Raw genomic sequence first — 62,267 nt, 5'->3', positions numbered from 1 at the left:
AAAAGTCAAGGCTGTTGCATGTTTTTAGCATTCAGTGATCTTGTAGTATTTTGAAATACAGTAGTTTTTTTTTTTTTCCTATGTGAAGTACTCAACAGGATTTCTGCCCCAGGGAGCTAAGTGGACAGAAACGTCTGCCAAAATGTTATATATTTATTTATTTTTAAATGAGAGAGAGATATATTTTGAACTTATTTATTATTTACCTGTGGCATGATACTTGTGTCTTTTGTTTACACATATCATATACAGCTTTTTTTTTTTTTTTTTTTTGCCAGTCCTGGGGCTTGGACTCAGGGCCTGAGCACTGTCCCTGGCTTCTTTTTGCTCAAGGCTAGCACTCTGCCACTTGAGCCACAGCGCCACTTCTGGCCATTTTCTGTATATGTGGTGCTGGGGAATTGAACCCAGGGCTTCATGTATAGGAGGCAAGCACTCTTGCCACTAGGTCATATCCCCAGCCCATCATACTACAGCTTTATTTAATAAGTTCAACTGGTCATATACATTCTAGCCACCATCAGATGAAAAAAAGTTAGCCTTTTGACCAAGTAACCAAAATCATTTAATTCTGACAAGTCTTTTGTGGCACTGCTAAACTTCTTTTGAAAGGTTAACTGAAAACTGTTTGACTGCCATTTGTCTCTCAGTTGCCAAGTACCTATTGAAAGTCAAGCAGTTCCAAGACTGTCCATTAGATGGCACTCTTCTGCCGTTTTCAGCCAGCCCTCTTATGCAGTTAGGCACACTCAGTGGGTGTCCAATCTTGTTTTTCTGACAAGTGCCCATTTGTAAGCTTGTTGACCTTTCATGACATTAATCTCTCAAGATGAGACTACATCCCCAAAACACCATGTAAGGGGTTAGTATGAATGTATTATCCATGAATCACCATAAAATTCTATTTCATTCACCTCATGCCCAAGCAATGTCACAAAAAGGACAACTTAAGTAGCAGTGGGTATGTTACATAAAATGCTTTTTCTTGCTAAGTTAACTTCTTCCAGATGTCCATAGGCCATACCAAATTCTGGTCCAGAATGATTTTGATAAGAAAGTTGTTTTTGGCTTATTTATAAAGCTTTCCTAGGGAATGTCCACACTGGTGGTAGTGGAACAGTTTCATGGATTTTCTTTTATGAGCTGATGGTATTTTCAGCAAAATCAAGCTTTTCATTTGTGATCAAATTGTTACTAGATATCACTGTTAAATTCACTTTGCCAAAGATCATACCTTTAATTGGTAGTGCTAATTTGTAGTGAAAACAAAGTAAATAATTCATAATATCAGAATAAATAAAACAACTACATAGCTTTTTTTTGGGGGGGGGTTGTTGTTGTTTTGGGGCTTTGGGGTTTTTTTTGCCAGTCCTGGGGCTTGAACTCAGGGCCTGAGCACTGACCCTGGCTTTTTGATCAAGGCTAGCACTCTACCACTTGAGCCACAGCATCATTTCTACCTTTTTCTGTTTATGTTTATGTGGTGCTGAGGAATCGAACCCGGCCTTCATGCATGCTAGGCAAGCACTCTACCACTAAGCCACATTCCCAGCCCCTGTAGTTTTGTTTTTTTTAAACTACTGAAACTGCTGTACTGTATTGTCACACTGGATTTAGAACAAGGTTATGTACATATCTATTTATTGGAACTATCATTTTCAGTTATCAAATGAAACGGGTTTTTGCCCCTACTGACCATCAGGTTTTTCTGTTGCCTCAGTCATTTCTTCAGATTAATTTTTATTTAGGAAAATCATTACAGAAAACTGTGTCATGAATCATACCACTGTTTTGTTTTAGAGAAATTTACTCATATTTTTAGACACTACCTTATCCAGCATTTCAGATTAACTAGGCATGTGCCTTGTTTAAATAAATACAATTTATAAAACTTCATGTTTGCAAGTTACATATTAAGGTAATAATTGTTTATATGACCAGTGACTCTTTAGGAAATAACTCACAAGCTTTTTTGTTCCATTTTAAATTGTCTTTATATTTTAAAAAGTAACTTTTACATTCTCAGGAAGAAATATATGAAGTAAATCATATGTCTTTGTCTTCACATTTCTCTCATCTTTTACTGCTTTAATGCATTCCTGACTTCTCATCAACATAATGACTTAAATACTGTATACCTGGCAGCTCTTACTGATCTCTTAGGTAGATGATGAAAGTTTTTAGTGCTTTGTTATGTTTAGTGGAAGTCAGACTTCTGTTCAACACAATATAAGTTGTAAGATGACATGATTTTAACAATTTAGGTTTTCTGAAGCAACTTGCTAGGAATTCTTAATGTCCCTGTTTGTAAAAATTTTATAGTATTTATTTTATTTTTTTAGGATATGTCAAAAACGTGTAGCATTTGTTTTTTGAAATACGTTTGGCAGCTTAGATTTGTAATATATACTATGACTCAGAAATCACAGGCCTTTTTGTGCAGTAAAAGTGAGTACTACCAGCGTGTCAAAAGACAAATCGTTTGCATTTGTAATAGAAAGTAAAGTTGTTTCTCATGTACATTATGGGATTTTTAGCTTGCATTATCTAGAAGACTTTAAAGCTTATTAATTTACGTGTAAATATAGGCCCAAATACATAATGTGGCCAAAAAGAGTCAATAGAAAAGGTTTTGTGTGGGTGTTTTTTTTTCTTCAAAATAATGATATTGAAGCAAGAACCAGCACTTTATATTCGGAAATGTTTTTGAAGGGTGAGGTTAATCTGGAGGTTTAATTTTCCCCAACTTAGGACAATGAAACATTAAGTAAATTTATTTTTTTAATCCAGAAATTGAGAAGGAAAAACTTTTTTTTTTATGCCCTGTCTGATGAAGGTCCCTGTCCTCGGTGCCGCAGAGGCTGCTCTGGTCTTGCTTTTGAAAAGATCCCTACAGGAAGGGCTGGGAATATGGCCTAGTGGCAAGAGTGCTCGCCTCATATACATGAAGCCCTGGGTTCGATTCCCCAGCACCACATATATAGAAAATGGCCAGAAGTGGCGCTGTGGCTCAAGTTGGCAGAGTATGCTAGCCTTGAGCAAAAAGAAGCCAGGGACAGTGCTCAGGCCCTGAGTCCAAGGGACCCAAGGACTGGCCAAAAAAAACAAAACAAAACACAAGATCCGGGGCTGGGGATATAGCCTAGTGGCAAGAGTGCCTGCCTCATATACAAAACACAAGATCCTTACAGGTGTCTGTGGCTCCATTCGGGCAAGCAGGATTCCTGAGCCCACTCTTGGCTTAATGAATCATCATCTCTGGAGACAGGACAAAGGATTCTGCTTTTATTAACAAACACCCAGAAACTTCCAGGGCTCCTGGAAGTCATGTGTTCACCCAGAGCTTTGCAAGGGGCAAAAAATAAATTAATTGGATGTTATTAAAGTTGTTTTTCCTTCACCCTGCTAACTGCTCTTTTCTTCAACAACCATTCTAAAAGAATTCTGTGAGAAACTTGTCTGTAGCCAAGTGTGGTTGCACATGCCTATAGTCCCAACGCTCCAGAGAGACTTTGAGTTCAAGGCCAGCCCAGGCTTCATCGCAAGAGCCCATCTCAAAAAACAGAAAAATGGGGGCTGGGGATATAGCCTAGTGGCAAGAGTGCCTGCCTCGGATACACGAGGCCCTAGGTTCGATTCCCCAGCACCACATATACAGAAAACGGCCAGAAGCGGCGCTGTGGCTCAAGTGGCAGAGTGCTAGCCTTGAGCGGGAAGAAGCCAGGGACAGTGCTCAGGCCCTGAGTCCAAGGCCCAGGACTGGCCAAAAAAAAAAAAACAGAAAAATGTGTTTGTATCCAAATTTATATATTTTCTGTGTATAGAGAGGCCCCGGTGTGGCTCCGGCTGCCCATGGAAGGACCCTGTTGGCAGTGAGCGCTGGAGTCTCCTGCTGTCTCACTTGAGTCATTTACAGACACAGTGAGTGCTTCTGGAGCACAGTAGCTGAGACACTCCCGCTACTTAACAAAGCCTTTTAAAGGATTTTGAAGTCACTGCTCTAGTGACTGTCACCTGGTTGGGTTTTCTACTGATTTTGCATATTCAGAAATCAGTGTTTTTTTATCAGACTGCCTAGGTTTCAGTAGCTGCTTTGAAAGGTGACACTTGGGTGTTTCACAGTCTTCAAAGGCACTCTGCTGCAAAGTAAAGCACCCCACTTGGCCGCTCTTCCTTGTGTGTTTGATTTGGGTACAGAAATTACCTACTTTCACATATGTACATATATACTTTCATGACTCTTGCTGTGGGGTCAGTGCCTGAGGCCTGCATCTCTCAAAAAGGTAGATTCCGAGATTCTGGGAGGAAATCTTAAAAAGTCATGCTCTTGATACAGAAGTTCACAAGATGTAATTAAACCACTGACCTTAGCAGAAACTTAGAACCCTGTTGCTGCCATAGAATGTGGAAAGGGAAAGCTGGGAGTTCCATTGCTTTCCCTGCTCCTGTCATTGCAGAGGGCAGAGGGTGTCATTAGCTGAGCTGGAATCGTGCCCACAGTAAGGCAGGGCACTGCGACACTGGATGGTGTGGCACAGAACCTTGGTTTTCACTGTTAAGCCCTGGGCTCTGCCAGTTCTCCTTCCACTCAGACCTGCTTGATAGACAGATAGATGGGCACTTGGGATTGTAATTCTGCTCCATAAAGTTCAGAGCAGCCTAGCAGAAGCCTTGGTTCCCAGCACTCTTACCAGGGACCTAACTGCTTGGGTCTGTAACAGTAGAGCAGGTTGCTGGCTTCTTGTCCTTTCCATTCACATCACAGTGCTAGCACCTACCACTTCATTTTGGTGTGAATTGCTTTTGTTGACTTGTATCTGTATTGATGCCAAGCCTACAGACAGAAATGTAAATGAAAGTACTCAGTATGTTGGAGATGTTTGCTTGTTTTTTAAAATAAAATTAAAAGTGCAGTCCTCAAAAACTATGTAATATTGTATTGTTTGAATTTTGGTTTGCTTTTTGTTTTGTTTTGACACAAGAGTGAAATTAAGCTTTGAGTTCGTTTTTAACAAATTGCCATTGGTCTACAGCAGGAAAAACATACTGTATAGCAAACTCTCAGGTATGTTTCCATACCTGAAAGAAAATTACCAAATTGTGTGGTGTGTGTGCTAGTACCAGGGCTAAAACTCAGGGCTAGGCTGGTGTGGGTGTGTGTGGGTGTGTTTGCGCATGCACACATGTGCCTACATGTAAATACCGGGGCTTGAACTCTTGCTCAGCCTTTTCACTTAAAGCTAGTGCTGTACCATTTGAGCCACACCTGTACTTCCTGCTTTTTGTTGGTTAAGGAAATAGTCTCACAAATTGGGCTGGTTTTGAATCCTGATTCTCAGCTCTCAGCCTCCTAAGTAGCCAGGATCTTAGACATAAGCCAGCAGTGCCCAGTGGGCCATCCATACACATACACTCCATAGAAGCTCTGCCACTGAGCCATGCCTTCTATATTGTCTTTAAAATGAAAATAATAATATATCTGGAAACAAAAAAAAAGACAAAATGTATTATGTGTCTGGACATGGTATATGTCCTGTAAGCCTAGTCTTCAGGAGACGGGAGCAGGAGGGTTACGAGTGCAAATCCAGCCTGGGCAACATAGAATCTGTTGGTTTTTTTTAAAAAGTGGATGTTTTCTCTCATGTGGCAAGATCTAAAATACACTAGGACATGATAAATTATACAGGACTCTATACATCCACACAGTGAGACCAAAGGAGGATCCTCTTAGAAGAGGAACACAGCCAGGTACCGGCGACTCACGCCTGTAACCCTAGCTACTCAGGAGGCTGAGATCTGAGGATCACAGTTTGAAGCCAGCCAAAACAGGAAAGTCCATGAAACTCTTATCTCCAGTAAACTACTCAGAAAAGACCAGAAATGGTGCTGTGGCTCAAGTAGTAGTAGAGTGCTAGCCTTGAGCACAAAGGTTCAGGGACAAAATACAGGCCCTGAGTTCAAGCCCCAGGTCTGGCAAAAAAAAAAGGACCACAAAGGTAATGCCTATGTGCATCTGATCATATGAATTAATAATTATGTAAATGAACTACAGGAAATGGAAATGAGACGTTTATTTTCTGTTGCTGTTTTTATTTTCTTTTTGTCTTGTTTGCTTATTTACATGTTTTAGGGAGGGTAAAGGGAGTCAGAAATCTAGACACTATGTTGAAATGAACTATACAACTTGTGGGTAGAGACAAGAGAAAAAAAAAACAGGGAGAGATCAAGGGAAGGGGTGACAGTGTCCAAAAAGAAATGTCCTCTACCAACTTACATAACTGTAACACCTCTGTACATGACCTTTATAATAAATTTTTAAAAAGTATGGTCTCAAACTGACTAAAGGAGGTTATACTTAGAGGAGGAATCCAAAGGCATAATTCTTGAACAACTAGTGTTTTGTTTATCAGAATAAGCACCAGAAAGTGCTCGTCTGGTATACATGAAGCCCTGGGTTCAGTTCCTCAGCACCACATATATAGAAAAAAGCTGGAAGTGGCGCTGTGGCTCAAGTGGCAGAGTGCTAGCCTTGAGCAAAAAGAAGCCAGTCCCCAGGACTGGCAACAAAAACAAAACCAAACAACAAAACAAGTACCAGGAAGTAGAAATGTATTTTGGGTGTGAGAGGGAATGGAGGAAGAGGAAAGATCACCAAATGCAGTCATATTTAATGACTTGCACTCGACATGTCTCTGCCCTTGCTATTGGAAGTGCTCCTGCCCCAAGCTCTTGGCCCCAGTTGTGTTTCGTACCACTTGATCATACCTCTCCCTTGTAGTTGATTGAACCCAGGGAGCCCATTTGTTGATCAGCAACAATTAGATTTTTCACTGGATTTCATTTTCATGAAATGCCTTTCTAACCTTACATTTGAACTGCTCAAAGTGTGGCTTGTTTCTCCAGAAAGTAAGTACAGAATCTAAACATTTTTCCAGCTATTTTTACAATTGTCTGTTAAATCTAAATTTTCTTGAATCTAGCTTATATTTTGCATGTCTTCTGTGTCCGTTCTCTTTTTTGTTCAATATTGCTGCTTGATGTTTCAGAAGCCAAACCCCTTTGGCTTCAGAAATAAAATATTGGTTCTTCACCACAGACAGTTTGAGACTAACTGCTTTAAATAAAATGCTTTGTTAAGGGCTAACAGGACTAGTCAGAAGTGACTTTCTTTGCTTTAATTTGGTAAGAGGATCTTTGCCTGCTGGTATCGAACACAAAGGGGACACAAGATAAAAAAGGGTATAGTACAGTATTGCAAGATAAAAAGGAACTGAGGCCGAGAGCAGGTGGCTCACACCTATAATCCTAGCTTGAGCAGAAGAGCTCAGGGACAGCACCCAGGCCCAGAGTTCAAACCCCACACCCAACAAAAACAAACCCACATCTGTCCCAGAGTTTAGTAGCATAATAATATTTGTACAACATGTAATCATTTATAGAGCCATTTTACATAAAGTCCTTTATTTCTCACTGCCGGAGCCAGCCGGCAGCGAAGAGGAAATCCTGATTGAGGGGCCGAGGATTAAAGAAAAAAAAAAAGACGAGAAAAAAGAAGACAAGATTCAAAAGATGGGGTTCGGGAGGTCTGCAGCTTAAGATGGTAACTCAAGACTGCAGCCACATTTATTCTTAACTTCCAGTTTATATGCAGTTTAGGAACCAGGGAATAGCATAGGGTTGCTAAAATTCAAGAACACAAAGAGGCTTTGAAGTTCGCAACATCTGATGGCAGTAAAGACAAGATGAGGTTGATTAACATAGGAATGTACTCCAGCGATCATAGCAAAGCAATTCCAGATTGGGGCAGAGATACTAGTAAACAAATGTCCTTGCATTTAGCATATCCTTGTAATAAACAACACAGTCAGAGGTCAGAATGAAATTAGCTGCAGTTTCGCTACCAACATCTCACCAAAACCCAATCAAGTAGACAGGTAAGATGTAAGTTCTGCTTCACCTTGTGCTTCACAAAGGCTAAAGACATGAAAACACTGCACTGAGCTAGGATACCAATCCAGGCGCTGAAATGGAGTGGGCTTTGTTCCTTCTCTCTCCTGTTTCCTCAACGAGTTTCACCATCTGCTGTCGAGGTCAGGAATTCCTAGCCTTCCCTGTCACAAACAGGCCTCTATACAGAGTTGGCTACAGTTAGTCACTTCCTTCCTCTCCCTCCCCACAGCTACACACAGACAGCAGAATTTTGCCACCAACTTCAGAGGGCCTCTTAGAGTCTGTTAAGAACTTCTGAGCCAGCCAGGAGCTACTCAGGAGGCTAGATCTGAAGATCACAGCTCAAAGCCAGCCGGGGCAGGACAGTCTCTGAGACTTTTATCTCCAATTAACTACCAGGAAACCGGAGGAGGCACTGCAGTAGAGCACTAGCCTTGAGCTAAAGAGCTCAGGGATACCATCAGGGCCCCAAATTCATGCCCCACAACCAACTAAAAAGAAAAAAAAACTTCTGAGCCAAGGACACCCATCCTCATCGTTTTCTCAGATATGTATTATAACCTGGTAATGAACTTGTCCTAGCTGTTTATCTTCGGCTCTCCCCACCTGTTTTCTGTTCTGACTCATCTGCAAGCCCACCAAGGGATAGCATGAGCCTGCCGGTACAGAAGAGCTTGTGGAAGAGAGCAAGAGCTGCCTCCCCTGTGCCTCAAAGGAGAGGCCAAACCGATGAAGTCAAAGAACACTGTGCCGTATAAACGAGCAGGAAAAAAAGTTTGCTGGCAGAGATTAATGGAAGATGAGCTTGGAGAAATTGCAGGCAATCAAGTCATAGCCTTGAGTAAATAAACATGTCAAGTTTCATCTGTGAACATTAGGGTGCCATATACCAATGACATTTCAAGTGGGAGCAGGGTGGAATTGGGGAAGTACTGGAAATGGGAAGTCCGGTTCAATGGACTGAAAACAAGGATTCTATGGAGGAAGAACTAGCAGGTGGAGGCCTAGAAGCTATCTAGAGGAAGGGTTAAGTAATCTCCACTTCCTTGGGGAAAGTCGAAGTATGGCTCAAGTGCAGAGTGCCAGCTTTGAGCAAAAATAAATCCAGGTAAGAACAGGAGGCCCTGACTTCAAGCCCCAGGCCTCAGAATCCAGCCCTTTCTTTGTTTCACACAGATCCACCATCTCTGAGGAAAGCAAGCAGCTATGGGAAGGCTCTGGCTATCATTTGTTGCCAGGCAGTCAAGTGAGCAGGGCTGGTAACGCCTCCAGCCACCCCAGGAGATGCCAAGTAGAACAGAAACAAGCTGTGCTTGCCAACCCTACACAAATTGCAGACTCGGGGTTAAAACAAACACTGTTTTCCTCTCCAAGCTTCCTGGGGTGGATTATATAAGGTTGACAGTGTGTAGATCAACCTGGAGATGCCCTCCCTTAATTGCTATAGGAGATGAGACCTTTCCTCTTGGAGATGAGACCTGTCCTCTTAAAAGAAAAAAACAAAAATAAAAACATCTTAGATGTGCTTGCTGATGTCCACTGAACCAGTGATTCTGAGAGAACTTTCTAGAAATGTGAATTCTCAAGCCCCCCCACCTAAGGCCTGTTGAATCAGAAACCCAGTGGATAGAGTCCACTACTTCATTTTGATCTCTCAACATTATTAAGACACTTTGCTAAATCCAGTGAATACGGAATACCTGCCCACAGGAAGTTTGTTCCTGTTCCAGAGGGCCTGGCCTTAGGAAATTGCTCTGGTCTGGTAGAGAGAATTAAATAACCTCTCTCTATGGGGAGGGATCCCGCATGGAGGGAAGTTTTCTGGTGTGAATCAGAAGGCAGAAGTCTCCCTGGTGGTTGATACAGGACACAAAGCTGGGCTAATTCTGCAGTGTTACCTCAAGGCCATGCCTGTTAGAAAATGAACTTTTTCTCTTCCTTTCTCCCTAGGACTCTAGGAAAAATCATATTCAGCATCACACTGGAACTTGAACTCAGGGCCTAGCAGTTGCTCTTGTTTCTGTTTCAGGGTTTTTGTCTGTTGTTTGTTGTTGTTATTGTTTTGTTTTTGACTTGAGACTGGCACCCTTACCACTTGAGCCCCAGCTCTACTTCCAGTTTGGGGGTATTTAGAGGTCCTCACAGACTGTCCTTCCCCTGGTTGGCTTATGTTAAGTATCTTACATGATCTCGGATTTGTGGCTTGAACCACCAATGCCTGACTTTATTGCTGCTTTGTAAGAAATATGGCAGCCTAATAATCAGCAGCTCTGGGAAAGGAATTATCAGATGGGGAGGAAGAGGAAGATTGAAAAGTAAAGAGACAACAGGCAATTTCAGCCCTGACCTTTGACCTCCCATTAGTTTCCAGATAGCTGTGGAGCCAGGAGTCCAGCATGTAGATTGTGAGTTGCTGAAAGTGCCCGGTCCTGTCCTTTACTGGCTGGCTATCTTCCAGGCAGGTGACAAGTCCCTGCGTGTCATTGTGAGTGAGCATGTTTTAAAGAAATCTGACTGGAGGCATATTAAAGAGTTAGACTTAAAAAGAAGCATCCCTTGATGAATCATGAGGAAGAAGAAAGAAAAAATAAAACAGAAACAGAAACTGTCCCACCTGACAGGTGTGGCCCGTCCACAACCCACAGTCCACAGTCCACAGGACAAAGTACGGAAGTACACAGGGAAGTACACAGGGAAGGAGAAGCATTTTTGTTTACTTTTCATAAAATGTTTTCTTTTTTCTTTTTCTTTTTTTTTTTTTTTTTTGCCAGTCCTGGGCCTTGGACTCAGGGCCTGAGCACTGTCCCTGGCTTCTTTTTTGCTCAAGGCTAGCACTCTAACACTTGAGTCACAGCGCCACTTCTGGCCATTTTCTGTATACGTGGTCCTGGGGAATCGAGCCCAGGGCTTCATGTATAGGAGGCAAGCACTCTTGCCACTAGGCTATATCCCCAGCCCCTCATAAAATGTTTTAAGATTAGATCACACTTCCTACACCATTAGTAAAATTGTGTGTGTATGTGTGCACACACATACTGTGCTGTCTCTGAGTTCTTTTTCTTGAGGCTACCACTTGAGTCATAGTTCCACTTCCATGGCCAATTGGAGTTAAGAATCTCAAGGACTTTCCTGCCCAAGCTGGCTTTGTACAACAATCCTCAAATCTCAGCCTCCTGAGTAGCTAGGAGTACAGGAATGTGTCAGTGGCACTCCGCAAGATTTTTATGTTTTTCCTTGGTTATCAATAAGGGGAAAACAGATATTGTAAGGCTTTTTGCAGTGTTAAAAAAAGAACAAAATAAAGCAACCAAGTTAAAAAAAAGATTTTTATGTTTTTCAAATATCCAAAATGGAAACAGCATGTTATGCTCAGTCTTGTAGAAAGATGTCAACCGTACTTTGCCATTTCTCACATGTAAATGACCAGTGCTTTCTAAAGTGGGAATGGTACATTTCTGAGCTTTTGTTTTTGTAACCAGCAAAAAGCAGGGCTAAAAGTATGGTTCAAATGGTTGAGTACAAGCCAACCAAGCTCAAAGACCTGTGTTCAAACCCCAAGGAGAGAGAAAAAGAGAAGAGAGAATTTAGTTTCTATGCTTTAAGCAAGTAAATCCTAGTACACCTAATATTGTCATCATTAATGCTCCAAGATTCTTCATGAGTATTAGTATTGAAGGTAAAATAATTTTTGTATATGTGCAGATATCTTATGTAGAGAACAATAAATACAAAATTACTGAGTGTGTTTCCTCATGTAAACATTCCCCTATCCTCAGGAATAGAGCAATAGTAATTTCATAAAAGAACAACAGAAAATTCACACAAGTGCTGACCAACTTGAAAGCAGTGCAAACATTTTCAGGAAAATAAAAAGATGAAGAAACTGAATAGAGTGACACAGACTTGTAATCCCAGCAAAGGTCAGAGGGTCAAGAAAGAGTCTGAGGCCCTTTGGAGTTAAACAGTGAGTTCTAGGCCAGCTTGAAGTACATAGTAAGACTGACCTAAGAAGCTGAGGAATTGGCAGACTCAAAGAAATCAAATCTATGCAGAACTAGGATTGATGAGGGGGGAAGAATTTAATTGGAAAGGCATCGAAAACCTATTCAGTAACTTAATAGCTCTTAAAAGACGGGATCCAAGAAGAAACACTTCCAGATACATCACGGTAAGAACATTAGACATGAATATCAAGGACCTGATTTTCAATGCTGCAGAATTAAAGAAGGAGCTATATTACAAAGGACAGAAAATCAGAATCACTGCAGACCATGCCACAGAAACCCTCAACACAAGGAGAACCTGGAATGGCATAATCTAATCTAAGCACTGAAGAGCAACAACTGCCAACCAACCCAAACTGACCTACCCAGCAAAGTTATCATGTACATTAGATGGTGAAACCAAAACCTGCCATGACAAACAAAAATTAAAAGAATTCTTGACCACTAACCTAGCACTACAAAGAATACTAAAAGGAGGAATACAATCTTAAGAATGTAATGCCCAGATTTTAAGGCCCCCAAAGACAACCATCAGAGTCCACAGTCAAAGCCAAACCGCAAGGGTCGTTTTATTGGGAGTTCGAACCTGGTCCCCCCACGCACTCATTGTCAGTGATGCTGTGAGGCCCCGAGCACAATTCCAGCACTGCTTTTATAGACAAGTACAGGGAAGATGAGGGAAGATGAGGGAAGATGAGGAAGACCCCCGGTTACAAGTACACGATTGGTTGACATTTGCTCTAGATAACTGGTCGTCTCAGGATTGGCCTAGGTCTTCCCGCCGAAGCATGGGTCAGACGGCCTTAACCCTGGGGGTGGGCCTCCAGGAGTGGTCACGTAGCCACATTCCTGGAGCCAGCCGGTTCCTACCTCCTGGTCTGGGCCAGGGTCTGAGAGCTGACAGTTATGTCCAACCTTGAGGGGGCTCCGGGCGCGGACAATTAATCATGTCCTGGCGCCAGATAATGCCCAGATTCAGGTGTGGGGTGTGTGTGTGTGGTTACAGAGTACCTATAGGAAGACTGCTGGTATTTTTCCACTTGCCCATGGGTTAGCAAGCAAAGGTACAGAAGCAAAATAGCTGTTAGGGGCATAATGGTCACAATTTTATTCTCTACGCTCTTCAAGAAAACAATCAAACTCAAAAAAACACGTCAGACAAAAAAAAATCACTAGATCAGGAAGAGGGAAAAACCCAACATATAGTAAATCAAGAAAATGGCAGGAAACATGACACATCTCTCTATTATAACCCTAAACATTAATTGAATCGATTCTCCAATCAAAAGAGGAGCAGAGGGCTGGGAATATGGCCTAGTAGCATGAGTGCTTGCCTTGTATACATTAAGACCTGGGTTCGATTCCCCAGCACCACATATATAGAAAAAGGCCAGAAGTGGCACTGTGGCCCAAGTGGCAGAGTGCTAGCCTTGAGCAAAAAGAAGCCAGGGACAGTGCTCAGGCCTAAAAAGAGCGGATAGGACTAAAAACAAAAACAAGATCCATCCAATGTTCGCATTCTGTTTTGGGTTATTTTTGAATTGATTAAAGCTTCCACTAATTATATATATACATATATATGTACATATATATACACACATATACAATATATATATATATATTGCCTGTATGTCCCATTTATTGAATAAATAAAAGGTATTGATCTCTGACCTTAGATAAAAGAATTCAGATACGGGCATTTGCACAAAATAATATACCTTTAAATATAAAGAACCATTAAGAACATCAAGCTAACCTAAAATAGAAAATAGTCCTATTGCAAAAAAGAGGAGGAGGAGGAGGAGGAGGAGGAGGAGGAGGAGGAGGAGGAGGAAGAGGAGGAGGAGGAAGAGGAAGAGGAGGAGGAGGAGGAAGAGGAGGAAGAAGGAGAAGAAGAGAGAAAAAACAGGCAAAGAAAAGAAAGGAAAGAGAAAAGTTAAAAATCAGGACACATCAAGGGTAGAGACCAAGAAACCTCATATGCCCAGCATGGTGGCACACAACTGTATTCCCCCAGCTATACTTGGGAAGTAGAGACAGAAGGATTAACAGTTCAAGGCCAGCCTGGACAGAAAGAAAATAATACCCCATCTCAGTGTGCTTCAAGTGTAAGAACTTGAATTCAGTCCCCAGTACTGAAAAAAAGAAGATAAAGATAAAAGAAGATACAAGAACACTGGGCACAGGTGGCTCAGGACTGTCATCCTAGCTACTCAAGAGGCTGAGAATCATGGACTTCAAAGCTAACACAGGCAGAAAACTTCCTAAGATTTTTACTTCCAGTTAGCCAGGAAAAAGCTGGAAGTGAACTTGTGGCTCAAGTGGTAGAGTATTAAGAGCTTTAGGCTCTGAGTAGAAGCCATGGTGCTCACACACACACACACACACACACACACACACACACCATAAACTGAACATCAGTGGCTCAATCCTGGCTACTCAGGATGTTGAGATCTGAGGATTCAGGTTCGAGGAACAGCTCAAGTAGAAAACTGTGAGACTCTTATCTCCATTAATCTGAAGAAAGCTGGAAGTGGAGCTGCAGCTCAAATGGTAGAGATCGCCCTTGCACAAAAAAGCTAAAAACAGCAAGGAGGCCTGAGTTACTCAGGCCTCAGTACTGGCACAAAAACAATTAAAAAGCACAGAGGCCCCACATACTCCCACACTCAGCTGCAATGGGCAGTTAGAAAAGCACAATCAAAAGCAGCTCCTTCCTCTGACCTTGCTTGCTGGTGGCCAAAAGATTACTACATCCTGGGAACAGAATGAGAATATCTGAAGAAACACACTTATCCTGGGGTGGGGTGGGGAGGTGGGCATTTGGTAAACCCTTTCAATCCTAGAAGTGTTTGCAAATAAAACATTCTTAAGAAATGTCACCGGCTTAATAAAAGCAGAACACATCCTTTGTTTTCAAAAGAAGTACTCCAGGGAATCAGACATGTCACAATGACCTCAAGTTAGTAAACTGACCAGACTTCTCGCTCTAGGCCCAATAATGTCGTAAACAGTGTAATAACAGAAATGACCAAATGTTCCAAGTGTCCAGGACAACTTACCCCAACCCGAGTTCTCACCATAAATCTGATGTTAGAACACTCATGGTGCCTCTTACTAGCCATGCCCACACCCATATCTGGGTGTGCATTGCACTTCTTTCCTTTGCCTTTTGTTTATATCTCCATGTGAGTCTACCACTTGAGCCATAGTTCCACTTCCAGCTCTTTCCTGGTTAACTGAAAATAAAGAGTCGTACAGACTTTTTTGCCTGAGCTAACTTTGTTTTGTTTTGTTTTGCCAGTCCTGGGCCTTGGACTCAGGGCCTGAGCACTGTCCCTGGCTTCCTTTTGCTCAAGGCTAGCACTCTGCCACTTGAGCCACAGCGCCACTTCTGGCCGTTTTCTGTATATGTGGTGCTGGGGAATTGAACCCAGGGCCTCATGTATACAAGGCAAGCTCTCTTGCTACTAGGCCATATCCCCAGCCCCACCTGAGCTAACTTTGAACCATGACCCTAAGGTCTCAGCCTGCTGTGTAGTTAGGATGACAGGTGTGAGCCACCAGCACCTGGCTGATTGTGTGCTTTTAATAAAACTATTCGCTAATATAATGTTTATCTCAGAAATTCCCGCTCCCACTCCCTTGCCTCATTTTCTCTGATTTATCCTGTCTCAAAAGGACTGGGGTCAGGCTCATGTCATAGAGGAACACTTAGCCAGCAAGGGCAAGGCCCTGAGTTCAATCCCCAGTACTGCTAAAAGAAGAGAGAAGTAGGAGAAAGAAGAGGAAAAAGGCAAAGTAGACAAGGAGGAAACTAGGTAGACTCACATGAACGTTCCCAGTCTTTTGTCAATGTGACACCCTGTGCTGTGTTGGAGCTCTGCCAGCAACAAGCCCACCACCAGTAGGTAGGAGAGTGAATGCCTGTAAGCCTAGCAATCAGAACATGGAAGCAAGAGGATCAAGAGTGGAAGCTAGTCTGAGATACTTAGACAAGAGCAACATGTTGGTGGCTCACACCTGTAATCCTAGATACTTAGGAGGCTGAGATCATAGGATCAAGGGGAGGAGGAGGAGGAGGAGGAAGAGGAGGAGGAGGAGGAGGAGGAGGAGGAGGAGGAGGAGGAGGAGGAGGAGGAGGAGGAGGAGGAGGAGGAGGAGGAGGAGGAGGAGGAGGCACTCAAGTTTACATTTCCAGAACCCTAACCCAAATAGACCTTTCTTTATAATATATCCAGCCCATAGTATTGTGTCTTTTAACAGAAAACAAACTAATTTGCCTTCCCATCTACATCACCTTATCAGCTAGCCCAGTAGCTCTAAAGTTGTTACACAGAGCACAAACATTTCTGCCCAGACTGGCTTCCAACCATAAGCCTCAGTTCTCAGCTTCCTGATTGGTTAGGGTTACAGGCATGAGCCAACCTGAAACCAGGCTTTTAGGTCCCAGGCCCCAAATCCAGGAGTCCCAAGTTGGGCCTGGACACTCACCCCCATGTGCCATTTATGCCATGGCAGCCATAGGAAGACAGCATTTCAGTACCCCTTCAGTCATCTTTCCAAGTCCGGACGTTAGCTTGAGGTTAAATAGGAAGAATTGGGGGCAAACAGGGAGAAAGAAATGCACAGGAAGGCAGGCCCAGGTCAGTGTTGTACAGGAACTCAGTCATGAGAAAGAGAAGCCGCATTCTGAGAGGTTGAGGGGAATCTTTATTAGAAAGTTGATGACTGCAGGTGGACTCCTGTCCCAAAGACCTGCAGCCCCTCAAATACACTTAACAGGGTTAGGAAAGTGAGCCACGAGAGCAGGAGAGGAAAGAAAGAGCATAAAATCAATACCAACCAAATCAACTCCAGTGGAGAACTGAAGTAGGACGCCATGGTGACTGGAGGAGAGCCAGGAGCCCAGAGACACTAGGCATGGTGTAATGGCACCAGTGCTGGTCCAGGTCTAAATTGGGTCCTGGTCAGTGGGCAGGGCCACAGGGAGCTTGAGAGTTCATGATTCAAGACTGGCAGGTCCAGTTACCTATTGTTGAAGTCCATGCCCCTGCCTCTATTAATTTAGGCATGTCCATCACCTGGGGGGTGGGACTTCACCTTCCTCCAGCATGAAGACAAGATGGCACCACTTAAAACCAATTCTCAATCATCCACCATGTGACCAAGATGGCACCAGTTAGACCCAGTATCCTTATTTCAACAGGTATGGCCTGGCTGACAATAGCCCAGTCTGTTTCTGGATGATCTTGAGTTGTTCATACTTTACACTGGAATGGAATGGATGGGTGAACTCCTGAGTTTTGGCTTGCTTTTTAAAAAAAATTTTATTGTCAAACTGATGTACAGAGATGTTACAGTTTCATATGTTAGGCATTGGATACATTTCTTGTACTGTTTGTTACCTCCTCCCTCATTCCCCCCTTCCCTCTCCCCCACCATGAGTTGTTCAGTTCATTTACACCAGTTTTGCAAGTATTGGCTTGCTTTCTGTAAGAAGATGGCATTGCCCGCGTGAGGTGAAGTTTTGTCTTCCACACGAGGTTCTTATCAAGGAATCTCGGCTTTCCTAGAGCACAAGGTGACTGCAAAGGGACTACGGCAGAAGACACTTGTTGAGATCAAAGGGCACAAGTACCAAGTCGGGAGGCCTTGAGTTCATTTACAGGAGCCAGCAAAAGCATGTTTTAGCTGGCCTCTTATACAACCTGTGCTCTCGACTTGCAGCTGTCTGGAGCCAGGGGCCCCTGCAAGGGGACACACAGACCTGCCTGGACAGGGAATAGGAGGCTGAGCTTTCAGGATATTGTTCTCAACCTAGATCACTCTACAAATTGCTAGGTCCTGTTAAACACTAGCACAGAGATGGCAAGAGAAGCAAGCCACACACAGTGTCATCAGAAAAGAAACCTATGTCTTTTTTTGGCCTGAAAGTCTAGGATTGTTAGCTTTGCAAACCTTTTGCCTACTGCCCCAATTCTTTCTCTATTTAAACCCAAAGCTCGTCTGTTCCCCAAAGGCAGATGTGCTGTCTTCCTGTGAGTGTCCATTCTATATACTCAGCTTGCTTTTTTCCCCCGCCTTTTAGTCATGGGGCTTGAACTCAGGACCTGGGTGCTGTCCCTTAGCTCTTTCATTTTTTTGTTGCTAGTCATGGGCATGGACTCAAGGCCTGAGCACTGTCCCTGGCTTCTTTTTGCTCAAGGCTAGCACTCTGCCACTTGAGCCACAGCGCCACTTTCGGCTTTTTTTTTCTATGTATGTGGTGCTGAGGAATCGAACCCAGGGCTTCATGTATACAAGGCGAGCACTTTTACCACTAGGCCATATTCCCAGCCCTCCCTTAGCTCTTTTGCTCAGGGTTTGAACCATAATCCTCAGATCTCAACCTCCTGAGTAGCTAGGATTACAGGTGTGAGCCCCCAACACCTGGCTAAATCAAGCTCTTTTCTCTGTCCTTCGCCATGTCTCTTATTTGGCATATAGGCTAAGGGACAGTCCCCAACAAGTCTGTCCTTGCTTCAGACTCCATCTCCATTCTGGTGGCCCCAGGTGGTCTACCCTGACTGGCTACAAATCAAGGGAAGTTACCCTGACATTCCTCATGGTCATTCATTCACTAGAAATCATAGGCACAGGACAGCACATGATTACAATTTTATTACAAAGGACACAAAGATACACACAGGGCAAGGTTTGGGAGGGTCTCAGAGGCAGAACTTCCCTGCTCTGTCATCACGCAATCAGGAGACATCACCATGTGGACACAGCCTCCTGCTCACCAGCCAGGATGAGCCTCCATGTCCAGAGACGTGAGTGGTAAGTCATGCAGGCAGAATGGACAGAATCACAGAACTCAAGCCTTAGTCCCCTCTCCCAGAGATCAGACTGGCTAGAAGCCCCAACCCTAACTACATCACTGGTCCTTCTCATGACCACCACCCATCCAGAATGATACCATTTCTTGGCTTAAATTCAGGTGTGAAAACAAGGGGCTTTTGAATAATGAAGGCACTCTAACCACTAAAGAAATTCTGTGAATCTAGAGCCACTTCTTCCAAGAGTGGGGGACAAAGGTCAGCCATGTTTCTCGATAACCAGTAACACCAAATTGATACCAGCTACATTTCTTCCTTTCCAGATGAGGATAAAATCCACTGAACAAGACCCAGTGGCTGGTCAGGCTGGGTTTTTGTTTTGTTTTGTTCCTTTTTATTATAGAACTGCTTAAAGATGTCAACAGTAGAAAGAAGGAAGTTAAAGACCCTCTGCTCCCATCACTGGTCACTTGTTATTATCCTGTGAATTAATCTATCCTTGAGGACACACCCCAGCATCCTCATGAAGCCATGCCCAGATACGCATCCTACTGGTTTGAGAATTTTATAACCAAAGCATGTTGAAGTGGTGCTGCTCTTTGGCTGACCTCAGAGACTGTAGGTCTGAGAGCAGATGGGTAGAAACTGGGCACCATTACCCTGGGGCAGTAGCCTTAGCAGTGCCTCATCTATGAGCACTGTCACCGCTTTACTGCCTCCAAGACTTCTAGGGTGCATCAGCCAGCCTTGCCCTATTTCTAAGTCATTATCAGAGAGAGAGAGAGAGAGAGAGAGAGAGAGAGTCTTGCTATAACAAGTCCCCCTCCTTCCTCTTTGTGAGGGACAGCAAGTAATCTTACCTGAAATCTTCTGCCCCAAACCCATAATGACCTGAGTCAGCAAAAGGACCCCAGGCTCTGAGGTTACTTCCTTACCTTCTGAGGTCACTTCTGCATCTACTGTGACCTCCTTCTCACCCTTCCTTTTATAATCTCTCCCCACCATTAGTTTGAGCTACACCCTACTCTCCAATAAGACCGTGAAGTTTGTCTCTCCCAAATAAGCTTTTGTGCCTGAACCATATGGCAGTCTCCTTTTGGCAACCTTTACAAGTATGTGCATGAGCATGCTAGTACTGGGGCTTGAGCACCAGGGGCTTTGTGGGTTTTTTGTTGTTGGTTGTAGGGCTTGAACTTAGGGTCTGGGCACTGTCCCTGAGCTCTTTTGCTCAAAGTTAGTGTTTTACCACTTTGAGCCAAAGCACCACTTCCAGTTTTTGAATGGTTCACTGGAGATAAAGAGTCTCATGAGGACTTTTCTGCCTCGGCTGGCTTCGAACCATTCTTGGATCTCAGACTCCTGATTAGGATTCCAAGTGTGAGCCACCAGTGCATGGCTAGGCCTTCTGTTCTTGTTTAGATTTTTGGCTCAAGGCTGGAGCTCTACCACTTGTGCAGAGAGCTCTGCTCTAGCTTTTTGCCGGCTAACTAGAGATAAATCTCTCAAATTTGTCTGCATGGGCTGGTTTCAAACCAGGATCCTCAAATTCCAATATCCTCAGTAGCTAAGATTACACAGGTGAGTCACCAGTGTTCAGTTCATTATTATCTTCTTAAAGAATCACCTCTAAAACAATAAACTCAAGAAATAAGAACTCAAATATTCATAATTAAATACAATCAACAGTAGGAGGGGAAATTATGTAAAACCTAAGGTATCAGTATTAGTGATAGATCACAGAGTAATTAAACCACTTATAACTGGCCAACCAGTCTTGAATAATATGAAGACTTGACCTTGGCCTTGGGTTTGTCACATCTAAGTGACTGAGCCAGTCTCCAGTCCCTGCATCTAGGACAGGATTTTACTTTAGTGTTTCTGGGAATTCCTGATACTTTTACAGGGTATCAGAGTGTTCCTGTCCACACACTAGGAGGCTTTTCCTCTGTGATGGAATAGTAAGAGTGGTGGACCGGAATTAACTCCCTTCTCATCTGCCAGATTTCTGCAAAATGAGAAGAGGAATGAATACAAAGTTTCCTCCCACTCCAGGACCTTACAAGTGCAGTCTCCCTGCAAGGTGACACAACAGAAAGCACAAGGGTGCACTCCTCTATTTATGAGGGTGTACCACCTCAATTTACAAGGCCAGAGCACCTTCTACCCAGAAGGGATAAACAGAGGATGCATGCTTCCCAGTTCTGAGCCCTGTCTGTTGCCCTCATTGCTACAGCAGAAAGTCCTCACAGAAGCTCTGGAGGAAATCCTCGGCATTCTTCTCTAAGCCCAGCTGTTACCCAAAGATGAGTTGGCTTTAGATAAGGCTTTTGTTTCAGATCAATGAAGCTGCTCTTGAACATCTTCAAAAGCAGGGAAGCCTCACCAAAGAACTTTTCCACCTACCTACTAGGACAGGGAAGGCCTCCCTGCAAAGGTTTCTCTTCCAAGCAACTGGGAGTTCTTTGGGGAGAGGACATAGATCACACATCTGTCAGGAATACTAAGTACTCCAAGCCCTAGAATTCCAGCATGAGGCCTGAGATGTGTTAAATTCCAAAATACTCACATAGAAAGGTCTGAAGTCTCTAACTTTCCCAGTGGTGACCTCTTTTTGCAGTGGAAGCCTGACCACAAGAAGCTCTCATCTTGAGAAAGCCCAGAGCTGGACTTGTGTCACAAGAGGCCAAATTTCTCACATGAATGGACATGTTCACGGAGGATATCCATCAAGGAACAAGAGAAGGTTCCAGCAATCCATTCACTCCTGACCCTCAATGGATCGCATGAAACACTGTAAAGAAAATAGCTTCTCATGGTCACCCTCTTCTGCTTACTCTTTCCCTGATTCTTAGAGGTCTTTCTGACCTCTAGCCTGGTCAATAGGGGCACTTAGAATTGGTTCCAAAGAGAAAGACATCAGAAGGGACCAGGACAGGAGACAGTCTCCAGACTCACAAGAAGGTCTGCAGCCTGTGGCCAGGGATATGCAGAAATGGTGCTGTTCCCCTGGTCTATAATAACACCTTTTGGACCATACAAGGTCACCCTAGCAAGTGACCTAGTATGGTTCCTGCAGTGGCCAGAGACAGCATGTCTGCATGACAACAGTCTTCCAGGATCCAGTATGGCTGGCTGCTTGACTGTGGTAGCCACAGGGCACATACCTCAACCAGTCCAATATCTACAATGCAGGGGACAGGGACGCTGTGGTTGGAGACAGCTGTTAAGGCAAGGCACTCTGGTAAGAGCAAAACACCTCACTGCTGTTACCCAGGTCAGCGTCCCACCTGCTCCATAGCCTAAACCATGGGAAAGGAAGAAAGATGTCCAGCAAGGCTCTTCAGTAGCAGTCAAAGTGTCTTCAGTGAGATGCTGAGAAGAGGAAGCCATTTCCATCCAAATGAGACCTGAGTCACACTGACCGTCACCTAATCACAAAGCCAACACAGGCTGATTCAGACCATAATCTGAAGCTTTAACTAGAAAGATTCCAAGGGGAGGGTTGATACAGAAATTCAAGGGAGGAAGGAAGTTTAGGGATAGTCTGGAAACAACCTGGGCTCAATCACTAGCACCATAAAGGTAATCTATATATTGAAATAAAATTACCTTGGAATTTTAAAATTTTTATATGTTTTGTTGGTCATGGGGCCCGAACTCAGGGCCTGGGTACTGACCCTGAGCTTTCTGGCTCAAGGCTAGCACTCTACCATTTTGAGACATAGCTCCACTTCCAGTTTGCTGGTGGTTAATTGGAGATGTGTCTCATGGATGTTCCTGCCATGACTGGCTTTGAACCATTATCCTTAGATCTCAGCCTCCTGAGTAGTTAGGTTTTACAAGAGTGAGCCGCCAGCAGCCAGATCCGTATTTTTATTTTATATTTCTTGGTATGCACTTGTGCCAGTACTGGAGCTTGAACTCAAGGCCTGGGCACTGTCCCTTCACTTTTTTACTCTACCACTTGAGTTACAGCACCACTTCTGGCTTTTTATTTTTGGTGACTCATTGGAGGTAAGAGACCCATGGACTTCAAAACTTTGATTCTCAGATTTCAGCCTTCTGAGTAGCTAGGATTGCAGGCATGAGCCACAGGCACTAGATTTTTTTTTCATCTAAAGAGTAATCAAAGGGCTGGGAATATGTCCTACTGGCAAGAGTGCTTGCCTCGTATACATGAGGCTGGGTTCGACTCCTCAACACCACATATACAGAAAATGGCCAGAAGTGGCGCTGTGGCTCAAGTGGCAGAGTGCTATCCTTGAGCAAAAAGAAGCTAGGGACAGTGCTCAGGCCCTGAGTTCACGGCCTAGGACTGGCCAAAAAAAAAAAAAGAGTAATCAAAACACCAAGATCTAAAAGCTATCCTAGAGAATAAAAGCCTGTTCATCCATCACCTGAGAAAGAATGTGGCTGCAGATTCTGTACAAGAGAAAGGGGCATTAATGACTTTATTACCCAAAGCTCTGCTCAGATGCCCAGCTGCCTGGAGATTTTCCAGAAAAGTGGGAAGAGGTTATCCTGCCACAGTGGTCACCAGGAGGTAGGCAGACAATCACCCTACCCTTTTCCCAGTAAATCCCTCCCCTTTTGCCCCAGCTCCCCACGTTCCTCAACCTCCCCCCATCCTTCTAAACACTGGGGACCCAGAAAAGCTCTCCAAGGAGAATCTCACTGCAACCCCCTTTCTAGTCACAGTTGCCCCCCAGGCAGTGAACCTAAGTGTCCATGGCCTGCCTTAGGGCCTGTCTACTTGGAGGAGCAGATAGAGAGTGATGTGCCTGCAGAGAACACCCAGAAGGCGGGATACAGAGCTTCTGTGATGTCCACCTTGAATTTGTACAACAGGTAGACCTTGTCGGGAACAGCAAAGAAAAGGACAAAGCCGTGGTCACAGTTGAGAAGCACACCCACCCTTGTGGCTTTGGTAGAGGGCAGTGTTTTCTCCACATTATTGTGCCAGGCGGAGATCTTGTTGTTGAACCACTCTACACACCAGGACTTGCTGTTGCGGCCGAGCCGGCTCTCGGGGCCCTGCCGATCCATGCTGCCATAGCAGATGCCTACCCCACAGAAGTTGTTCCTTCCCAGTTCCACCTCCCAGTAGTGAATCCCTTTCTTGTAGCAGTGCAGGCCCAGCACCTGAGAGCAGTAGGTGAACCTCTGAGGATGTGGCCGGTAGTTCTGAGGCACATCAGCCACTGACGCGGTGGTATAGTTCTCTGTCAATGCCACCTTGTTGTGGGCAGTGTTGTAGTCCAGGATAATTCTAACAGAATCTGAGAAAGCATCACCCCAAGGAACTGATTACAAGGGGCCCAAAGTACTGTTACTTTTAGGCTTTTCTCTTATTGCTTTCTATATATTTGTCCATCCACCCACCCACCCAGAAATCCATCCATCCACCCACTCACCCAGCCATCCATTCATTCACCCTGCCACCCATCTATCTATCATTCCATTTACCCCATCATCCATCCATTCACCCACCCACCCAGCCATCCATTCTTCCATCCAGAGCCAGGCTACTCACACTCCTGCAGCTCGGGTTTGGACTTGGTTAAGAAGATGGTTAGCACCTTGTCTTTAACAGACGCGGAACCGGGCTGTGCAGTGCTAGCTTTGGCTGTAGTTGTGAGAGGACACAGAAAGTATTATTCAGGACAAACTCACAGTGAACACACAACCACCCTAGCCCACAAGACCTCACCATCTGAGACAGTTGGTTTCGAATCCACTGACTGTCCAGGAGCTCCAAAGGTAGGTAGTTTGACAGTTGGGGGAGGGGTACAGCCAGGGGCTAGAGTGAAAAGGAGAAACACGAGTGATGTGACAGAGGGATGGAAATGGCCTCTCTTCCCTTCCAAGCTCCTTCCAAAAGCTACTTCCATAAACACACACAGAAAGGGATACTGGGGTTAGTCCAGATAAAGCTATGGCTCTCTCATTATTTCATGCACATAGAAGCTCAGGCCGGCCTGCCTGGACAGAACCCAGTCCTAAGACAAAGACAAGACAGCTGCCAGCTGTTAGTTCTAGGATCAGACAAGTCTCAAGAACAAAAAGATGCATAAATACACAACTTACAAGTTTTCTTGGACTTCTTTTCTTCTGAAAAAGAAAGTTTTCAGGATTATGATATTTTTAAGGGCACCATGAGACTTTTAAATGACTGTAATCATATTCATTTCAATGAACTTCACTCATGCAAATAAAGCTTAGGATGGGAGTTGGTGGTGTGGCTCCACTGGTAGAGCAATAGCCAATAAGCAAAAGTGTCATGTGCCAAGTTCAAGTCATTTGTCTCAGACCAAAAAAAAAAAAAAAAAAAAAAAAGCTAGGATTCTTTCACTCAAAAAATAGAAGGGAGCTTTCCGTAACTTGTTGGCCAGGTACATGTTTTTGAAAAAATTAAAAAAAAAAAATAGAAGGGAGGGCTGGGAATACGGCCTAGTGTAAGAGAGCTTGCCTCATACACATGAAGCCCTGGGTTTGATTCCCCAGCACCACATATATATATAAAAAATGGCCAGAAGTGGTGCTGTGGCTCCAGTGGTAGAGTGCTAGGCCTTGAGCAAATGGAAGCCAGGGATAGTACTCAGGCCCTAAGTTCAGGGTCCAGGACTGGCAAATAAATAAATAAATACCCTATTACTATCAAAATAAAATATAATAATTAAAATGTATCATTATAGGGAAGTATTTAAATAAAAAAAATAGAAGGGAACAACAGACAATAATTATCAACAGTGACAGGAAGCCTCCATGGTGGTAGGGAGCACAAGAGTAGATAATAAGAAGAAGCAGGAAGGAATGTTCTAGGGTAACTGAGAGTCTTCACGTTGACTTGAGTAATTGTAACACAGATATCCTTTGCCAAAACCTATCCAACTATATACATTTAAGAAGGAAACAAAATAGTTTTTACAACATACCCAAAGGGAATCCTACCTGCTCAGGATCTGGATGACACAGTCTGAAGCCAGGCAGGGTAGAAAAAAGCTCTCTAGACTCTATATCCAAAATATACGAGTAAAATGCAAGGCTGGAGGCATGGCTCTAGTGTTAGACTACCGGCCTAGCAAGCACAGGTCTTGAGCTCAAACTCCATCACTGCTGGGGTGGGGCAGGGGTATCTATAGATAGATAGATAGATATTTAGATATCTCCCTAGAGTGAGCTGGGAAGAATGACACACACTTGTAACCACAGAACTCAGGTGATTGAGGCAGAAGGATTTCAAGTCTAAGGCCAATCTGGGCTCCATAAACAGTCGGGCGCTGGTGACACACACCTGTAATCCTACCTACTCTGAGGATCAAGGCTCAAAACTAGCACAAGCAGGAAAATCTGTGAGACTCTTCTCTCCAGTTAACTACCACAAAGCCAGAAGTGGAACTGTGGCTTAAGTGTTAGAATGTCATGTCAGCCAGCCTTGAGTGAAAAAGCTAAGGGATAGCATCCAGCCCCTGAGTTCAAGCCCCAGTACTGGCAGAAAACAAAACAACTAAAAAAGAGTTAACAGAGAGTCTGGAGTATAGGTCCATGGAACTGAGTTGGACTAAAACACTGTATCCATGTGTGGTCCCCCAACAGCAGCTGCCATGTTACCTAGGGACCCCTAAGAAAAGCACAATCACCAGACACAGAGGGTAAGAAGTCTGGGAAGCAGGGCTAGGCCAGAGGTGGTCTGTGGTGGGGGTGGAGAGACTTTGAGTCACAACTCAATCAAGCATTCAGGTGGGACGGAGGCTTAGCAACCTCTGCCATCTCACCCATCTGCCACCTCACCCATCATGCAGTGGGGGCTCTTAGCCCTGTGCCTTCAGGGTGTGTCATAGATAAGCTCTGCTTCTGCTGGTGGAATTGACTTCCACTTGGCCCCATGTAGCATAGTACCACTTCTTACAGTTCACCAGCACTCTCCTCACCGCTGCCCACTTCTAGGGGTTCAGCACCTGGTACCCAGGCGCCTTCCTGCTCATTGCTCCTCTTGGGAGTTTCCTGTATGGTGACCAATCTGCCCTACCTCACCTCTTCCCTGACCCCAGCTGGTTTATTTGGGTCCACTTTCAACACAGAGGAATCTGACTCATTCCCAAGTTTAACTAACATGGCACTAATGATTTTCTAGGGTGTCACTCTGCAAAACAAGTGAGTTTCTTCCCCCCCCCCCCATGTTGAGTGGTATTGGGGACCTGAAGCAGCAGGAAGGAAACCTCCTGGGGAAGAAGATTCCAAAAGGATCCAGACTAACAGTCCTCTCCCCTTTCATACAAGTGCCCTTCACCATGTTGTGGCTTCTCCTGGCTTCTCTTCTCCAGCTATCCCCAGCACCTAAGCCCTTGATCTAGTCCATACAGGGGCTGCTATCCAACAGCTGTCTGCCGAAGACGATCCAAAAAAGCAACAGAGAAAAGCCAACCCATACTCTCTCCCTACAACTATCCACTGACTTTCCATACTGACATGGGGAAGCAATCACGGTTACCCCATGGTGGATCTATAGCTTGGAAAGTACTCTCACAACCAGTGTTCATAGGAAACTAAACACACACACACACGCATATATGCATGCACACATGCACACACATATCACCACCACAATCATCATCATCCTGTAGTCTCAATATCATTACTGCTAAAATGTGGACAGTTGGGGAAAATGAGGACCATTTTTCTCCTTTTTTGTTTTGCCAGCCCTGGGGCTTAAACTCATAGCCTGGGCACTGTCCTTGAGCTTCTTTTGCTCAAAGCTAGCTCTCTACCACTTGAGCCACAGCACTGCTTTCAGCCTTTTCTGTTTCTGTGCTACTGAGGAATCAAACCCAGGGCCTCAACATGCTAGGCAAGCACTCTACCACTAGGCCACATTCCCAGCCCGAGGATCATTTTTCAACCCAACTCAAGATCATGCCCATCAAGGGAAAACATTGCTATTTCCAGGGCAGCAGGGTGGGGGTAGGGTGGTGGAGAAATGTATGAAAACGTCACTCCTTTTATGGATAAGCCAATAAGCTGCGCATGGGTGGTATTAATTTTTCCTATAGTGGGGATTAGGAAAAAACTGGCTCTGTTGGGGGAGGAGGAGAAGGCAATAATGAATCAAGGTGGGGAAAATCAGAAGAGACACCATTATAGGTCAGACAGGCTGCTGACACCCGAGAGAGGCAAGGTTTGCTAAGAAACATGGCCTCCTTTCATGGGGACCATGGCACATCCCCTCCAGACCAGGACTCCCAGATGGCCCTCTCAGTGTGGTGGACAAGTAACCCTTTCTGCCCCCATGGAACTCCTGTGCTACTCTGCAGGAGTACACTAGACTTCTCCAGAGAGATCCAGGTCCCTGTGGTGAGGGGAGGGGCACGATGCCCTCTGACCCCTGTGAGGTCTCAAAGTGATGCCAGTCACGACCATGACCATGCCCTGGGGCTGTAGCTGTTTGGCTACTTACGAGGGTTCTTCTTCATGGGGCGTGAGGGTTTGCTTGTAGGCTCTGTGCCACAGTCTCCTGAGTCACCTGTGATACAAAACAGCCCACTGTATGTGGCTCTTCTCCACCAACCAAGAAAGCCAGCTTTGCCGTGAGGGGTAAAATGTTTTCACTGACAGTCATTTCCACAGATTGACCTTCAGATCATTTGCAAGAGATAGAAACAAAGGTTAAGAGAACAAGCTCTCTTCATGTAAATGGGAGCTGGGTATACTGGCTCTCACCTGTAATCTCAGCAAGTCAGGAAGCTGTGATCTAAGAATCATGACCAGAATGGTCAAGAAAATCAGGCGAGTTTTTTGTTTTTTTTTTGGTCAGTCATGGGGCTTAAACTCTGGGCCTGAGTGCTATCCCTGAGCTATTTTGCTCAAAACTAGTGCTCTACCACTTTAAGCCACAGCTCCACTTCCAGTTTTCTGGCCTCAACAGACTTTTTTACCTGCTCAGGTGAGAATCTTATCTCCAATCAACCAGCAAAACTTCTGAAGTGGCCAAGTGCCAGTGGTTCATGACCGTAACCCTAGCTACTTAGAAGGCTGAGATCTAAGGATCACAGCTCAAAGCCAGGCAGGCAGGAAAGCCTATAAGACTCATCTCCAATTAATTAACCACAAAAAAAAAAAAAAAAAAAAAAAACTGGAAATGGAGCTACAGCTCGAGGACAATGATAGCTTTGATTTTTAAAAGGCTCAGGGACAGCCCCCAGGTCTTGAGTTCAAGCCCCAGGCCTGAAACACAAAGAGAAAATCTTAAAGTAGAGGGGTGGCTCAAGTGGCAGAGCACCAGCCTTGAGCAAGAAAGCCAAATGAGACTGTGAGGCCCTGAGTTCAAGTACCAACACACACACACACACACACACACACACACACACACACACACACACACACACACACACACACACACACACCATTTTGGATAGCATCTTAATAGGATGCAGTGAAGACCCTTCTGCTGGGGTGGCTAGCCCCAATGTTCTGCTGACCCCCTCCTCCAGCCTAATGCAATGAGAAGATCCACGCATGTTTCAGGGGTCTTCCAGTAACAGCGTGGGGTTGCAGTTACCTGAGCTGGATGGCTCCTCGGGCTTCTCCTGGAGCTGTCTAAGGGTCCGCTTCAGCTCGTTCTTGAGCTCCAGGGTGCTCTGGTAGACCCTCTTCATGAGCTCATGATCCATCTCCACTTTGGGGATATAGACTGGCTTTGATGAGACGCCTTGCAGTTTTGCTGCTTTCTGAAACAAGCCCAGGACGACAGGCAGCTGGAGGGAAGCCAGGCTTGGTCTTGGTCCTCACCACCCTGTGCCCACCGGTGCTACGTTTAACCATCCTGTTTATAAACCACAGGACCAAAGCTGCCAGCAGTTAAAGTGCCACTGGGCTCCCCGTGGCCTATGCAAGAGGAAGATGGGTAAAGAGGAGGGACAGGCTAAGACAAGTGCCTCGGAAAGACCTATACCTGAGCTGGGGCGCGGACACACATGACCTGGAGTGCCAATAGGGGTGTCATGATGGGGCTCGAGGGCAGTCAGGACCCTGTTGCTGGCTCTGAAAGTAAGATTCCATCCACTGGGCAGGGGCCAATATGGTATCCCCATCAGTGCCTGCTGTATCTGGGGAGTGTGCTGTGCTCAGCACAAAGCACAACCAGTGGCTTGCTGGCAAGACATAAGCCTGCCAGCAAATGTCAGGTGTGGGCACCAAGGACCTTGAAGGCCATGCTAAGGAGCATGAGGACAGAAATGGCAGGGGTGGCACTTCCAGGGGCCATGTGGGAGAAGGATAGGAGGAGAACATAGAGGCCTCTATAGTTTGAGCACCAGCCTTGAGTGAAAAACAAACAAACAAACTACTCAAGCGCTTGAGACCCTGAGTTCAAGCCCTAGAAGCAGCATACAGTAAATTTTTTTTTTTTTTTAAAGCAAGATGAGGGGCTGGGAATATGGCCTAGTGGCAAAAGTGCTTGCCTTGTATACATGAGGCCCTAGATTCAATTCCCCAGCACCACATATAAAGAAAATGGCCAGAAATGGTGCTGTGGCTCAAGTGGCAGAGTGCTAGCCTTGAGCAAAAAGGAAGTCACAGACAGTGCTCAGGCCCTGAGTCCAAGGCCCAGGACTGGCCAAAAAAAAAAGCAAGATGAGCTGGAAGCATGGCTCAAGTGGCAATGTTTGGTACATGCCCTGAGTTGGAACCAAGAGCCAGTGGTTCACTCCTGTTACCCAGCTACTCAGGAAGCTGAGATCTGAGGATCATAATTCAAAGCCAGTCTAAGAAAGAAAATCCGTGAGACTCTTATTTCCAATTAACCACCAAAAATCCAAAAGTGAAACTATAGCAAAAGTGGTAAAGCAGAAAAGCTCAACCAGAGACCGTGCCCAGGCCCTGAGTTCAAGCACAAGGACAGGCACATACACACACAAAAAAAATTATGATGCTGGGCAGAAAGAACCTTGCTGTGCCCTCATCAAGGCCCACCTCCAGAAACTCATACTCGTCCCCCTTGGCCAGGCTCTGCTCGATGTCCGCCTTCAGGTTCTGGATCTCGCTCCTCTTCTTGAGCAGGATCTGATAAATGCTCTCGTATTTGGTGCTGACTCTCATCTCCTCCTCCTTTATCTTGCGTGTGGAGCTGGCCTCTGAGGCGTCGATGAGCGCCTTCATTTCCAGGAATTCTTGTCTCAGCTGCTCCACCTTCCTGTTGGCAGCCTCCTAGGAAGGGCGAGGTGGGAGGGCTCTGTCAGAAAGGCGGAAGTGCTGTGGTTGCTGCCCCGTGGGTGTGTGCAGTGGGAGCCCGTGGTGAGAGTGTGCCTGCTTCATTTGGCAATGCCTAGTCCATGTGGAAGTGTGCAGGTTTCCACACCCCATGACCCAACAACTGGAATCCTAGAACATTTGTGTGTGCCCCAGGGACACACACAAGAATGGACACAAGCAGCATTGTTTGAAACAGCAAAACCAAGACAGGCATAATGCTTTACTACTGCAGTTGTAGCTCATCATGACGCTGGGACACGAGGATCATTTAGGCCCAGGAGTTTGGAAGCTAGACTGGACAATATAGTGTACCACCTCAGGAAAAAAAAAAATACTCCCAAACTCTCATGAGGAATATTAAATAGTCATAAAATTTAATAAGTGAAAATGATGCCTGGATAAATCTCCATGGAGAAAAGCAACTTGTAGAAACCATGTAGAATGAAGCACTTTAAAGCTTAGAAACAAAGTAGTGTTTACTGCTAAGGAATGCATATATGCAAATATAAACAAATGTCTAGCCCTGGTGGCTCACACCTCTAATCCTAGCTAGAAAGAGACTGAGATCTGAGGATTGAGTTTCAAAGCCAGCCCAGGCAGAAAAGTCTGTGAGACACTATCTCCAATTAACCAACAATGCAGGACTGGAGGCATGGCTCAAGTGGTAGAGCCATGAGCAAGAAGCTGAGTGGGAGTTTGAGGCCCTGAATTCAAACTTTGATAATACACACACACACACACACACACACACACACACACACACACACACACACACACACACACACACACCTGGGAATTCATTAACTTACTTAAGGTAGTAGTTACTTCTGGCAGAGGGAAAGGGAGAGATGGTAATGAGAGGAAAAGAGGAGGGGCTACACCAAGGGTATGCTTAGTTCAGGGTCTTCCTCTCTCCCTTGGCATTTATCTCAAGGCTAGCACTCCACCACTTTAGCCACAGCCCCTGAGTTCAAGCCCTAGTATCAGTACCAAAAAAAAAATCCCTTATTTATCAGCGACTGGCCTACAATTCCTCCTTCCAGTGTTCTTTCCTACTGCTATGGGTCAAGCTGGCTCACCAAAGATAGGCCACATTCCAGAGCCAGAGAGCATGACCTTGGCATCTGCTAATGTAAATAACTAAGGGTCTGGACACCCCTGGATGACCCGTGTGGGGTGGGTCCTAAGTCCAGTGACCTGGGTCCTTATTAGAGGGAAGAGAAGGCACAGAGGGAGAAGGGGGAGCCACGGGGAGACCAGGCAAAGTGGAGCAGTGCAGACACAAGGCTAAGTTGTGGGACAGGAAAGGCAGGAAAGGGCTCTCCATAAGGACTTTAGAGGGGAGTGAGGCCCCACTAACACCTTGATGTTGGGCTTTTGGCCTCCACAACTGTGAATTTTATTTTCTTCCATGCCCAGCCCATTGTCAATTCATTACTGCAGCCATAGGAAATAACTCCACTTCCTTTATAGAAACAGGCATGGCTCTAGCGGTATGTACTTTGGTTTCCTGTTTTTCTCCCACTTCATATATTATAATGACTTTCCTATGTTCCTACCTCTTCTTTTCCTCAGTACTGAGGTTTGAACCCAGGGCATGCTTGGCAGGTGTCCTACCACTTGAGCCACGCCCCCAGCCCTTTTGGTCTTGTATTTCGTTTTTATTTTTATCTATAGCCTCAGTAACTTTGCATAGACTGGCCTCAAACTCTCATCTTTCTATCTCTGCCTCCCTTAGTAGCTGGGATGACAGATGTGTGCTACCATACAGGCTCTAGGTTACTACATTTTAGTTTTAGTTTTTAACGAGGGAGTTGTTTGGGGTTTGGGATGTTATGGAGGGGAGTGAAGTCTGAACTGGAGACCACATTCAAATCACTTGAATTACGTACTCAGGCTTTGTAGTTTTCAACTTGGGTTTATGAAGACTCTCACTTGGGCACATCACTCATTGCACGCTTTGCCAGGATGACATTTGATTCAGACACTGTGAGTGCACTTGGCTGTCTTGCACTCAGAGGCCAAAGGGAAACCCCAGGACTAGCCTGGGGTAGGGAATGGGGTACTCACCCGCACACCCTGCTGCTTGGCTCTCACGTCCTCCAGCGCTTTCGATGCCCCGTTGATGTGACTGTACATGATGGTTAGTTTATGCCTCAGTTTGTTCTGCAGAGGAAACAAACCAGGGTAAGATAACCCTCTTCAGCCAGCCCCCCTCCATCAGGAGTCACACTTTACACTGTCTGGAACTTCTTTGTCTCTGTCACTCTGTCTCTGTCTCTCTCCACAGTAGTGGTGCTTGAACTTAGGGCTACGGTGCTCTTTTTTGCTCAAGGATGGCACTCTACCACTTGAGGCACAGCCCCATTTCTAGCTTTTTGGTGGTTAACTGGGGATAAGAGTCTCTAAAATGTGTCTGTATGAGCTGGCTTCAAACCAGGATCCTCAGATCTCAGCCCCCTGAGTAGCGAGGGTTATAATCACGAACCACCAACGCGTGGCTTCCTAGAGCTTCTTAGCATGGCTTCCTAGAGCTTCTTAAAGCCTGTCATATGGGCTTCTTCCCTGCATCTCTTAAGGGACACAGGGCAGAAAAGACATTAGAACTTGGAGACAGAGAAAGTTCCAAGTCTCAGTTCTCAACTACTGGCTCCCATCTCAATTTCTTTGCCATGAATTAGATAGGACTGTTCCTAACTGCAGGGCTCTAAGGAGAACCAACAGAAACTGGGTGAGTGTTCAGTACCCTGCTTGGGTCTTTGTAAGGTCAGACAAAATGCCAGCTTCTATAATTGGAGATTTCTTCACTAGGGCACACTCAACAGCTGATGAAATCAAGCCAAAGGCAGCAGCAAGTGGCCAGACCTGCACAGCCGTAGAAGCAGCGACAGCTGCTTCCGCACTGGCCATCATTCCAACAGGCCTACAACAAAATCTACCAGTGCAAACACTCCAGAAAGCAGGCAGAATATGGAAGAAAACCTGAACAATGTTTAAAAAACAAACAAACTAACTGGGGGCTGGGGATATGGCCTAGTGGCAAGAGTGCTTGCTTCGTATACATGAGGCCCTAGGTTCAATTCCCCAGCACCACATATACAGAAAATGGCCAGAAGTGGCGCTGTGGCTCAAGTGGCAGAGTGCTAGCCTTGAACAAGAAGAAGCCAGGGACAGTGCTCAGGCCCTGAGTCCAAGGCCCAGGACTGGCCAAAAAAAAAAAAAAAAAACTGGGCTGGGAACATGGCCTAGTGGCAAGAGTGCTTGACTCATATACGTGAATCCCTGGGTTTAATTCCCCAGCACCACATATACAGAAAACGGCCACAAGTGGCGCTGTGGCTCAAGTGGCAGAGTGCTAGCCTTGAGCAAAAAGAAGCCAGGGACAGTGCTCAGGCCCTGAGTTCAAGGCCCAGGACTGGCAAAAAATAAACAAACAAACAAAAAAAAAACCAACTGCTGAGCACCAGTGACTCATACCTGCGATCCTGGCTACTCAGGTGGCTGGGATCTGAGGACTGCAGTTCAAAGGTAGCCCAGGCATAAATGTCCATGAGACTCCCATCTCCAGTTAACCAGCAAGAGCTGTGGCTCTCAAGTAGAAGAGTATCGGTTTTGGGAGAGGAGACAAACACATCAAAAAGACACCAAAAAAAAAAAAAAAAAAAAAAAAAGCCAGCAAAGCAGAGGAACCACCCTGAGCTGAGATTCTGGAGAAGAGGACCCAGAGAGAAAAACAAGCCTGATAGCTGGGACTGTCCTCCCCAGGGGCCCTGCCTATCCCAGGAGGAAGTTGCAAGAAACTCTGCTCACCTCAGGAAGGCAGAGGGACAAAACCCACAGTCCAAACTGCACCTCAACACCCCAGGGCTGTCAATAAGGATGAGCTAGCCATAGGGCTGCAGCCCAGATGCAAATCCCTTCAATTGCTAAAATTGAGCTACGCTACTCCAGAATTCTTTGCCTCCTAACCATGCCCCAAAACAAAGGCATGAGTAAAGACATGTGCATGAAGAAAGACAAGAGCTTCATGTTATTCCTATGTGTTTTTACATCAATACCCGAGACTCTTTTGTACCTGCTTAAATGAAACACTGGGGCACAGAGAAGGAAAGGAACAGCCACCAAATCACTGCCACCATCATCCTAACTGCCATGATGTTATATGTAAGTGGATGTATTGGTCCCACATGCAACAAATACTAACTTTTCCAAGTAGGAACAAGACTGTGTCAGCCAGGCAACAGCGGCTCATGACAGTGGCGCATGCCTGTAATTCTAGCTACATCAGGAGGCTGAGATCTGAGGATCACAATTAAAGCCAGCCTGAGCAGACAAATCCAAGAGACTCTTATCTGCAAATTAACCACCCAGAAGCCAGAAGTGGAAGTGTGGCTCAAGTGTTAGAGCGTCAGTCTTGAGCAAAAGAGCCAAGTAAGCATGAGAGACCCTAAGTTCTAGATCCAATACATCTCCCCACCCTCCAAGAACAAGACTATGGAGTAGAAACGACCCAACCTTTAGAGACAATGACACTGAGGCACAGAACAATTAAGTCACCTGTCTAAGATCACCTTGCTATTAACTGGCCCAGCTATGGTTCTGGTATTAAAATTGTAAACATGGCCGTGTGCTGGTGGCTCATACCTGTAATCCTAACTACTCAGGAGGCTGAGTGAGATCTGAGGATCATGGTTCAAAACCAGTCCAGGCAGGAAAGTCTGTGAGACTCTTATCTCTAATTAACCACCAGAAAACCAGAAGTGGAGCTGTGGTTCCAAGAGTTGTTAGCCTTGAGCAAAAGAGCTCAGGAGGGCTGAGAATATGGCTTAGTGGAGTGCTTGCCTAGCGTGCATGAAGCCCTGGGTTCGATTCCTCAGTACCACATAAACAGAAAAGGCCAGAAATGGCATTGTAGCTCAAGTTTTAAGAGTGCTAGCCCTGAGCCAAAATAAGCCAGGGGCAGTGCTCAGGCCCTGAGTATAAGCCGTGGGACGGACAAAGAAAAAAGAAAAAGAAAAGACAGAAACTCAGGGCTGAGCCCACTCTTGAATCAGTAACAATCTCATTTGTCAAGGTTGCAAGCAGGCATCAAGGCCACATAAACTCAACCAGAAAGTCCAAGACTCTAACCAAGTTCCAGACTCCACCTCTGGGACTCTGTCCTTTCGTGGGGCCTCTACCAGTGGCTCACTCAGATCCTCTGGGGCCAAAGGCCAAACAAAGGCAGATTTGGCCTGGGAGAACCAGAAGACACACAGGAAAGCCACCGGGCCTGGCTTCCATGAGCTGCTCTTAGCACTGCACCTGGAACCCTACTTTTTTTTTTTTTTTTTTGCCAGTCCAGGGCCTTGGACTCAGGGCCTGAGCACTGTCCCTGGCTTCTGTTTTGCTCAAGGCTAGCACTCTGCCACTTGAGCCACAGCGCCACTTCTGGCCATTTTCTATATATGTGGTGCTGGGGAATTGAACCCAGGGCTTCATGTATTAGAGGCAAGCACTCTACCACTGGGCCATATCCCCAGCCCCGAACCCTACATTTTGAAACACTTTATCTACCATTAATTAAATGACAGTGTACTCTTCATGGGCAGGGGCCCATACAACTCCAGACCAAAAAGAAGCAGACTAGGGGCCTGAATAGCCACAAAGACCCCCCCCTAAATCAAGAGCAAACAATTTTTGAAAATGAGTTAGGACTGTCATAGGCCAAGGACTTGGATGCTCCATGTAGGAGGCCACAGTCCCGAGTCTGCCCCCACACTATCAGCAGAGACACCCATGCCTGGGGGCTCTGCCCAGCCAGCAGAGGACTGGCACCGGAAGTTGCATGAGCAGCAAGCCAGGCTGGAAGGAGACCCATGGGGGCTGTCTTGGCGAGGGAATCTTGCTACAAGAATTAAAAAGCTGGGGGCTGGGAATGTGGCTTAGCGGTAGAGTGCTTGCCTAGCATGCATGAAGCCCTGGGTTTGATTCCTCGGCACCACATAGATAGAAAAAGCCAGAAGTGATTCCATGGCTCAAGTGGTAGAGTCCTTGCCTTAAGCAAAAAGAAACCAGAGACATTGCTCAGGCCCAGGCCCTGAGTTCAAGCCCCAGGACTGGCAAAAAAAAAAAAAAAAAAAAAAAGAATTAAAAAGCTAAGCATGTAGCCTTGAGCACAAAAGCTCAGGGACAGCACAGCAAGCACCTAGGACCTGAGCGCAAGCCCCAGGACAGGTACCAAAGGAAAAGCTTCTGCCTCTGTGGAGAAGAGCCTCTAAAAGTGCTTCTCTTTGGGAACCAGGCTGCCAGGCCTGAGGACCAGAAAGGGAGCATCCACACTAAATGTATTTTTACAGACTGCCTCATCTCTCCCTCCTAATCACCTTCTGAGTTCACTTTTTACCATTTCCCAGCTGAGAAGGCAAGTCGGGAATCAAACCCAGATCTAGGACCAACTAGGGTGGGAGTCCAATAAGCAGCCATACCCTTTTGCCAACAGATCCTAAGCAGCACTTCCCACAAGGCTTATCTCCCCAGAGCCCTCCAACCACCCAGGGAAAAAGGGGTAAGGGGGGGGGGGGGGGAGAGAAGGCTCCTATTAATTCCACTTGGCAGAAGTTGACGCTCAGAGATCTGCAGTGACTTATCCCAAGCCACAGTGCTTTACTGGAGAAAAAGATGGTTCTTGGCCCCCAAAACCAGGCAGATTTCTTTCCTGGAAGAGGTGAAGCGTGAGGGATCTGTGCCACAAGGGTCAACTTGAAGGACATGTCTTGAGGTCTGGCTGCTGAGAAAAAGTCCTAAGAAGCCCAGCTCAAATCCAGAGAGATGACAAGGCCAGGCGAGGACTGTGGCCGAGGCAGGGCAAAGCAAGGCCTGTGTCCTGGTCCTGGCACCTCTGCCAACCTCACCCACATGGTCTAGGCTTGTGTCTCCAGGACAGAGTGCCGTGAAACCAGACCCTGCCTTGGAGTTTACATTGAGAGAAAAGCTGGTCACATCCTCTCAGCCTCTGCTTTGATGAGTCCACAAAGGGCAATGATGATCCCCAAAACCACTAAGAACATCGCACACCTCAGAGTCTTAGAACGCCATCTTGTCCCTCCTCCTCCTCCTGCCTTTATTGATGAGGGTCCAGGGGCCAAATCCCTGCTCAAAGTCACACTCAAGGACAAAGGCCACTATGGTGCAATATTGTGTGAGCCTGTGGGTCACATCCGGGGATGGCTGGGGCTCTGCTCACCCTCCCTGCCCCACTACACCCCTCCATGCCCCGAGGCCTCAGAGATCATCCAGTGCTCAGGGCTCTGGAGATCTGAACTAGAGTCTGTTCTATGGGGAGACCAGAAACAAAATGTGAGTCAAAAACAGTTCCTAACCACACCACTTACCACGTTCCCTGTGCTGAGTTCACTTCTCCACTTCAGTTGTCTGAGACGGGGGAAATGAAATGAATCTCACACACAGCGGTGAGGGTTGGCTGGGCTGTAACCGGGGAACAGAGGTGACCTCTGGCGTTCCTATTTGATCTTCAAAACTGAACATCTTCAGATAAGCAGGGGCTTGGGGGGAGGGGGGAGTCATAACCCTGCCTGTGTGTCTTCAGTTGTCTCCTCTGTAAAATGGGTGTGTGGGGAGGGGTGCAGCCCAGGTGACTGCCTGGGTCTATCTCAGGCTCCCGAGGTACCCTCCCTCCCCCATGGCCGTTCAACAACACCCTATCGGCCCAAGTTGCCCTGAGCGTGCGCGCGCACACACACTTGCACCACCACTAGCCCTGCCCTACCTCCAGGTCTGCACTGGCCTGGCTCAGGGGAGCCGGAGAGCAGGTCTTGTGCTCCACTATGCAGATGTGACAGATACACTCGCCGTGCTCGGGGCAAAAGAACTCCCGCAGCCGGTTGTGCTGGGGACATTTGCGTCGCAGGAGGTCTCGCACCGGCAGCTGCAGGGGGTGGTCCTGGAAGGCGGGGCTGTCGAGGTGCGGGCGCAGGTGCTCCTGGCAGAAGGAGGCCATGCACACGAGGCAGGTTTTCACGGCCGCCTCCTTCAGGCAGTGGTCGCAGGCCACCTGGCCGGCGGGGCTGGGCGGCGGGGCGCGCACGGGCGGCGTCCAGTCGGCGGGGGCGGCGGGGGCGCGGCCCTGCTCGACCTGCAGGAACTGCTCCACCACGAAGCACAGCACAGTGTTCTTCTGCAGCTGCGGGCGCGCCGCGTAGACGGCGCGGCACTGCGGGCAGCGGAATGGCGCGCCCAGCACCGACCACGTCTCATCCAGGCACGAGCGGCAGAAGTTGTGGCCGCACGGGGTGGTGACCGGCTCCCTGAAGGGCTCCAAGCAGATGGAGCACGACAGCTCTTCGGCCAGCGGGAACAGCTCGGCCATGGCGCTTCCCCCGGGGAGGGCGACGACTGGACGGGACGGACGGGAACTCGATCCGCCGGAGCGCGCGAGCCTCCGACCGTCGCGGGCCTCCGAGGAAACGAAACTGAGCTCGGGTAGGGGCGGCGCCCGGGGTGGTGGTGGGGGGGGGTGTTCAGGAAGTCACGTGGAAGGCCGGGGGCGGGCGCCGGGTGGGATGGGGCAGGGCCAGCGCTGGGGGGCGGGGCCAGCGCTGGGGTCCCCTCTGGGAGCCCCAGATCGTGGCCCTCGGGGCGGGGCGCTGGAAGGGAGCTCTGGGGTTCCCAGCGTCCTCACGCCCCCCCCTCCAGGTGCTGTTTGGGGGTGCACTGAGGCTGGAAGTGGGGCGTGCCCAGAGTGTGGGGTCAGATCCTAGGTCTGTGTGATTTCCTCGCAAAATTGTACTCCGAGCAATGGGGGAACCCCCACTCTCCAACCCACCCAAGCATGGCTGGTCTTACTTCTAGGAAAACAAACAAAACCAAACAACTGTAGGTGTGTGGATGGGTGGTACACCCTGTCACCCCAGCTTTGGGAGGCTAAGGATGGTGGATGAAGAGTTCTAGCCATCTATGGGGCTACTTGGGGTGTTCCAGGCCACCCTGGACTAGGTGAGGGAGATGCCATTTGAAAAAGCCAAAACCTAAATTAACAAAAAGATAAAACGCTGTTGACTGCTAAGTGACACGGCCTTTTCTTTCTTTTTCTTTCTTTCTCTTCCCTCATTTCTCAAAGACCACAGCTCAAGTCACACATTCAGATTTACATTTGGTGATTTCATCCACTCCACTTCTGCTTTCTAAAAAAGATTCCCAGCAGGGTGTCAGTGGCTCACACCCATAATCCTAGCTACTCATGAGGCTGAGATCTGAGGACTGCTGTTCAAAGCCAGCCCAACCACCAGAAAGTCAGAGACACTCCCCTCTACAATAAACCAGCCAAGGGCTGGGAATATGGCCTAGTTGTAAAGTGCTCCCCTCGTATACATGAAGCCCTGGGTTCGGCTCCTCAGCACCACAGTGGCACTGCGGCTCAAGTGATAGAGTGCTAGCCTTGAGCAAAAAGAAGCCAGGGACAGTGCTCAGGCCCTGAGTTCAAGCCCCAGGACTGGCAAAAAAAAAAAGGGGGGGCTGGGGATATGGCCTAGTGGCAAGAGCGCTTGCCTCGTATACTTGAAGCCCTGGGTTCGATTCCCCAGCACCACATATACAGAAAATGGCCAGAAGTGGCGCTGTGACTCAAGTGGCAGAGTGCTAGCCTTGAGCAAAAAGAAGCCAGGGACAGTGCCAAGGCCCAGGACTGGCAAAAAATAAATAAATAAAAAGAATACAGTAAACCAGCCAAAAGTCACGAGTTGTAGGTTATGGAAAAATGGAGAAGGGAAAAGGAACAGCTCAACTCCATCCTCAACAGGCAAGAACTGTTTATTGAGGAACAGCCAGGGGCACAGACCTTCCCATGAGATTGGAAACTGGACTTTGAGGTGGGCTTATATAGGGCTTAACAAGGAAGTAGAAAACAGAAAATGGGTAGGCCCACAGTGGAATGCTCCCCCTGGGGTGAGGGGCTATTGTCTCCTGGGGACCAGCCCAGATAGGAATAACCTGCCTGCAGACAGGCATGTGATCAAGCCTATTGTTTTGCTTGACCTTGTGAACTAAGCAGGATTCAATCCTTTAGGAGGTATGACTCAAGTGGTAGTGTGCTAACATTAAGTGAAAAAAGTGATAGCACCCAGCAAGCTCTGAGTTCAAACACCAGTAAACTCTAGAACACACACACACACACACACACACACACACACACACACACACACACACACTTTTAAACCCTGCAAGATGTCATGGTATCATTTTACAGATGAAGAATACCAATTTCACGAAGCCAGGCATTCTAACTGCTGGTTCCCTTCATTCCTGTCCTATAGGCTCCGATCCACCAAGAAGCCTTCACCTCCATTTTGAAGAGGATCAACAGAGTAGAAAACTGAGACTTGTGAGTACTATCTCATTTAATTCCCACACTAGCTCTGAGGTAGTTCAAACTTCTCAGATGAGAAATCAAGGTTTACAGGAACTAAATAACTTGTTAAACCAATGGACATTGGCAACCAGTCTATCAGATTCCGGAGGCCAAATATTTTCTACTACCAAATACTGCCTCCCAAGGGAGGAGTAGAGCTGTCTCCAGGAAATAAACATAAAATCCACCTCTCAACTAATTAGCATGGGTGTGGTAGTGTGGGTGACCAAGCCAGAATGTGGAATTCTCTTTCCAGGACAAGAAAAGATAATTTAGCAGGTTGCTGATGGCTCATTCCTATACTCTTAGATACTCAGGAAGCTGAGATCTGAGAATCACAGTTTGAAGTCAGCCCCAGGCAGATTCATTTGTGAGACTTTTTTTCCTTTTCCCTTTTTCTCTTCCTTCTTCCCTTTCTTCTTCTTCTCCTTTTCTTTCTTCTTTTTGGCCAGTCCTGAGGCTTGAACTCAGGGCCTGGGCACTGTCCCTGAGCTTCTTTTTGCTCAAGGCTAGCACTCTACCACTTGAGCCACAGCGCCACTTCCGGCTTTTTCTGTTTATGTGGTGTTGAGGAATCGAACCCAGGGCTTCATGCCTGCAAAGGGAGCACTCTACCACTAAACCACATTCTTAGCCTTTTCTTTTTCATGGAGCTTGAATTCAAAACTAGGGTGCTCTCCCTTAGCTTTGTCCTGCAAGGGGTACAGGTTCCTCATTTGCAAAGCTGGAAGACCAGTAATGCACTGGGCACAGCCGCTGTGTGGAAACCAGTCCAAGCACATGCAAAGTGCACTGATGGAGTAGGACACCATATGTGTTAGGACATCATATGTGTTGACTCCTTTTATTTCCCCATTTCCAGTACTGGGGCTTGAACTCAGAGCCTCTCTTACTAAGCTTTTTTTTTTCCCACCAGAGGTTGGTGTTCTATCACTTGAGCCATACCTCCACTTCTTACTTTTTTTTCCTGGTCGTTAACTGAACAGTCTCACAGCCTTTTCCTGCCCTGACTAGCTTCGAACCTCAATCCTCAGATCTCAGCCTCCCAAGTAGCTAGGATGACAGGTGTGAGGCACCAGCACCCAGCCAAATGGGCACAGGAGGGCTAGGCCTGTCCCTGGCCTGGCAGGTGTGTGTGTTTATCATCAGTAACTGCAGGAACAATATGAAGTCACATGGGACCCAGTGAGTCACAGGAAAGCACTGTTTCCTCCAGCAGATGACTAGCAGTCCTAACCAGATTCTCACTGTGTTATCTGGAGGTTGGCAAAACTTGGTGGTGTCATAACACTCATTTATCTACAAACATAATTTGCTTATTATTTCCACCAAAGGTATCCTCTAACATTTAAGGTCAGATTAAGGGTGTGGTTCTAACATCCACCCTCCAATCCACAACCTTTTATAAGCATTGGGTCTATGTTCTCATTTTAAAGATGGCCAGAGTCTGAGTAAATGGCTCAGAGGCAGAGTGGCTTAGTATTGACAAGCCACTGAGTTCAATCCTCAGGTCCCTTCCTTCCTCCCTTCCCACCTCCCCGGGTCAAAGTAAAGCCAGAGACGTCTAAATGAACTAAGATCATACAGGTGGCTAAGCTAGAGGTGGGGAAGGACTGAGGATCAAGATTTCTCCACTTGGCTCTAACAAAATTATTTTTCCAAAAATACTATGATCATGTTAATGGAAGTACTCGTTAACAGAATAATTTTCTAAACAGCGATGAACATGGCTGACAATGTGGCTTAGTGGTAGAATGCTCATCTAACATGCATGAAGCCCTGGGTTCAATTCCTCAGTACCACATGAACAGAAAAAGCCGGAAGTGGTAGAGTGCTAACCTGGAGCAAAAAGAATCTCAGAGACAGTGCCAAGGCCCTGAGTTCAAGCCCCAAGACTGGAAAAAAAAAAAAGGAAGAAAGAAAGAAAGAAAGAAAGAAAGAAAGAAAGAAAGAAAGAACATGATTTTTTCCTTTTTTTCTTTTTCAGTGCTGAGGCTGGAACCAGGGCCTTGCACATGCTAAGAAAAGACTCTAGCACTAAGACACATCCTCAGTCCAATTTTTCTTCTTTATTTGTGTTGAATTACACAAATTGACAGATAAACCAGTCACACTTCCTAGAATAAACTCAGGTCATGATATGCTTTTATTTTATATATTGCTGGATCCAATCTGCTATTTTTAAAAAAAGAATCCTCCTGTAATGGGGTCCCCCCAAGGGAGGGGACCATAATGTAATGGGGTCCAAGGGGGGGAATCCCCTATCCCTCCAGGAGTCCACCACTCAGAGATGGTCTCAAGTAAAAAGACGGATTTATTGGGGAAGTAAAAAGTATACAGACTGGTCAGGGCCATAGCCCACTCAGGAGCTGGGACTGCGTGCTGTGCCACACTCGGGGTCAGGTTATAAAGGCAAAGACCACATGGTCAAGCTTGCCACGTGCAGGTGGCCAATGAGGTTACAACACTTACACGCAGATGGCCAATGGGGTTACAGTCTGCCTCATAGCAACTGTTTGAACCAACCTATCATTCTAGTTAGAATTGGTGCACGGATTTGGCGGGGCTCACATGGAGCTCACCTGATGCAGGCGGATACGCCTACTCATGGGAGGGCACAGGTTTAATCTTGAACCTTCCTACTCAGGTGGTCAAGCAGTTTACACAATCTTATCACAGCGAAGGGGAACTTCCCTGGAAAGGGTGGGGGAGACCTTAGTGAAGATGGAGTCAGCTTCTGCTCTCTTTAATCTGAGATGGAGTCAATCTGACACCCCTCAACAGCCAATGATGGTGCTGGCCAGATCTGACCTCCATATTATACTCTGTGTTAGTTTTCTACCACTATAACAAACTGCCAGAGCCAAGAACTTAGAAAAGGTTTGTCTGGCAGGTTTGTGTTGCAGGTTTCACGATCTGTTGAACCCATCGCTTTGGGCCTGTGGTGAGTAAATGTATCACAGGAATGTATGACAAAACAAACCCCTTGCTCTCATAAGCCAGGGTGCAGGGACCAAGAGGAAGGAGTGAGGGAGAAGAGTCCCACAATTCCACAGTCTTCTTCTGGGGCATACCCATTCCATTCCTAAGAACTTCCCAGTAGGCACTGCCCATCAAAGGTTCTATCACCTCTCAATAGCACCACCCTGTGAAACAACTTTTTCCTTTTTTTTTTTTTTTGTCAGTCCTGGGGCTTGAACTCAGGGCCTGAACACTGTCCCTGAGCGTCTTTTGCTCAAGGCTAGCACTCTACCACTTGAGCCACAGCACCACTTCTGGCTTTTTCTGTTTATGTGGTACTGAAGAATTGAACCCTGGGCTTCATGCACGCTAGACAAGCACTGTACCACAAGGCCACACTCCCAGCCCCTGGGCTGCCTTTTTAATACAGGGCCTGGGGCATGCAGTTTCCAAACTCCAGCTGTTGTAGTCCTGAGGGAAGGTGGTCTTTAACTTCTTTTTTTGGGCAAGGAATGTGGCTTAGCAGTAGAGTGCTTGCCTAGCATGCATGAAGCCCTGGGTTCGATTCCTCAGCACCACATACACAGAAAAAGCCAGAAGTGGCGCTGTGGCTCAAGTGGTAGAATGCTAGCCTTGAGCAAAAAGAAGCCAGGGCCAATGCTCAGCACAAGTCCAAGCCCCAGGACTGGCAAAAAACAAAACAACTTCTTTTCTTACTATGTCTCCCCTCTTTGTGTATGTGCTGGTCCTGGGGCTTAAACTCAAGGCCACTTGTGCTTGCTTGGCTTTTTCACTCAAGGCTGGCATTCTACCACGTGAGCCACACTTCCATGTTTTTGTTTGTTTGTTTATTGGTCACTCAAGGAGGGCCTGAGTTCTTTTTGCTCAAGGATAGCACTCTACCACTTTGAGCCACAGCTCCACTTCAAGTTTTCTGATGGTTAATTGGAGGTAAAAGTCTCAAATTTTCTGCTTCGGCTAGCTTTGAACTGATTCTCAGATCTCAGCTTCTTGGGTAGCTAGGATTACAGGCATTAGTCACCAGCACTGGGCTTAAGTCTTAAATTTCCACCATGTCTTTTTCTTAATTTGTGGCACACAATTCTTGCACACATACAGACACACATACATACATTTAGCCCTGGCCAGCCTGGAACTCACTAGGTGGCCTAGGTTGAAATCCTCCTGTTCCCACCTTTCTGAGTGCTGGGAATACAAGCGTGAACTACCATACCTGGCTTTATTCCTAGCATGCATGTTTTTACTTATAATAAGTAGAATATTGTTCTTGATTCTTTTTCAGATTGTTGACTGCTACTATGCAATTGATATTTACAATTGCCTAGTGTATACTAATTGTACAAAATAGTGACATTTCCTGTTTCTTTTTGGGGGGGAAGATGGGGGCCTCGGGCCCTCACCCTCTTCCTTAGATTTACTAAAAAGCTGATACTCTACTAAATTTTTTTTGCTGGTTGATTGGAGTTAAAGAGTCTCACAGACTATTCTAACCAGGCTGGCTTTGAAGTGTGATCTTCAGATCTGCCTCTAGTTAAAATTACAGGTGTGAGCCACCAGTGCCTGGCATGTAACTTATTTTACTTAGTAATGGCCCCAAAGTGCAAGACCCTTGGTGCTGGGGCTGGGGATATGGCCTAATGGCAAGAGTGCTTGCCTTGTATACATGAAGCCCTGGGTTCGATTCCCCAGCACCACGTATATAGAAAATGGCCAGAAGTGGCAGAGTGCTAGCCTTGAGCAAAAAGAAGCCAGGGACGGTGCTCAGGCCCTGAGTCCAAGGCCCAGGACTGGCCAAAAAAAAAAAAAAAGACCCTTGGTGCTGGCAATTCACAAATGCTGAGAGCCATGAAGTGCTTCTCTTCAGTAAAAAGGTAAAAGAATATGGTCAACATAGGGTCCAAGCACTCACAGATAAGAAGGAGCTACTGAAATGAACATATCACTCCTGTCAATACAAGGGCAGCAGAGAAGAGACCAACTGCATCAGTGAGATAAGTCTCCACAAAAAGGGAAAAAAGATCAAAATGGGCATGACTGAGCTGAGTGCCTGAAAGCACACCTTGAGGCCAAACTAGTCAGTATTGACTAGTTTTCCAACTCTAGATGTGTGTCATACAGAACCCACAGCCAGGGGAAGATCCCATCATTAGGACTCATCTCCCTTGTTGTAATAGTTCTCATCATAAATCAATAAATAAACACCTATGTTATGTGCATTAAAACTAGATAGCATCGGGGCTGGGAATATGGCCTAGTGGTAAAGTGCTCGCCTCGTATCCATGAAGCCCTGGGTTTGATTCCTCAGCACCACATATATAGAAAATGGCCAGAAGTGGTGCTGTGGCTCAAGTGGCAGAGTGCTAGCCTTGAGCAAAAAGAAGCCAGGGACAGTGCTCAGACCCTGAGTTCAAGCCCCAGGACTGGCAAAGAAAAAAAAAATAACTAGATAGCATCTTCACTGGTGGTCCAGTGGCTCCCACATCTGGGATGAGGCTCTGAAACTCTACTAGACTCTTTTGATCAAAACAAGGCTTCTTGTCATAAAAATCATAATGAACCAGGCCGGGCACAGGTGGCTGATGTCCGTAATCCTAGCTCCTTAGGAGGCTGAGATTGGGAGGATCATAGTTTGAAGCCAACTGGGGTAAAAACGTTCATGATACCCCTTTCTCAACAAGTGTAAGAAACGCCTGCCATCCCAGCTAAAACAGGAAGCCTAGAATACACAGAATGAGGTCCAGGCCTGCCTCATCAGAAAACAAGATCTTATATCAAAAAGAAGCAGTGTAGCTAGGCGCACTGATCGGTCAGGAGATTGGGATCTGAGTGTTGTGGTTGGAAGCTAGCCTGGGCAAGAAAGTCTGTGAAATACTACAAAGCCTGACATGGAGATGTGGCTTAAATGGTGGAGTGCCAGCCTTGAGCAAAAAAGGTAAGAGAAAACCCTAGGCCCTGAGTTCAACCCAGTACTGGCACATATGCACAGAAATACCCAGCATAAAAAATGCCTGGTTCTATGAACTCGGCTGTACAATGCCTGCCTCTCAAGTGTGAAGCTCTGAATTCAAATCCCAGTACTGCCCCCTCCGCCATAAAAACACAATAAACCAAGACAATAGTTTGTAATACTCAACTGTACCTGAAGACTCAGTATACATAGTGGTTTTGATATGATTTTATTTAAAAATCTGCAAAGGTGAAGAAGGGATCTGATCTTTCGTTAAAAGAATGCATTTTTTCACAGTAAACATTGAGCCATGTTAGTTTTGTATTGACTAGTAACAGAAAAGCTCATTTCTGTTCATGGTCCTCCCTCCGGCAGCTCACTGGGCCAGGTGCTTGGCATCTTGTGGCAAGCTACCATCTTCCTTGGAACGAGGCTCCCAGCAAACCCCCTCTCACCCTGCGGCAACACCCACAGAAGTGGTTTTGCTCTCTTGGGGCTCTGATGGCACCCTGAGGATCCTTCGTTGTAAAGTTGGAAAAGGGAAAAAAAACCCTGAAAGGATCCTTAACTCATCACCTGTCACAAAACCAACTATCTGTCAACTCTTCAGTTTGAATTCCTTAACATTTATGAGCTATTCCACTTGTAGTGGAATACATTTTTTAACATGGTTAAAAAATTAGGTGAAGCATCATACCTCAAATGTTTCAAATGTTACTTAATAAAATGTATTGAAACAAGATATGCAGCATGGTCTTTTCGTCCCTGTTACTTCTTCTGACAGTTGCTATTTGATGGTCAAAAAAAAAAAAAAAAGAGAGAAAGAAACCAAATATTGGTACTGGGCAATGCCTGCGCGGAATGTACATCTTAAATTTTGCTAAATGATGTTAACCTGGAAAAGAAATGGGTTTACAAACCAATTATTTTAAAAGATGAGGTAGATTCCCCCCCTAGTCTGTAGCGTGAAGATGACAACAAATCCATACAACTTTCAAACCCTCTTTAAAAAAAAAAATTGAGGCTGTAGTTACTTTTACAAGCAACACATGTATGACCTTGATGAAGAGGCTGCACTCAAGCAAGCTCTGTCCTTGTGACGTGAGCTGAGGATTCAACGATCAATCTTGGATCGATCAACTCTCTCCAATACACAGTGATCTGAGGAAATACAGAAAATAATCAGTTTAAGCACTTCATTCTGAGGTTATATATAAGTTAGCTAAGTGAATTTCTGTTTATGCAGAAGTGAATCCCAGGAAATTAACTTAGGGCATACAAACTCATTCATCTAGAATGTGGTAAAACTTTCTATTAACATATTTCCTCCTCTGAGGACTGTGGGGACCCTGGAAGGTTACAATGTGTCCAGGAAAAATGCTCTGTGCACAGTGGCCTGTTAACCTCTTGGGGGCTATCTGTGGCCCACTTGGGTGTGACTGATATAGTTCTGTGCAGCTCTGTATTTATTACTCCATGCTGCCTAAAAATACGAAGTACTTTACAAGGAACCTGTAAGCTTGGCCATGAGCATTGAGAGCCATCTAGTGCCAAAGAAAGGGTATTACATGCCTCTTATTTATTTGATAGGATGTAGAGAAGAAAGCCTCCAAGATTTAATTTCCCAGTTCAGTTTTCCAGGAATACATTTCAACAAGAAGGCTAGGATCATGGACTAAAAAAAAAAAAAAAAATCTAAAAACAAAAAACATGGGTCAAACCTGCTGATCTCGCCATAGACCATGAAACTGTTTTTGGACCATATCCTTAGTCATCCATTCTTTTTTTTAATTAAAAAATATTTTCTATTATTAATCATCCAAAATTCTTAAAAAGCGGGGCTGGGGACTTGGCCTAGTGACAAGAGTGCTTGTCTCGTATACATGAGGCCCTGGGTTCAATTCCCCAGCACCACATATATAGAAAATGGCCAGAAGTGGCGCTGTGGCTCAAGTGGTAGGGTGCTAGCCTTGAGCAAAAAGAAGCCAGGGACAGTGCTCAGGCCCTGAGTCCAAGCCCCAGGACTGGCCAAAAAAAAAAAAAAATTCTTAAAAAGCAAAGGAAAACATAGTTGGTAAAGGGTTTTTCCAAATTTACATTTCAGACAAATATGTGAATTTTCAATGCTGAAACTTACAGACCAACACCCATATCTTTTTATTTATTTATTTATTTTTGTCCCAATATTGGGGCTTGAACTCAGGGCCTGAGCATTGTCCCTGAGCTTCTTTTGCTCAAGGCTAGCACTCTATCACTTGAGCCACAGCCACTTCTGGTTTTTGTTTTTGGTAGTTTATTGGAGATAAAGAGTCTCATGGACTTTCCTGCCCAGGCTGGCTTTGAACTGTGATCCTCAGATCTCAGCCTCCTGAGAAGCTAAGATTAGACTCACTTGGCTCATTTGTTCAAGGCTGATACTCTGAGCCACACCTCCATTTCCAGCTTTTTGTTGGTTAACTGGAGAACAAATCTCACGAACTCGTCTGTGAAAGTTGTCTATTCCATCTGGCTTTGAACATCAATCCTCAGCCTCTTAAGTAGCTAGCATTACAAGTATGAGTTACCAACACCTGGCCGATTCTAGTTTTTATATAGGCACCCCAGGAACCTTTAATATCACTTTCCAGAGCCTGGGTCATCAATCAAAACACAATGTCTGCCTAAGCAATCCAGGAAAAACAAAATCATGCCTACCCTCCTCTCCTGCGTCACCGCATACTCCACTACCTCAGTTCCGTTCTCATTGTGATAAACCAAATCAAACTTCCCGGGTTCTTTCAAGGCTGAAACCAGAGGTTAGGCAAGAAAAGGTAGTAAGGCATTTGTCAGTAGTCAAAATGTTCCTTCACAGGGAATTATATCAACTGAGGGGAAGGCCAGTGTGAGCTGTCACAGGAGACCCTTAGCAACTCGTACCAGCCACAGGGGGCTTCCTGGAATTTACCAGTAATAGCTCTCCTTCATTGGAAAGAAATGAACTTGATGAACTGTCACTAGTATTTCCATGGTACAATGTCACTCCACAAAAAACCCTCAAAAGATAATGTGTTTCAAAAGGAGAAAAGTCAGGGCTGGGAATGTGGCTTAGTAATAGAGTGCTTGCCTAGCATCTATGAAGCTCTGGGTTTGATTCCTCAGTACCACATAAACAGAAAAAGCGGGAAGTGGTGCTACCCTTGAACAAAAGAAGCTCAGAGACAGTGCCCAGGCCCAGAGTCCAAGCCCCAAGACTGGCAAAAAAAGCGCAAAACTTTGCAAGGCAATCTATGTGCAGAATCCTCCTCGATATTTACTGAATTCCTCCCAATCTTTTTCTCCCCCCAACATAATTTAGTCACATGTTTCAGGAATGTTACTGAGTTAGTATGGAACTTAGATTTGCTAGAAATAATTCTTTGCAATCAGTTTTTACCAAGTCTTCTATGAAAGTATATAATTACCACCACAAAAACACTTAGCACAAGTGCTCTGAGAAGCAATCTAGCATCTCAGACCTCCAATCCAAGGGGCAGCACCATGGCCTCCAGGACTGCGGTGTGTTCCCATAGTCACAGGAAGCAGGGAGGCCAGCAAAGGGCACTCACGGTGCATGAAGACTGCTCGGAAACCATGAGTTACTAACAGCTTCAAGTTTTAAATTCATTCCTGAAATACTCACCAGGTAAGGATGATAGAATTTCTATATCTACTTGCTGGGTCTCTGGATTGTGGCTTAATATTTTTCCTTCCTTTCAAAAAGAAAAGTTCAAGTAAAAAAAAATCAATATGTAAAACGTTGTGAATATACTAAAAGCCATTTATTTATTTTTTTTTTTTGGGGGGGGGGGTTGGTCATGGGGCTTGAACTCAGGTCCTGGGTGCTGTCCCTGAGCTCTTTTGTTCAAGGCTAGCACTCTACCACATAGAGCTACAGCTCCACTTTGTGTTTTTTTTTTGTTTTTTGTTTTTTTTTGGCCAGTCCTGGGCCTTGGACTCAGGGCCTGAGAACTGTCCCTGGCTTCTTCCCGCTCAAGGCTAGCACTCTGCCATTGAGCCACAGCGCCGCTTCTGGCCGTTTTCTGTATATGTGGTGCTGGGGAATCGAACCTAGGGCCTCGTGTATATGAGGCAGGCACTCTTGCCACTAGGCTATATCCCCAGCCCTCCACTTTGTTGTTTTTTGTTGCTGTTCTTTGGTTTGTTGCTATGAGGCTAATTGGAGATAAGAGTCTGGGGACTTTTCTGCCTAGGCTGGCTTCAAACCACAATCCTCAGATCTCAGCCTCCAGAGTAGTTAGGATTACAGGCGTGAGCCACCTGCACTCAGCTTCAATTGTAGACTTTAAAAGGCCGAATTCATATACACTTTAAAATAAATCAGCCTGGAGGGGAAATCAAATCAGTGAGCCTAGCAGTGGGGTTCACGCCTGTAATCCTAGCTACTCAGGAGACTGAGATCTGAGGATCTCTGTTTGAATCCAGCCCAGGCAGGAAAAGGTCAAGAGACTTTTACCTTCAATTATCCACCAGAAAATGGGAAGTAGAGCTTTGTTTCAAACAGTAGAGCACTAGCCTTAAGTGTGAAAGGTCAGAGACAGCATCCAGGCCTAAATTCTAACCCCATTCTCTCTCTCTCTCTCTCTCTCTCTCTCTCTCTCTCACACACACACACACACACACACACACGGGTACTCTTTTGTTATTCACTTCTATTTGCTTATTTATTTTGAGGCAAGTTTTTGCCATGTTGTACAAGCTGGCCTGTTGGCCCTGAACTCACAATTCTCCTGCCTCAGCCTCCTGAGTAGCTTAATTACAGGCATGCATCATGGTGCATGACAACAGGGGCTTTTTTAAAATTAAATTTTATTGATAAGGTGATGTACAGAGAGGGTATAGTTACATAACAAGGTAGTGAGTACATTTCTTGAAATATTTGTTACACCCTCCTTCATTTTTCTTTCCCTTCCCCAGTTCAGATAAGCATATATACAATATCCAGTGTACCAGAATCATATACAGTGACCATAGGGGGTACATCAAAGGAAATTCACCTAGTACATTAAACATAATGACAACAGTAAAATCCTTCTGTTTCCATCTCTTGGAGTTCATTTTGCTTAGCCTCATCTTATATAATCATATGTATGTAGCTGTTGAGCTATTGTGCTCCTGGCAGGTCTGTCCTAGACCTTTTTATGTTTATTTAGTAATTGTTTGGTTTTAGAGACATGATGTAAAGTTTCTGACCAAAATATGTAGAAATACCATTTGAAAAGAAGTTTTTTATTTTACAGACAGGAGTTTTTAAAAAGTAGATTTAATGGGAGTCAGGACCCTGGGAGGCTACACTCTCTGACCACAGAAATGACTGTTGAACTTCCCAGAATGCCCAAGATAGATCTGATAACATCTTTCCTTCCAATGTAATTATTAATATCCCACTCCCAAATATCCCGACTTAAAACACTAAATTATAATGGTTGCTTTTCATATAGGAGAAACTAAGTGACCAAGAAGATTAAAAAAATACAGAACAGCCTGGGGATCTGGCTCAGCGGAAGAGCGCCCGCCTGGCGAGCGCGAGGCCCCAGGTTCGGTCCCCGGTTCTGGAAAAAAAAAAAAAAAATACAGAACACCAATTACAAAGAACTAAACCACCAGACCCCTTCATAAACTAATTCAGGCTAAGTGCCACTACTTCACAGCTTCACAGTGAAAGCGATTAAAAAGTGGACATTTTGGGGCTGGGGATATGGCCTAGTGGCAAGAGTGCTTGCCTCGTATACATGAGGCCCCAGGTTCGATTCCCCAGCACCACATATACAGAAAATGGCCAGAAGTGGCGCTGTGGCTCAAGTGGTAGAGTGCTACTAGCCTTGAGCAAGAAGAAGCCAGGGACAGTGCTCAGGCCCTGAGTCCAAGCCCCAGGACTGGCAAAAAAAAAAAGTGGACATTTTGATACTGTGTTTATGTTCTACTTTAAGACATTTACCTTTAAAAATGTCTGTATTAGCTACATAAGTATTACTAAGTATATCTTTAGTGTTTATTTACTTTGAGACAAGGTCTCACTATGTATGTAGCCCATGATGGCCTCAAACTTCGGCTTCCTGAGTTCTGGGTCTACAGGCATAAGCTGCCATGCCAGTAGAGTTTTATCAATCAACTCACAACTTAATTTTTTTTAAATTTCTTTTTAGAGATGCAGATCTCATTATGTCAGCGAGGCTGTGAACATCTGGACTCAAATGATCTTCCTGCCTCAGCCTCCAGAACATCTGGGATTACAGGCACTTGTAACCACACCCATCAACCGAATTATTTTTAAATGTACAACCTTACCTTATAGTCAGACACATCAGGACTATAGTCAGCTGTTAGTTCCAAAAGCTAAAAAAGAAGAGAGGAAAAACATCATACAAGGATATGAACCTTCTGGAGGCTCTCACCTTCCCTCTTACCTCCAAGAAACCATGTAATTTGAAGGTGACCCCACACCACTGTGAACCATGGCAACATTGGAGGTCCAGGGAGAAGGGTGTTTATAACACGGCACATGACACATGACACGCTCAGAAAATCCATTTGAAAAAGGGAGCTAAGTAAGCTTTTTGTTGTTGTTGTTGTAATTCTTGTGGTTTTAATACATACCTTAAATGCAATCTTTTCTCCAATGCGAGGGGCAGCTGCTAATAGTGGTAACAGACTATAGTCCTTCTTGTGTACCTCTGCTGGATTCTGAAAAACAGTATTAGCCAGGGGACTTCATTACTGATGAGAAAATGGGCCATGCCACAGAGTAGGGAGCCACTCCGTGGGGAAAATAAAGGCAAACCATCCCAATAAAACCTATTTACCTGGATAATGGTAGATGAGTTTGAGACAACCTCACTTAATTGCTGTTGCTTCTGATACTCGGCACTTTTATGTAGGGTGCAGGAAACCACATTTCCTCGTCCTCGACCTCTCCCCCTCGGGCCGCGGCCCCTCGCTCCCTTCCAAGGCTCTCCTCGGCCCCAGCCTCTTCCCAGACTGCCAGAGACAGATACACTGGGAGGATGACCAGGAGTCTGTCTGATGCCATTTGAGTCACCAGGTTTCCACCCCATGGCATTAGCTGCCTGTGATGATTGCCCGGGGCCGGGACAGCCTCGCCCTGCGAAGAGGCCTGCTGTCTTGAAGGAGCCTGACGCACAGTCCAGGGGCTTCTTGAGCATGACAGGCTGGTCATCGGACTCCGAACTGGAGTCTGAACTAGAAGAGGTGGCTGGAGCAGACTTGACCTTGCTGGTGGGGAGGTTCGGGGTGGTTTTGACCGCCACTTTGTTCACAGTTGGATTTTTGGTAGTGGGTCCTTCCTTTGATAACTCAGCTGACAGTTTGTCTAAGGAGTTCCCAACCACCAAGGTGACATCACTGGAGGACTCAGGGCTAGACTCAGATTCCGAGGAGGTCCCAGGACTAACTTTTGGCCCAGTGACCACCCCACCTTTCTGTCTGGCTTTAGCCAGGCTGGAGGAACTTTTCGGAGAATTAATGTTGTGGGTGGACCACTCTGAAGACTTGGGGTTCCTGATCTGCTTCTTATATTCACACTTCTCCTTTTTCCTTGGCGACGTTCTTTTGGTCTCCTCCTCCTGCTCACCCACGGTGCCACATGGTGCTTTGTTTCTTCTCTTGTTTTTTTTCTTCAGAGTCCGATCAGTGCCAGCTTTTGGCTCTAGATCCAAGGCCTTCTCATGGTTGCTGCTGTTCTTCTGCCTCTTCCAGGGCTTCCTTGAATATCTGTACCCCAGATCTGTCTCTTCATCCTCTACCAACTTTAAAGTCCGCTTCTTTGCTTTCCTTGGGGAGGAGTGAAAATCACCCCCATTCCTGACTACTACAGGATCCTCAAGAATCTCTCTCTCTTCTAACTTAACTCTGTCGAAAGAGTAAGAGAGAACTAGGGTGAGCAATTCAGAGGCATGGCTCTGGGATGCAGTTACATCTGGAGAAGACTGCAAACTCACTACTGCCATTCAATGAAAACTGCCACAAAGCTTAAGGACAAGGGACCTTTTGACAAAATGGCTTACATTCAACTGCCATACAAACTGGGTATTTTTTTCTTTTTCTTTTTTTTTTTTTTTTTTTTTTTTTTGTGTGTGTGTGTGCCAGTCCTAGAGCTTGACCTCAGTACTTGGTCACTGTCCCTGAGCTTCTTTTACTTAAGGCTAGGACTCTACCATTTGAGCCACATCTCCACTTCCAGCTTTTTTGGTAGTTTAGTGGAGATAAGAGTCTCACAGAGTTTCCTGTCCATGCTGACTTTCAACCACAATTCTCAGATCTCATTCTCAGATCTCAGCCTCTTGAGTAGCTAGGATTACAGGTGTGAACTACGAATACCTGGCTCATACCAATAATTTGCCCAACACCCATAGCTAATAAGCAGCAAAAAGGCAACTCAAACATCAGTTTGGCCAGCTACAAGACTCAAAACCTTTCCTTTGTTTGTACATCATCCAAGCCAAAAGGTGACCTTAGCCAGGCCCAGGTGGCTCCTACCTGTAATCCTAGCCACTCAGAAGGCTGAGATCTGAGAATCTCAATCCAAAGCCAGCCTTGGGCAGACAAATCCAGTAACCCAGTATTTATGTGTGTACACACACACACACACACACACACACACACACACACACACACCATTTTAAGACTTTCTGCTCATTCCTAGAAGGTTAGTAAATTACTAGAATATAATACGTGTCCTACCTTTTCTGGAGCTGGCAACACTGTCATGTCCTCCCTCTCCCTTTTTTGTGCAGATTCTAGGGCTTGAGCTCTTGCTTAGCTTCTTCACTCAAGGCTAGTGTTCTACTACTTGAGCCATATCTCCACTTGTGCCTTTTTCTTGATTAACTGGAGATCAGTCTCATGGACTTTCCTGCCATTGTGGCTTTGAACTGAGATCCTCACATCTCAGCCTTTAGAGTAACTAGAATTATAGTTGTGAGTCTGGCTTTTATTTCTTTTCTTCTTTCCTTTTCTACTAAAAGCCTAGCTAAATTACAAGCCCCCAACATAGTTGAGAAGACAGGCGTGAGCCACAGTGCTCAGGATAGGACTTTTAAATATGTGATATAGATGAGGCATTAGCAAACCAGCACTGGTGGCTCATGCCTATAATCCTAGCTACTCAGGAGGCTAAGATCTGAGAAATTGAGGGTCAAAGCCAAGCCCAGGCAAGAAAGTCTATGAAACTCTTATCTCCAATCAACCAGCAAAAGGCCAAAAGGTAGAACTGTGCTCAAATGGTGGAACACTAGACTTGAGTGGAAAAAAAGCCAAGTGAGAACATGAGGCCCTGAGTTCAAGCTCTAGTACCAGAAAAGAAAAGGAAAGAAAGGAGGAAAAGAGGGAGGGAGGGAAGGTCCTAATTCAATCTGACTGATGCCTTTACAAGATGGGCCATTTGAAGCATGCATCCAGAGGGAAGACCATGTGAGGACACACAGAAGGCAGCTGTCCACAAAGCACTGAGAGGCCTCAGTGAAACCAGACCTACCACCACAAAGGCTCTGGTCTTCTAGCCTGTCAAACTATGAACATTACATTTCTGCTGTTCAAGTTACCCTATCTGTGTTTCTGTTGTTGTTCTTTTAGGGCTTTTAAAATAAATTTATTTATTAATTGAACACAAATTTTTTGACAAGGTGTTGTGCAAAAAGGGTACAGTTACATAGTAGGGCAGTGTGTACATTTCTTGTGATCTCTTACGCCCTGTTTTTCTATCCCTTCTCTAGGTCAGGTAGACATATATACAATATACAATGTATCAAGAACATATACAGTAGCCACGCCCAAGAAAGTTTGCCTAGGGCTTTAAATGTAATGTCGATATTAGACCATATGTCGACAGTAGTCTTATATGAACGTACATATATAGCTTTTGAGCTATTGTATTCCCCTGAGAGGTCAATTTTTGACCTTTATATGTTGAGTAATTGTTTGGTTTTAGTTACATACTGTTGGGTCGCTGCCCCAATCCTATGGGGAATACTATTTGACAAGCAGTTTTTGGTTTCACAGACTTGGTCTCTACTGTCTCTCCGTCTCTTAGGGCTTTTTTTGGTGCTGGTCCTGGGGCTTGAACCCAGGGCCTGGGCGCTGTCACTGAGCTTTTGTGCTCAAGGCTACCACTCTACCACTTAAGCCACAACTCACTTCCAGCATTTTTGGTGTCACAAGCTTTCTTTCCCAAGCTGGCTTTGAACCACGATCTTTAGATCTCAGTCTCATGAGAAGCTAGGATTACAGGTGTGAGCCACCAACACTTAGCCCAGCAGCCTGGACAACGTAACACACAAAGTTCAAGCAAATGAGGACACATTTCTTCCCAGAGGAGCAAGATATCACCTGCAGGAACTCACTGCCTGAGCCTGGGAGCAGGTAAAGTCAGATTCCCAAGGTATAACTGAATGAGCCATGAGGAAATGGTGGGAGCACACAGGAGCCCCACAGGAAGACCTTCTTTCTCAGGATTCTCACAATCTTGGTGCCACCTTTCCTCCCTAGACTTCTCTCATTACACGTCTCTTGGTTTTCTTAACACTCCAACAGAATGCTTTTGCTGGCCAGACTTGTCTCTATCAGGTCAAGCTGGCTTGTTTCTAGAACTAACTGTATGTGTTTTTGTCAGCCAACATCCATCCACTCTTTCACAGTTCCCTGAGCACTTTCTTCCCATGCTGATCTCTGCCCTTAGCAACGTAAGCTGCTCTAACAATTCAGTCTAATTGCCTGCATCCATGGGAAGATACCATCTATTACAAATTTACTTTCTCCTCTTGCTCTGCTCCTACAAAAGTATTTCTTGCCATATTATTGAGCACTTGAGGCATTTAGGAGAAAGTTGCCTGCCACTCAGCTGAGTAAGTACTACTTCTATTTTCACAGTTAGTGTTTGTTTGCTTTTGGTGCGGGTAATGGGGCTTGAACTCAGGGCCTCCCTTAAGCCTGCTGCTCATTCACGCGAGCCACACCTCCACTTCTGGCTTTTTGCTGGTTAATTGGAGATGAGATTCCCATGGACTTTTCTGCCCAGGCTTGCTTCCAAGATCCCTAAGCCTCTCACAGTCGTTTTTGACATTAATAACTGAATCACGAAGAGTACAATTCCTTGATGATTCACTAATTGAAGAATAACTGCACTTAGCTAGTGACAAGTTATTAACTCATTAAGAAGGTAACAGTTCAGAAAGTAAACTTAAGGGCTGGGAATATGGCCTAGTGGTAAAGTGCTTGTCTCGTATACATGAAGCCCTGGGTTCGATTCCTCAGCACCACATATATAGAAAAAGCCAGAAGTGGTACTGTGGCTCAAGTGGTGCTAGCCTTGAGCAAAAAGAAGCCAGGGACAGTGCTCAGGCCCTGAGTTCAAGCCCCAGGACTGGCAAAAAAAAAGAAAGAAAGAAAGAAATGTACTCACTGCCTTACGTATGAAACTGTAACCCCTGTGTACACCATTTTGACAATAAGTAAATTAATAAAAAATGACAGATTTTTTTTTAAATAAAAGAAAGTAAACTTAAAATGCAGGAACACAGCTGTTACAATTGTAATATTTAAGCAGTCTTTAAGGTTCTGAGAGAAGCTGGGAGCCTGTGGCTCACACTTGTAATCCTAACTACTCAGGAGGCTGAGATCTGAGGATCACAGTTCAAAGCCATCCAGGCAGGAAAGTCCATGACATTCTTATCTCCAATTAGCCACCAGAAAACCAGTAGTGGTACTGGGGTTCAAAGTAATAGAACACTAGCCTTGAGAGAAAAAGCAAAGGGACAGCTCTCAGGCCCTGAGTTCAAGCCCCACAACTGAAAAAAAAAAGAAAAAAGTTCTGGGAGAATGAAGATCTATTTCAGTCAACAAAAAGGGACCAAGAGCTAGTGATGGTGACGCATTGCAATTCGAACTCCAGCCTGGGCAGGAAAGATCATGAGAGTCTTTATCTCCAATTAATCAACAAAAAAGTTAGCTTTGAAGCTGTAGCTCAAGTTGTAGTATGCTAGCCTTGAGCACAAAAGCTCAGGGACAGAGCTCAGGACAAGTTCAAACCCCATGACCAGCACAAAAAATTAAAAATAAAAGGAGCAGGAAATCTTGTGAAATTTGGACAATTTCAAATTGTTGTATGAAACCACCGAGCATTACTACTAAGTAATAGGGGGCTGGGGATTTGGCTGAGCGGAAGAGCGCCTGCCTGGCGAGCGCAAGGTCCTGAGTTCGGTCCTCAGCTCTGGAAAAAAACAAACAAACTATAAAAGACCAAAGAAAAACCAAGGCAACTAATAAGTAATAGTATTCCTCATTTTAAAGAAATAAGACACTGAAAGATGTAGTCATTATTTCAAATTAAAGCATATCATGTTCAATATTATCAATCTGGCATGTTCTGGGGAAAGCAATACTTAACAAAGCATAAAAAAGACATAGCTTAATTCATAAACCCTGGAATTAAATCTCTGTAGCTGAAGCTTACTGGAAGGGCAGGACAAATTCAAGATAGGAATCTAAACTGAAGTGATCATACCTCCCCATCTTACTAACCCACTCAGCTACATTTGGACAACCGTTGAATACTCACTTCAGTAACTTTGTGTATGTGTGTGTGTGTGCTCACTGTCCAAGGGCTTCAACTCAGGACCTGGGCACTAACCCAAAACTTTTCCACTCAAGGCTGGTGGTTTACAACTTGAGCTACAGTTCTTCCAGCTTTTTGGTGGTTAATTGGAGGTAAGAGTCTCTGACTTTATTGCCTGGGCTGAACTGAAACCACAATCCTCAGACCTCAACCTCCTGAGTAGTCGGAATTACAGGTGTGAGCCACCAGCACCCAGCCTCAGTAACTTTTTTTTCTGGTCAGTCATGGGGCTTGAACTCAGAGGGCCTGAGTACTGTCCCTGAGCTCTTCTTGCTCAAGCCTAGCGCTCTACCACTTTGAGCCAAAGTGCCACTTCCAGTTTTTGAGTGGTCAATTGGAGATAAGAGACTCACAGGAACTTTTCTGCCCAGGCTGGCTTCAAACTGTGATCCTCTGATCTCAGCCTCCTGAGTAGTTAGGATTACAGGTGTGAGCCACATTTTAAATCATTACTATATCCCACTCACAACTTAAAAAAAGACCCAAATATATGTGACCCCAAAACGCTTGTATGAAAACACAATTTGATACTCATAAAGGCCTCGGTGGATGTGGCAGAGCAACCTGCACGTTAGGAAGAAAACATACTGTCCTCTATGCTCACCCTAAGGGCAGCCCGGGCAAGGGGGGTCTCGGGGACAGGCGGAACCCGTCCACAGGCCGCAGGGCCTGGCGCGGGGCACAGAACGCTAAATCAAGCCCGAAAGAAACTCTGTCCCTCCCCATTGGCGCGAGGGCTGTGCCAAGTTGGCGCCCCTTGTACTTTTAAGTATCCTGGCCAGGAGGCATGGTGCACGCCTGTAGTCCTAGCTACTCAGGAAGCTGAGGTCTGAGCATCTCCGTTCTAAGCCAGGCCAGGCAGGAAAAGTCCAGAAGACACATATCTCCAATGAACCATCAAAGTGCCAGGCTGGGGACATGGCTCAAGTGGTAGAGCGCCAACCAGGAGCTCCCCAGGGCTCGGGAGCCCCTTCCTCCGCAAGACCGAGCGGAATCGGGATCCACGCTGCAGATCCAATGGTGGAGCTCCGTTCCATCCGGGTTCCGGCCTCACGCGCGCGCCGCCCGAGTGCGCAGGCGCGCTTCAGGCCCCGCCCCCTGACCGGGCCCCGCCCCCCGGCCCCGCCGCCGCGCCGCGCGCACCTGAGGCAGTCGTTGTCCCTCACTACGCGCGCGCTCTCGGTGGGCGGTAGGAGTCCCCCGTCCAAGTAGAGGCCCAGGAGCGCGCCGGAGCTGAAGCCGAAGCGGTGACGGACGAGGCTAATGAGATCGGTGACCACTCGACATCGGTTAAGGTCGACAAGGAGCCAGAAGATCGTGCAGTGCGGGGTGGCTGGCGGCGGATAATCAAACTGAAGCCGTAGCCTAACCGTCTCGGTCGCTGCCATCTTGCCGGTGTTTCACGGAAGCCGAGAGGAACCACACTGCTCCGGGGACAGCGTGCTCGGCGGCCTGCCCCGCCCCGCCCCCGGGCCGCCCGCGACTGCCACCTACGGCTGCGAAGTGGGTACTGCAGGCTTCCTCCGCTGCCAGCGCGGTCCGCGGAGTGTCCTTGCAACACAAGGCCTAGGTAGCAGGGTGCAAGTGAAGTCTCAGTCCTTTCCAACCCAGCACTACAGGGGCCGATTTGAGGATCCTGGTTCGAAACCTGCCTAGACAAAAAAAAAATATGAACCAGCAAAAAGCCAGAAGTGGAGCTGTGGTTCAGGCAGTAGAGCAACCAGCCTTGAGAGAAGAAAGCCAAGCAAAAGAGTGAGGTCCTGAGTTCAATACCCAGTACCAGCACAAATGAATTTTTTTCTTTTTGCCAGGCCACAAATGAAATTTTTTAAAAGATGAAAAATAAAACTTATGTTGTGAGGAGGTTGCAGATGTCACTCAGTAGGAGAGCTCTTGCTTAGCATACACAAGGCCCTGGGTTCAACCTACAGCACTCAAGCAAAAACTCGGGGCTGGGAATGTGGCCTAGTGGCAAGAGTGCTTGCCTCGTATAGATGAAGCTCTGGGTTCGATTCCCCAGCACCACATATATAGAAAGTGGCCAGAAGTGGCTCAGTGGCTCAAGTGGCAAAGTGCTGGCCTTGAGCAAAAAAAGAAGCCAGGGACAGTGCTCAGCCCCCGAGTCCGAGCCCCAGAACTGGCCAAAAAAAAAGCAAAAACTCTTTCACCTAGGAACAATGTTGACTTAATAGATGAAATAGGCTTTATCTGAAAGTCAAATTTTAAGACATTTTAAGAGTAGATTTTT

General features: G+C 45.8%; 2 protein-coding genes across 4 annotated transcripts; both read right to left on the bottom strand.

Moving 5' to 3' along the window:
* Positions 1–23,107: 23,107 nt before the first annotated feature.
* Positions 23,108–39,458, bottom strand: Trim25 (tripartite motif containing 25). The gene is made up of 9 exons (XM_048365842.1): positions 38,790–39,458; positions 33,092–33,187; positions 30,743–30,976; positions 29,331–29,499; positions 28,230–28,295; positions 24,863–24,886; positions 24,486–24,575; positions 24,309–24,401; positions 23,108–24,054 (listed from the first exon to the last, which is right to left on the bottom strand). The coding sequence occupies exons 1-9, from the start codon at positions 39,387–39,389 to the stop codon at positions 23,525–23,527; spliced, it is 1,902 nt and encodes a 633-aa protein (XP_048221799.1). The 5' UTR covers positions 39,390–39,458; the 3' UTR covers positions 23,108–23,524.
* An 8,845-nt stretch (positions 39,459–48,303) lies between these two features.
* Positions 48,304–61,498, bottom strand: Coil (coilin). Of its 3 annotated transcripts, XM_048365843.1 has the most exons (7): positions 61,163–61,494; positions 54,195–55,260; positions 53,989–54,075; positions 53,680–53,727; positions 51,014–51,083; positions 50,050–50,138; positions 48,304–48,516 (listed from the first exon to the last, which is right to left on the bottom strand). In XM_048365843.1, the coding sequence occupies exons 1-7, from the start codon at positions 61,405–61,407 to the stop codon at positions 48,433–48,435; spliced, it is 1,689 nt and encodes a 562-aa protein (XP_048221800.1). In that variant the 5' UTR covers positions 61,408–61,494; the 3' UTR covers positions 48,304–48,432. The 3 variants fall into 3 exon arrangements, with proteins under 3 accessions (XP_048221800.1, XP_048221801.1, XP_048221802.1); XM_048365844.1 differs by lacking the exon at positions 50,050–50,138 and having other exon boundaries at positions 61,163–61,496; XM_048365845.1 differs by lacking the exons at positions 48,304–48,516; positions 50,050–50,138; positions 51,014–51,083 and adding an exon at positions 52,641–52,943 and having other exon boundaries at positions 61,163–61,498.
* Between the last annotated feature and the right edge of the window lie 769 nt (positions 61,499–62,267).

Source organism: Perognathus longimembris, chromosome 17 (genome assembly GCF_023159225.1).
Source record: "Perognathus longimembris pacificus isolate PPM17 chromosome 17, ASM2315922v1, whole genome shotgun sequence".
Taxonomy (NCBI): Eukaryota; Metazoa; Chordata; class Mammalia; order Rodentia; family Heteromyidae; genus Perognathus; species Perognathus longimembris.
This window is presented reverse-complemented; position numbering and strand designations above follow the sequence as displayed.

Coding starts and splice junctions, on each gene's coding strand:
- Trim25 (XM_048365842.1), bottom strand. CDS start 39,389: ATGGCCGAGCTGTTCCCGCTGGCCGAAGAGCTGTCGTGCTCCATCTGC. Junction 24,887..28,229: donor CCCCATGAAGAAGAACCCTC/GTAAGTAGCCAA, acceptor TTTCTTTTTCAG/AAGAAAAGAAGTCCAAGAAA. Junction 24,576..24,862: donor AAAGAAGTCCAAGAAAACTT/GTAAGTTGTGTA, acceptor TTTTCACTCTAG/CCCCTGGCTGTACCCCTCCC.
- Coil (XM_048365843.1), bottom strand. CDS start 61,407: ATGGCAGCGACCGAGACGGTTAGGCTACGGCTTCAGTTTGATTATCCG. Junction 55,261..61,162: donor AGGGACAACGACTGCCTCAG/GTGCGCGCGGCG, acceptor CTCTTTCGACAG/AGTTAAGTTAGAAGAGAGAG. Junction 53,728..53,988: donor GAGAAAAGATTGCATTTAAG/GTATGTATTAAA, acceptor CTTCTTTTTTAG/CTTTTGGAACTAACAGCTGA.